The sequence below is a fragment of the Notamacropus eugenii genome, chromosome 2 (genome assembly GCF_028372415.1).
Source record: "Notamacropus eugenii isolate mMacEug1 chromosome 2, mMacEug1.pri_v2, whole genome shotgun sequence".
NCBI classification, from domain to species: Eukaryota; Metazoa; Chordata; class Mammalia; order Diprotodontia; family Macropodidae; genus Notamacropus; species Notamacropus eugenii.
Genome location: NC_092873.1, coordinates 93,420,170 through 93,492,258, shown reverse-complemented (window position 1 = coordinate 93,492,258; position 72,089 = coordinate 93,420,170). Strand labels below are relative to the sequence as shown.

At 41.0% G+C, this 72,089-nt stretch overlaps 1 protein-coding gene across 9 annotated transcripts; it reads right to left on the bottom strand.

The window, feature by feature from the left end:
- Window positions 1-22,708: 22,708 nt before the first annotated feature.
- Window positions 22,709-56,790, bottom strand: BRPF3 (bromodomain and PHD finger containing 3). 9 transcript variants are annotated; one of them, XM_072641901.1, is made up of 13 exons: window positions 56,713-56,790; window positions 52,005-53,453; window positions 49,849-50,005; window positions 47,155-47,286; window positions 45,406-45,534; window positions 44,669-44,981; window positions 43,605-43,889; window positions 41,711-42,217; window positions 39,021-39,114; window positions 30,552-30,649; window positions 28,819-28,916; window positions 26,058-26,212; window positions 22,709-25,030 (listed from the first exon to the last, which is right to left on the bottom strand). In XM_072641901.1, the coding sequence occupies exons 2-13, from the start codon at window positions 53,408-53,410 to the stop codon at window positions 24,847-24,849; spliced, it is 3,558 nt and encodes a 1,185-aa protein (XP_072498002.1). In that variant the 5' UTR covers window positions 53,411-53,453; window positions 56,713-56,790; the 3' UTR covers window positions 22,709-24,846. The 9 variants fall into 9 exon arrangements, with proteins under 9 accessions (XP_072498002.1, XP_072498000.1, XP_072498003.1 ...); XM_072641899.1 differs by lacking the exon at window positions 56,713-56,790 and adding an exon at window positions 56,365-56,491; XM_072641902.1 differs by lacking the exon at window positions 56,713-56,790 and adding an exon at window positions 56,365-56,491 and having other exon boundaries at window positions 41,711-42,214.
- Between the last annotated feature and the right edge of the window lie 15,299 nt (window positions 56,791-72,089).

Below are 72,089 nucleotides of genomic sequence, written 5' to 3'. Positions count from 1 at the left end.
AAATTGTTCTCTAGAGTAGTTGGATCAGTTCATAACTTCACCAGCAGTGCATTAGTGTACTTATTTTTTTCACATCCCTTAGAACATTTGTCATTTTCCTTTTTTGTCATGTTAGACAATCTCTTAGGTGTGAGGTGGTACCTCAGAATTCTTTTCATTTTCATTTCTCTAATCAATAGCGATTTAGAGCATTTTTTAAGGTAACTATTGATAGCTTTGATTTTTTTTTCTGAAAACTTTCTGTTCATATTCTTTGAACATTTAACTGATGGATGAAAGGCTCTTATTTTATAAATTTGGCTCAGTTCCTTATATATCTGAGAAATGAGGTCTTTATCAAAGAAACTCACTATAAAAATTTTCCTCCAGATTCCTACTTTCCTTCTAATTTTGGCCACATTGTCATTGTTTGTGCAAAACTTTTTAAATTTTATATAATTCAAATTATCCATTTTACTTCCTATGATCCTCTCCATCTCTTGTTTCATCATAAACTCTTCAATTATCCATAGATCTGACAGGTAATGTTTTCCATGATCCCCTAATTTATTTATACAACTGTTTACCTCTAAATCATTTAATCATTTTGACCTTATTTTGGTAAAAAGTGTGAGATGTTGGTCTATGTCTAGTTTCTGACAAACTGCTTTCCAATGTTCCCACCAATTTTTGTCAAGTGGTGAGTTCTTGCCCGAAAAGCTTGGATTTGGGAGTTTATCAAACACCAAATTACTATGGCCAACTACTACATTGCATTATGTAACAAATCTATTCCACTGATCCCCTATTCTATTCCTTAGCCAGTACCAGATTGTTTTGATGTAGATTATCACTTTTTCATACAATTTGAAATCTGGTACAGCTAGACCACCTTCTTTCACATTTTTTCATTGATTCCCTTGATATTCTTGGCCTTTTGTTCTTCTAGATGAATTTTAATATTGTTCTTCTAGCTCTATAAAATAATTCTTCAGTAGTTTGATTGGCATGGTACTAAATAACTAAATTAATTTAGATAGAACTATCATCTTTATTATATTGACAGCCTATCTATGAGCAATTAATATTTATCTAATGTTTAATCTGATTTTATTTGTGTGAAAAAGTGTTTGTGTTCATATAGTTCCTGGATTTGTCTTGGTAGGTAGACTCCCAAGTATTTTATAATTGCTGCAGCTATTTTTAAATGGAACATCTCTTTCTATCTCTTATGGTTTTGTTGGTAGCATATAGAAATGCCAATGATTTTGTGGATTTATTTTATGTCCTGCAACTTTGCTAAAGTTGCTGATTGCTTCAACTAGTTTTTCAGTTGATTCTCTAAAGTTCTCTAAATAAATATACTATTTAAAGAAAATCTTGGTTAAGGCTTAATCCTGATGAATCAACTAAGTTTAGGAAAAAATGAAACAAAAGGAGTCTTATTGTAAGCACCCAAGGCAAAAGTGCATTATGAGCAGTCAGGCAATGATTTCAAACCACCTGATTTTATGGATGAGCTTTCTTAATAACAGAAAGACAATCCTGATAAGTATATGTTTCTGAAGGGGTTGGGATGGTGCCCTTTCTCAGCTCCTCCTTTATCTATAAGCTAACACATATTCAAAGGACAATCCCTATGAGCTACCTGGCACATATAGAAAAAGACAAAGAAATGAGAAACAATGGGGTTATTGACCAATTTTGCACAATAATCCCCTTTTTGGTGATAACTATACCACAATCAGATGTATGTCTCTCTTCTGTCCTCAATTGCATCATCCCAATCTTTGCTGCTTATAATTTGAGAATTGGCTTGGGAATCAGTTCCTTGACCAAGGGAGGCACTATAAATACAAACAGCACCTAACTGCTATGAGGACACATAAGAGAAACCCACAAACAGATATTTTAGTCAATGAAAGTTCTGTACCTCAAAACATATCTGTAGCCCATAGTCTTTGGCAGTTCAGTATAATCACTCTGTGGGTGGTCAAATGGTAGGGCACCTACTTTCACCTCACTTTTACCACAGTTTTCTGCCAGAAAGAGTTGGACTATTGACAAGAAAGGCAGCTAGACACCACATAATTGGCCTCTGCATAAACACCTTAGGCAAACCATGACCAGCAAACTTTCATTTTAAGGGGCTCAGTTCCTTCATTGCTATCAGTCCAAGCAGAAATGATAAGCAACTTACAGAATAGATAATAAGTCCATAACACTCATAGGACTAATATAACAATTATACAATAATATGATACTATTACAATAGGTGAAGAGTAGTAGCTTTAGGGGTGTCAAGTCCTTTGGTAATGTGCATGATCTTCAGGGATCTGACAAGCACTTCCTATACATCTTTCAAACAGCTGCATGTGGATCAGGGAAGGACTGTGGAGGCATTTTCTCAACCATCTTCAGATTCCAGGTCATTTGCAAAGATTTTCTAGATAATGTTGCTAAAACTTGCTAGTGATAAAACATTGCATGATTTAATAAATATGACAAAATCTAATTAGACTAGTCTTCCATTAATTAGTTCATGTGGCAAAAATCCATTAAGACTTTATGGACCTAATCCTATTCTTGAAAGAGATTCATGAGGTCCTGACTAATGAAACAGGAAACAGGAAAATGAACACCTCTGCCTAATTTTTTTAAATATATAATTTATGTATTTTTCAGTTCTTAACATTCACTTCCACAAAAATTTGAATTCAAAATTTTCTCCCCATATCTCCCCACCCCTTACCCCAGGACAGCATGAACCCCATTCACCCCTTCCTCCAGTCTGTCCTCCCTTCTATCACCCATGCTTCTTCCATCCCCCTTCTGCTCTTTTTTCTGTAGGGCAAAATAGATTTCTATACTCCATTGCCTGCATAGCCTAATTTGCAGTTGCATGCTAAAACAATTTTTAACTTTCATTCTTAAAGTTTTGAGTTCCATATTTTCTTCCTCCCTCCCCACCCACCCTCACTGAAAAAACAAGCAATTCAATATAGTTCATGCATGTGTAACAATGCAAAGCACTTCCATAATAGTTATGCTGTAAAAGACTAACCACATTCCCCTCTGTCCTATCCTGCCCTTCATTTGTTCCATTCTCTCTCTTGATCTATCTTCACACAATAGCGTTTGCTTCTGATTATCCCTTTCCCCAATTTGCTGCCCCTTCTGTTATCTTCCCTCTCCTATCCCCTTCCCCCTTGCCTTACTGCAGGGTAAAATAGATTTTCATATCCAATTGAGTGTGTATTATTCCTCCTTAAGCCAAATCCTAAGAGAGTAAGGCTCAATTATTTCCTTTCATCTCTCTCATCTTCTCCTCCATTTTAACAGCTCTGTCTTCCCTCTTTTATGTAAGATAATTTGCTACAGGGGGTGGAGCCAAGATGGTGGAGTAGAAAGACACACATACACTAGCTCTGAACCCACAGCCCATAAAATATCTGTAAAAAAGAACTCCCAACAAATTCTGGAGCAGCAAAAGCCACAGAACAACGGAGTGGAGGAGATTTCTGTTCCAGAGGGACCTGAAAACCTCTCGCAAAAGGTCCCTCGCACTGAGGACCTGGAGCCGAGCCCAGCCCTACCTTGGCCACGTAGCACCGAGAGGAGTGAACCTAAGCAGGCTTCGGGGACGGAATCTCCAGCGGCCGCGCAGGTCCCTCCACCCACAGGTTACAACGGTCGGTGAGAGGGTCTCTTTGGCAGGTTGAGAGGGGAGTGGGGTGCCCCCATAACTCAGGCTCCCTCGGGAGGCAGCAGAGAAGCTAGCAGCAGACCAGGGCTCCCCAAGCAGGCAGGAGCCCTGATCCATTGCTGAAGGTCTCTGCATAAACCCCCTGAGGGAACTGAGCCCCATCAGGCAGCCTGCCCCCACCTGAGCACCTGAACTTGATCTCACATTGAATAGCAGCCCCACCCCAGCTGAAGCGCTGAGGCTAGGGAGCTGCATTTGAATCTCAGACCCCAAGCTCTGGCTGGGCGGATCTGGAGGCAAAGTGGGTGTGAAGAGAATATTCAGAAGTCAAGTCACTGGCTGGGAAAATGCCCAGAAAAGGGAAAAAAAATAAGACTATAGAAGGTTACTTTCTTGGTGAACAGGTATTTCCTCCCTTCCTTTCTGATGAGGAAGAACAATGCTTACCATCAGGGAAAGAAACAGAAGTCAAGGCTTCTGTATCCCAGCCCACCCAATGGGCTCAGGCCATGGAAGAGCTCAAAAAGGATTTTGAAAATCAAGTTAGAGAGATGGAGGAAAAACTGGGAAGAGAAATGAGAGACATGCAAGCAAAGCATGAAAAGCAGGTCAACACCTTGCTAAAGGAGACCCAAAAACATGCTGAAGAAAATAACACCTTGAAAAATAGGCTAACTCAATTGGCAAAAGAGGTTCAAAAAGCCAATGAGGAGAAGAATGCTTTCAAAAGCAGAATTTGCCAAATGGAAAAGGAGGTTCAACAGCTCACTGAAGAAAATAGTTCTTTCAAAATTAAAATGGAACAGATGGAGGTTAATGACTCTATGAGAAACCAAGAAATCACAAAACAAAACCAAAAGAATGAAAAAATGGAAGATAATGTGAAATATCTCATGGGAAAAACAACTGACCTGGAAAACAGATCCAGGAGAGACAATTTAAAAATTATGGGACTACCTGAAAGCCATGATCAAAAAAAGAGCCTAGACATCATCTTTCATGAAATTATCAAGGAAAACTGCCCTGAGATTCTAGAACCAGAGGGCAAAATAAGTATTCAAGGAATCCACAGAACACCGCCTGAAAGGGATCCAAAAAGAGAAACTCCTAGGAACATTGTGACCAAATTCCAGAGTTCCCAGGTCAAGGAGAAAATATTTCAAGCAGCTAGAAAGAAACAATTCAAGTATTGTGGAAATACAATCAGGATAACACAAGATCTAGCAGCTTCTCCATTAAGGGATCAAAGGGCGTGGAATAGGGTATTCCAGAAGCCAAAGGAACTAGGACTAAAACCAAGAATCACCTACCCAGCAAAACTGAGTATAATACTTCAGGGGAAAAATTGGTCTTTCAATGAAATCGAGGACTTTCAAGCATTCCTGATGAAAAGACCAGCGCTGAAAAGAAAATTTGACTTTCAAACACAAGAATGAAGAGAAGCATGAAAAGATAAACAGCAAAGAGAAGTCATAAGGGACTTATACAAGTTGAACTGTTTACATTCCTACATGGAAAGACAATATTTGTAACTCTTGAAACTTTTCAGTATCTGGGTACTGGGTGGGAATACACACACACACAAGCACATACACACGCATGCACACATAGAGACAGAGTGCACAGAGGGAACTGAAGAGGATGGGATCATATCTTTAAAAAATGAAATCAAGCAGTGAGAGAGAAATATATTGGGAGGAGAAAGGGAGAAATGGAATGGGGCAAATTATCTCTCATAAAAGAGACAGGCAAAAGACTTTTTAGTGGAGGGATAAAGAGGGGAGGTGAGAGAAAAACATGAAGTTTACTCTCATCACATTCCACTAAAGGAAGGAATAAAATGCACACTCATTTTGGTATGAAAACCTATCTTACAATACAGGAAAGTGGGGAATAAGGGGATAAGCAGGGTGGGGGGGATGATGGAAGGGAGGGCATGGGGAGGAGGGAGCAATTTGAGGTCAACACTCATGGGGAGGGACAGGATCAAAAGAGAGAACAGAAGTAATGGGGGACAGGATAGGATGGAGGGAAATATAGTTAGTCCTATACAACACGACTATTATGGAAGTCATTTGCAAAACTACACAGATTTGGCCTGTATTGAATTGCTTGCCTTCCAAAGGGAATGGGTCAGGAGGGAGGGAGGAAAAGAAGTTGGAACTCAAAGTGTTAGGAACAACTGTCGAGTACTGTTCTTGCCACTAGGAAAGAAGAAATACAGGTAAAGGGGTATAGAAAGTTATTTGGCCCTACAGGACAGAAGAGAAGATGGAGACAAGGGCAGAGAGGGATGATAGAAGAGAGAGAAGATTGGTGATAGGGGCAATTAGAATGGTTGGTGTTTTGGGGTGGGGGGAGGGGACAAAAGGGGAGAAAATTTGGAACCCAAAATTTTGTGAAAATGAATGAAAAAAGTTAAATAAATAAGTGAATGAATGTTTACTGGGGAAAAAAAAGATAATTTGCTACATTCTACCTCTCCCTTTCTCTTATTCCTAATATATTATATTCAACAGTAAATTTTATTTATTTTAGGTATTCTCCCTTCATATTCAGCTCACACTGTGCACTCTCTATGTGTGTGTGTGTTTGTGTGTATATATATGTGTGTGTGTGTGTATACACACACTATATACATAGATATAGAAACACATATATACACATGTACATATATATACACACATATATAATATACACATACATACATACACATAGACACCTACATAAATATATTCCCTCTAACTACCCTAATACTGAAAAAGGTCTCATGAGATACAAATAACATCTTTCCATGTAAGAATGTAAACAGTTCAAATTTAATGAGTTCCTTATGTCTTCTCTTTCCTGTTTACTTTTTCATGTTTCTCTTGATCCTTGTATTTGAAAGTCAAATTTTCTATTCAGCTTTGGGCTTTTCAACAAGAATGCTTGGAAGTCCTCTATTTCATGGAAATTCCATTTTTCCCCTGAAGTATTTTACTCATTTTTGCTAGGTAGATGATTCTTGGTTTTAATCCTAGCTCCTTTGACCTCAGGAATATCATATTCCAAGCCCTTCGATTTCTTAGTGTAGAAGCTGCTAAATCCTGTGTTATCCTGATTGTATTTCCACAATACTTGAATTGTTTCTTTCTGACTGCTTGTCATATTTACTCCCTGACCTGGGAACTCTGGAATTTTGTTACAATATTCCTAGGAGTTTTCTTTTGGGGATCACTTTCAGGAATGATTGGTGAAATCATTCCATTTCTATTTTACCTTCTGGTTCTAGAATATTAGGGCAGTTTTCCTTGATAATTTCTTGGAAGATGATGTCTAGGTCCTTTTTTGATCACAGTTTTCAGGTAGAACAATAATTTTTAAGTTATCTCACCTAAATCTATTTTCCAGGTCAGTTGTTTTTCCAATGAGATTATTTCACATTGTCTTCTATTTTTTCATTCTTTTGGTTTTGTTTTATAATTTCTTGGATTCTCATAAAGTCGTTAGCTTCCATCTGCTCCATTCTAATCTTCAAAGAGCTATTTTCTTCAGTGAGCTTTTGAACCTCCTTTTCCATTTGGCTAATTCTGCTCTTTAAAGCATTCTTCTCCTCCCTGGCTTTTTGGGCTTCTTTTGCCATTTGGGTTAGTCTATTTTTAAAGGTGTTATTTCCTTCAGCATTTTTCAGGGGTCTCCTTTAGCAAGCTGTTGACTTGCTTTTCATGATTTTCTTGCGTTGCTCTCATTTCTCTTCCCAATTTTTCTTCTACCTCTCTTACTCTATTTTTAAAATCCTTTTTGAGCTCTTCCATGGTCTGAGAGCACTGCATATTTTTTGGAGCTTTTGGATGTCTTGACTTTTATGTCTTTCTCTGATGGTATGCTTTGTTCTTCCTCATCTGAAAGGATGGAAGAAAATAACTTTTCACCAAGAAAGTTACCTTCTATACTCTTATTTTTTTCCCCTTTTTGGGCATTGTTCCAGACAGTTACTTGACTTTTGAGTCCTTTGTCAAGTGGAGAGTATACTCTAGGGACATACAAGTTCTCAGTTTCTCCAAGGTGGCACAATCAAGGGCAGAGGAGTTTACTCCTCTCCTGGACTACACTCTTGTCTGTAAGCAACTACAAGCACTCTTTTCTGCCCAGGATCTGTGAGTAGAATTCCCTCTCCATAGCCACTACCAGCTCCACTATGTGAGCACTTCTCCTCACCCCAGGTCTGCCACTCAGAACTGAGACCCAGATCAGTCACTTGATTCCTCCAGGGTCTTTAGGTTGAGGGCTCCAAAATTTGTCACTGCTGCCAACCTGGGACCAGAGCTGGAGCCAAACTGGACTGCCCTCATACCTAGATGAATGAGTTTTCTTACTGATCTTTGAATCTGTCTTTGGCTTTTGTGGGTTGAGAAATCTGAGGACCACAGCTGCTACCCATGATTTCATGCTCTGAAGCCTGCTCCAGTCCTGTCCCTGTCACTCCACATAGCCAAGGCTGGGCTGTGCTCTACTCCAAGCATAGTGCAATAGACCTTTCCTGTCAGCCTTCCAGGCTGTTGTGAGCTGGAAATCTCACTCTGTCATTTTGTGGCTCCTGCTGCTCTAGAATTTATTTAGAGTCATTTTTTACAGATATTTTATGGGTTATGAGGGGAGAGCTACAGCAGGTCCATCCTTCTACTCTGCCATCTTGGCTCTGCCCCCTTTGCCCCATAATATTATGAGAGAGAGAGAGAGAGAGAGAGAGAGAGAGAGAGAGAGAGAGAGAGAGAGAGAGAGAGAGACTTTGAACAGAAAAAGACATCATTTAAATTTTTATAATTATTAATGCAATTTTACATGTAAAACCCTTGATCCAATTTTATTACACCTTATTCCAAAAACAACAACTACAACATACTCAGAAGCCAGTTGCTTAAATATTCAAGCCCTGGTAGAAGGACAGACTTGCTCTAGCTCTCCCCTCATAGTCCATAAAATACCTGTAAAAATGACTCTAAAAAAATTCTAGAGCAGCAGAAACCACAAAACAACAGAGTGAAAGGGATTTCTAGTCCAAGTGAAGTGGAGTACAACCCAGTCTTGGCTGCATGGATCAGCAGGGACAGGACTGAAGCAGGCTTCAGGGCATGGAATCACAGGTAGCAGCTGTGGTTCTCATCTCAACCCACAAATGCCAAAGAGAGCCTCAAATGTCAGTGAGAAAGCTTTCTCACCTAGGTGAGAGGGGAGCATGTGTCCAGCTCAAGCCCCAGGCCCAAGGCTGTGGCAGTCACTGAAGCAGTAGCATCCATTTTTGGAACCATCAGCCTAAAGACCCTAGGGGAATTGAACATCTGAACTGGGTCTCTGTTCTGAGTGACAGACCTGGGGTGAGGAGTGCTGGAGTGATGGAGCTGGCGGTGGCTGTGGAGAGGATCCTGGGCAGGAAAGTTTGTGGTTGCTCCCAGACCAGAGCGCAGACCAGCAGAGGAGTAAACTCTTCTCCATTGATTGTGCCACCTTGGAGGAACTGAAAACTTACTTAGAATATACCCTACACTTGACAAAGGACTCAAAGATCAAGTAACTGTCTGGGAAAATGCCCAAAAAAGGGGGAAAAAATAAGACTATAGAAGGTTGTTTTCTTGGTGAAAAGGTATTTTCTCCATTCTTTCAGATGAGGAAGAACAAAGCATACCATCAGAGGAAGACATAAAAGTCAAGGCTTCTATGTCCAAAACCTCCAAAAAAAATGTGCAATGGTCTCAGACCATGGAAGAGCTCAAAAAGGATTTTGCAAATAAATTAAGAGAGGTGGAGGAAAAATTGGAAGAGAAATGAGAGCAATGCAGGAAAATCATGAACAATAATTCAAGAACTTGCTAAAGAAGACCCCAAAAAAATGCTGAAGAAATTAACACCTTTAAAAATAGGCTAATTCAAATGGCAAAAGAGGCCCAAAAAGCCAAGGAGGAGAAGAATGCTTTAAAGAGCAGAATTAGTCAAATGGAAAAGGAGGCTCAAAAACTCACTGAAGAAAATAGTTCTTTAAAAATTAGAATGGAGCAGATGGAAGCTAATGACTTTATGAGAATCCAAGAAATTATAAAAACAAAACCAAAAGAATGAAAAAATAGAAGACAATGTGAAATGTCTCATTGGAAAAACAACTGACCTGGAAAATGGATCCAGGAGACACAATTTAAAAGTTATGGGACTACCTGAAAACCATGATCAAAAAAAGAGCCTAGACATCATCTTTCATGAAATTATCAAGGAAAACTGCCCTGATACTCTGAAATCAGAGGGTAAAATAAATATTGAAATAATTCACCATTCACCTCCTGAAAGAGATCTGAAAAGAAAAAGTCCCAGTAATATTGTAACCAAATTCCAGAGTTCCCAGGTCAAGGAGAAAATATTGCAAGCAGCCAGAAAGAAACAACTCGAGTACTGTGGAAATACAATCAGGATGACACAGGATCTGGCAGCTTCTACATTAAGGGATTGAAAGACTTGGAATGTGATATTCCAGAAGTCAAAGGAACTAGGACTAAACCCAAGAATCACCTACTCAGCAAACCTGAGTATAAAACTTCAAGAAAAAAAATGGTCATTCAATGAAATAGAGGACTTTCAAGCATTCTTGATGAAATGACCAGGGCTAAATAGAAAATCTGACTTTCAAACATAAAAATCAAGAGAAGCATGAAAAGGTTAATAGGAAAGAGAAAGCAAAAGGGATTTACTAAAGCTAAACTGTTTACATTCTTACATGGAAAGATAATATTTGTAACTCTTGAAACTTTTCTCGGTATTTGGGTAGTTGGAAGGATTATACACACATGGATAGATAGATAGATAGATAGATAGATAGATAGATAGATAGATAGATAGATAGATAGATAGATAGAGAGAGAGACAGACAGACAGACAGACAGACAGACAGACAGACAGACAGACAGATAGATAGATAGATAGATAGATAGATAGATAGATAGATAGATAGATAGATAGATAGATAGATAGACAGATACATAGATACATAGATAGAGGGCACAGGGTGAGTTGAATAGGAAGGGATGATATCTAAAAAAATAAAATTAAGGGGTGAGAGGAATATATTGGGAGGAGACAAGGAGAAATGGAATAGGGCAAATTATCTCTCATAAAAAAGGCAAGAAAAAGTGTTTTCAATGGAGGGGAAAAGGGGAATGTGAGAGGGAAAAAGTGAAGCTTACTCTCATCACATTTGGCTTAAGGAGGGACTAATATGCACACTCAATTTGGTATGAAAATCTATCTTACACTACAGAAAAGTAAGGGAGAAGGGGAGAAGAGGGGTGTGGGGGGGATGATACAAGGGAGGGCAAATGAGAGAAGGGGGTAATTAGAAGTAAACACTTTTGGAGAGGGATGAGGTCAAAAGAGAGAATAGAATAAATGGGGGGACAGGATAGGATGGAGGGAAATATAGGTAGTCTTTCACAACACGACAATTAGGGAAGTCTTTAGCAAAACTACACATATATAGCCTATAATGAATTGCTTGCCTTCTCAGTGAGGATGGGTAGGGGAAGGAGGAAAGCAGAGAAGTTGAAACTCAAAGTTTTAGGAACAAATGTTGAGAATTGTTTTTGCATGCAACTGGGAAATAAGAAATACAGGTAATACAAGAAAAGAGAGAAGACAGGGATAAGAGAAGGGAGGGGTGTGATAGAAAGGAAGGCAGAGGGGTAATCAGAATGCATGGTGTCTTGGAGGGGGGGAGGGGAGAGATGAGGCAAAAATTTGGAACTCAAAATCTTGTGAAAATGAACGTTGAAGACTATATATAGCTAAATTCATATCTAACAGCATCCAGATTAAAAGAAAAGTTACATTTCTAACAGTATTTCTGATACAAGAGTTTTCCAAATATAGTTTTTAAAATTAATGTATCTTAAATTTAATAATTTATTGTAAATTTGTAGGGTTTTTCCCCACATTGAAATTTTGAAGATGCAATATTGCATCATATAACCATATAGTATCATATTGTAAACAAGTAATTATATGCACATATTCCGACCAATGTGTGCTGGACTTTGCAACAATGCAGGACACACTTGTCTGTCTACCTATTTGTCTGCCAACACTTGCTTGTTAAGACCTGTCAGCTGATTTGACTATTGATGGGTTATAACTTGTATTTTGTGTGTTTATTTGGAAAATAATGTAACCACTACAATTTTAAGTCTGTTTTACAACAGATGAAACATGTACAGACAGTTTTTCAAAATTTTCTTATCTTCTCTTCTTTCCTTATGCTTCCACCACCCCCTTATTTTTATTCAATGCCCCCCCAATTGCACCCAAGACCACTACTGACCCCTGGATCATTGTTACACCTTCCAGGGGCAGTATCATCCACTTTGGGAAACTCTTTTACCCTCAATCCTCCATTCACACTGTCAGTGCAAACTGACTTCAACTTTCTTTAGATTTCTATCCATTTCCTCTCATTCCTACTTGCTTAAACTTTCCCTTTTTTTTTTTTAACAACCCTTCAGTGGACTTAAAGTCTAATAATTTACCTAAACAATTAAAATCTGTTGAATCATTTCATACTGGTATGTATAAACCAGGAGAAAAAGAGAAAGAAAAAAATTCTTCCTTTTCTTATCTGTCTTTATCTCTACAGTCTCAAATCCAGCCAGGGTTGTGGAAGCACAACCTCCTTCTGAGAGCCTGAATAAAGGTCATTGAGAGGCAGATTTGTTTAGAGATTTTATTAGACTCCACCCATTCCCACCCTTTCTGTTCTGTTTCACAGCAGCTTTTGTGGGTGAGATGTTTGACTTCAACCTACCCAAAAGATAATACTAGTTTCCAGTCACTTCCCTTTTCTTGTCATTGTGAAAATTCATCCCCATTATCCACAATAAGGTCATGGCCCTGGTAAGGTGGTGAGTGGGGTTGGTAGTCCCACTAGGGTCTCGTTTTAGTCTTCCATTAGTCAAATATATGTTTGGCATCTAAACAACATGGCCAGTCCATTGTAGTTGTGCTCTCTGCAGTAGAGTTTGAATGCTTAGAAGTTTAGTTGGAGATAGGACCTCAGTGTCTGTCACCTTATCCTGGTCAAGTGATCTTAGATTCTTCCTAATGAAATTCAAATTGAAGTGATTCAGTTTCCTGGCATGTTGCTAGTATACTATTCAAGTTTCATAGGTACACAACAATGAGGTCAGCACAACAGCTCTGTAGACCTTCAGCTTGGTAGTTAGTTTAATACCTCTTCTCTCCCGCATTTTCCTTTGGAGCCCCTCCAAAACTGAGCTAGCTTTGACAATGTATGTGTCAATCTCATTATAAATGGGTACATCTCTGGAAAGTATACTGCTAAGGTAAGTGAACTTAACCACAGTATTCAAAACTTCTCCATTTGCTATAACCAAAGGTAACAGGAATGGTATGGTGATGGTTGATGAAGCATTTGTGTTTTCTTGGTGTTGTTAGGCCAAAATTAACATAAGCAGCAGAGAATTGATCCATACTTTGTTGTATCTCTGTTTTAGAGGTTAAATTGAGTGTACAATCATCTGAAAACAACAACAACAAATCATGTATCAACACTCCCTCCACTTTGGTCTTGACTATTTTACAGAGAACTCACACAAGGCAAGTGCTTATATGGTAATCAAAAAAAGCAACACAAGGACACTCTCAAGGTCTCTCTTAGGAACTTTGGAACTGATTGTTTGACATGGGAGATGTTGGCACAGGACAGCCCAACATGGCGTGCCCTCATAGAAGAAAGTGATGTGCTCTATGAGCAAAGCAGAATTTAAGGAGCTCAAAAGGAGAATGCAGGAGAATCCACTCCAAACATTCATATGGACTATTTGTGACTGGCCTGTGGTAGGGTATTTTGAGCTTGTATGAGTCTGATCAGCCACAGTGGAACACATTGTAATGACTCTAATATAGTGAAGTCACTTTGTTCCTCTTTGAGGACAAAGGACAACAACCAGATTAGTTTTCTGGTTGGAATCTCTCTTTCCATTCCTTAATCCTGTCTCCTCCATCCTTTCCCTTGTGGGTATTTTGAAAATGAGGTAGTTATTGTTTCAAAGTTCCTTTCAATAGCCCTAAAAATCTCATTTTGCCTAGACTATTGATCTTTAAGTCTGACTTCTATACGGATGAATTTTCTTCCCATAATTTTCACAGTTGTTACCTTGACTCATTACTCAGATGTGGACATAACTGGCAGAGTTTCCTCATCCCAAGCTTTAACAGCTTGTCTACCCAGCAGTCAAATGGAGGCTTGGGATTACCACTCCCTTGTGAAACTGGTATTTCCTTACAAATGAGGGAACACTGCCAGGATTGCCCTGCAAGCCCATTTTCTTACCTGTCTTTTCCACACACATTTTCTCTTGTGCACAAAAAATAAAAATCAAGATTTGGGTTTGGGACCTATTTCTCCTTACACTTTTTGAACTTGGGGAGGTAAAATCTCTAATTACTTCATAACTGACTGCTAGGTAAAATCCACTCCAACCTGTAATAGGGCAAAAGTACTAGTAGGGGCTGTGGAGGTTCCCCAGGGAGAGCCTGCAGGTGAAGTGATCCCTTTGGGGTTGCCAAAATTGTTTAAAGAGCCTCTTGGTTGGGATTGCATCCTTATGAATCAGTCAAGTTCAGGAAAAAAATGAGACAAAAGATTTATTGTCAGCATCCAAGGCAAAAGGACTTTGTATGCAGTTGCCCCAATCCCAATAGGCACCTACAGAAAAGGACAAGGAGATGGGAAACAACAAGGTCACTGATTTTGCACAATATCATTTGCAAAGAGTGATAGTTTTGTTTCCTCATTGCCTATTTTTATTTCTTCAAGATCTTTTTTCTTTTCTTATTGCTATAGCTAACATTTCTAGTACAATAATGAATAATAGTGGTGACAATGGACATCCTTGCTTCCCCTCTGATCTTATTGGGAAGTCTTCTAGCTTATCCCCATTACAAATAATACTTGAGTAATTATAACTGTGAATGTGAATGTGATAAACTCTCCCATAAAATGGAGACTGATAGCAGAATGGAGTAAAAACCATAATCCAACATTATGTTGTTTACAAGAAACACATTTGAAACAGGGGGATACACACAGGGTAAAGGTAAAAGGTTGGAGCAGAATATATTGTGCTTCAGCTGATACAAAAAAAGCAGAGGTAGCAATCCTAATCTCAGATAAAGCAAAAGCAGAAACAGATCTAATCAAAAGAGATAAGGAAGGAAACTTACCCTGCTAAAAGGCACCATAAACAATGAAGCAATATCATTACTAAACATATATGCTCCAAATGGTATAGCATCCAGATTCTTAGAGGAGAAGTTAAGGGAGTTACAGAAAGAAATAGACAGCAAAACTATACTAGTGGGCAACCTCCCCCTCCCCCTCTCTGAACTTGATAAATCTAACCTTAAAATAAACAAGAAAGAAGTTAAGGAGGTGAATAAAACTCTGGATAAGGTAGATATGATAGATCTCTGGAGAAAATTGAATGGGGATAGAAAGGAATATACCTTTTTCTCAGCGGTATATGACACATACACAAAAATTGACTATTTACTAGGCCATTAAAACCTCACAATCCAGTGCAGAAAGGCAGAGATAGTCAATGCATCCTTCTCAGATCATAATGCTATAAAAATTATATGTAACAAAAGACCATGGAAAGATAGACCAAAAATTAATTGGAAACTAAATAATCTAATCCTAAAGAATAAGTGGGCTAAACAACAAATCATAGAAACAATTAACAACTTCATTCAAGACAATGACAATAATGAGACAATCTACCAAATCTTATGGGATACTGCCAAAAGCAATTCTTAGGGGAAGCTTTATATCTTTGAATGCCTACATGAATAAAATAGAGAAAGAGATCAATGAATTGGGCATGCAAGCTGACAAATAATACTTGCTCTTGGTTTTACATAGATACTACTTATTTTAAGAAAGCTCCATTTATTCCTACGCTGTCTAGTATATTTAATAAGAAGAGATGTTATATTTTGGTTCTGCATCTATTGAGATAATCATGATTTTTGTTGTTGATCTCGTTGATGATGCTTGTAGTCTTCCCAATACTGAACCAGCCCTGCCTTCCTGATATAAATCAAACGTGGTCATAGTATATAATTTTTGTGTTAGATTGCTGAAATCTCCTTGCTATATTTTATTAAAATTTTTCCATTGATATTTATTAAGGAAATTGGTCTATAGTCTTCTTTCTCTGTCTTTGTTCTGATTTAGGCATCAAAATTATATTTGTGTCATAAGAGGAATTTTGAAGGATCCTTTCTTTTCCTTTTGTTTTTCAAAAAGTTCATATAGTATTGGGATTAATTGTTCCATAAATGTTTGGTAGAATTCACTTGTAAATCCATCTGGTCCTACATATTTTTTTCTTAGGGAGTTCATTTATGACTTGTTCAATTTCTTTTTCTAAGATAGGGTTATTTATGCATTCTATTTCCTCTTCTATTAATCCTGAAAATTTATATTTTTGTAAATATTCATTCATTTTACTTGTCAGTTTTACTGGCATATAACTGGGCAAAATAACTCCTAGTAATTCCATTAATTTCATCTTCATTGGTGGTATATTCAACATTACCATTTTTGATACTTGTAACTTGGTTTTGTTTTTTTTTAAATCAAACTAACTAATGCTTTATCTATTTCATTGATTTTTTTGTTCATAAAACCAGCTCCTAGATTTATTTATTAGTTCAACGGTTTTCTTGCTTTCCATTTTACTAATCTCTCCTTTGATTTTTCAGGATTTCTATTTTGGTGCTTAATTGGGAATTTTTAAACTGTTCTTTTTCTAGCTTGTTTTTTTAGTTGTATCCAATTCATTGATCAGCTCTTTCTCTTTGATTGATATATGCATTTAAAGATATAAATTTCCCCCTAAATACTGCTTTAACTGCATCCCTTAAATTTTGGTATGTCATTTGCTGTCATTATCTTTAATGAAATTATTGTTTCTATGATTTGTTCTTTGATCCACCCATTCTTTAGAATTAGTTTCAAAATAATTTTTAATCTATGCTTCCAAGGCCCTTTAGTGAATTTTTATTGTATTATTATCTGAAAAGGGTGCATTTAATATATCTGCTTTTCTGCATTTGCTTATGTGGTTTTTCTGCTCTACTACACAGTCAATTTTTTGTGAAAGTACAATGTATAGCTGAGAAAAAAAGCTATATTTTTTCTATTCCCATTCAATTTTCTCCAGTCATCTACATATCTAACTTTACTAAAATTCCATTCAACTCCTTAAATTCTGTCTTATTTATTTTATGATCAAACTTGTCTAGCTCTGAGAAGAGAAAGTTGAAGTGCCTCACTAGTATAGTGTTATTTCCTCCTGTAACTCATTTAACTCCTTTAGGATTCTAGATACTATGCCATTTGGTACATATGTTTAGTATTGATATTAGTTCATCATCTATGTTTTTTGGTGAAATATAATTTTTCTGCTTATCTCTTTTAATTAGGTTTATTTTTGCTTTTGCTTTTCTGAGATCATGATTTCTACCTTTGCCTTTTTATTTCAGCTGAAGCATAACCGATTCTGCTCCAGCCCTTTATTTTTAACTGTGTCTTTTAAGCTTTTTCCTCTAAAAAAAATTGTTTTAAGCATCCAAGATTTGCCTTCTCACTTTTCCACCCCAACTCCTCCCCACCAATTGAGAACACAAGTAAAACAAAATCCAATTTAAGGATGTATTGTCAACTGAAACAAATTTCTTTATTGGTGATGCTCTTCCCATCCTCACCCCCCACCCCCACCCAATTTTTTTCTCACTCTGTATTCTGAACCCTTCACTTCTCTATCAATGAATGTGTAGCATGTTTTATCATCCTCTGAAATGCTGGCTGGGTCATTATACTGGTAAAAGTTCATTATAATAGTATTGCATCACATTTATATGCCATAACTTATTAATCCATTCCCCAATTTATGGACACTCCTTTAAATTCCCATCCTTTGCCACCTCAAAAAGAGGAATATTTCTGTACATCCTTAGTTTGTCTTCCTTAAGACTAACTTCTCACTTAATAGACTTTCCCTCTAATTCTTCTTCCTTCCTCCCTTTTCCCTCCTATTTTACTGTAGAGTAAAATGGATTTTTGTACCTACCTCTGTGGGTATCTGTATTTATTTTTATTTTTCTTTTTTACCAGTTTAGATAAGAGAGGCTTTTGCCTGTAATACCAAATCCTTGTGGAATAGTGTATTCCAAGTTCTCTGCTGCTTTATAGTAGTGGCTGCTAAATCACGTGTGATTCTAATTGTGGCTCCTTGGTACTTGAATTTTTTTTTGGCAGTTACTTGCAATATTTTTTTCCTTGACATGCAAGGTCTAGATTTTAGTTATCATGTTCCTGGGAGTTTTCACTGGGGAATTTCTTTCAAGAGATGGTTTCTTTCTATTTTTACTTTTTACTTTATTTTCTGGTTCTAAGGTATCTCAGCAGTTTTCTTTTAAGATTTCTTGAAATGGAATGTTTGGGCTTTTTTTATTTTATTGTCATGATATTCAGATAGTCTGATGATTCTTAAGTTTTTCCTCTTTGATCTGTTTTCCAGGTCAGTTTGTTTTCTTATGAAATACTTCATATTGTCTTCTTTTTTTTTTCAATCTTTTGACTTTGCTTTAATATTTCTTGTTGCCTCATGAAGTCATTGGGTTCTATTTGGTTCATTTTAATTTTCAGGGAATTTTTACTTGGATAAGATTTTGTATTTCTTGTAGCAAACTGTTCATTCTCTTTCCAATTCTTTCTTCCATTTCTTTTCTATTGTTTCCCCTCAAGCACTCTCATTTCATTTATAAAAACATCTTTCAACTCCTTAAATTTTTGCTTCATCTCTTTCAGGAATTCTGAGTTTGTCCTCAAGCTGCTTTTTTCCCCCCAGTTATTGCTTGTAAATGTTTTGGAGTAGCTTTCTTCTGCATTTGTGTCTTAAGCATCCCTGCTACTATAATAGCTCATTATGGTGGGGTTACTTTTTTTTTTTCAAGTTTGCCCATTCTCCCAAGGCTCTGAGCTCTTCTGGAGGGGAGTTCTGGGCCTGGTCTTATTGCTGCTTCCTTCAAATATTGAGTGCTGTGTTATTCCAGGATCTCAGAGAGAGGCTGGGGACTGGTAAGCTTTTGATGCCTACCAATGGTGTCTACCTGATCCAGGGAAGTCTTGTTTGCCCCACTGGAATAAGCTATGCAAGTTTCTGACCTTGGTTTGGGTCTGAGCAAGGACAGAGTTCTGCTAAACTCTATCTCTAATCAACCAGATGGAAAGTTCTTAGTTTAAAGTGGTAAAATTGTAGGCTCCCCTTTGGTCTGGGTTTCCTTGGTTATTCCTCTACAGATAGGAAAAGATGCTGGAAGAAAGACCCTGCTCTGAGTTTGGCGTCTGAGCAACACCACTCCTGCTCCTGGTTTCAGAACTTCCTCCTTTTTTTTTTTTTTAATTATTTATCTTTACTTTTCAACATTCACTTTTATAGGATTTTGAGTTATAAATTTTCTCCTCTCCCTTCCCTCCCCCTTCCCCAAGAGGGCATGAAATCTGATATAGGCTATACATATACAATCGCACTAAACGTATTTCCACATTAGTCAAGCTGTGAAAAAAGAATCAGAACTAAAAGGAAAAAGCACAAGAAAGGAAAAAAGAAAAGAGTATGCTTCTATCTGCATTCAGATTCCACAGTTCTTTCTCTGGGTGTGGATAACAGTTTTCATCATGAGTCTTTTGAAATTGTCTTAGATCAATGCATTACTGAGAAGAGCTAAGTCTATCAAAGTTGGTCATCAAACAATGTTGTTGTTACTATATACAACGTTCTGATTCTGCTCAATTCACTCAGCATCAGTTCATGCAAATTTTTCCAGGTTTTTCTGAAGTCTGCCTGCTCATCATTTCTTATGGAACAATAGTATTCTTTTACATTCATATACCACAACTTGTTCTGCCATTCCCCAATTGATAAGCATCCCTTCAATTTCCAATTCTTTGCCACCACAAAAATAGCTGCTATAAATATTTTTGTACATGTGGGTCCTTTTCCCTTTCTTATGAGCTCTTTGGGATTACAGACCTAGTAGTAACTTCCTCCTTTCTTGATACACCATCTAGGATCTCCCTACTCCCTCTTCCATCTTGGCTCTGCTTCATCTTTTTCCTTTTAAAAAATATTTATGCAAATACTTATTACCTCTCCCTCTCCTCCTCCAATTGAATTAAAAAAACCTTAAACCATCGTAACAAATATTCGTAGTCAGCAAATTCTTATATTGGCCATGAACAAAAATATATGATTCTGTACTTTAAGTTCATCACTTCTCTGGCAGGAGATGGAAGACCTTTCACTTCCTAATCTCTGGATTCAAGGTTTATTATTGCATTGATGAGCATTCTAGTCTTTCAAAGCTGTTTTTCTTCATAATGTTGTCATTGTGTAAATTGTTCCAGTTCATTCTACATGAGCTCATAGGTTTTCTCAGTTTTCTCTCAAACCATTTCATCATTTCTTATGGCACAATATCATAGTCCATTGTACAAAAACATTTTAATGTGAGCATTTTCCAATAGGTGGGTACCTCCTTAGTTTTCAGTTTGGGGCTACTTTTTTATTTATTTATTTTCAGTTTTCAACATTCACTTCCTTAAGTTTTAAATTTTCTCCCCCTCCCCAAAATGGCATGCAATCTGATATAGGCTCTACACATACATTCCTATTAAACACATATTCACATTAGTCATGTTGCATAGAAGAATTATAATGAATGGGAGAAATCATGAAAAAAAAACAAACAAGAAAATAGTCTGCTTCACTCTGCATTCAGACTTCATAATTCTTTCTCTGGATGTGGAGGGCATTTTCCTTCATGAGTCCTTTGGAATTGTTTTAGTCCTTATCTTGCTGAGAAGGGCTAACTCTATCAAAATCAGTCTTCAAACACTGTGGCTATTACTGTGTACAATGTTCTGGTTCTGTTTACTTCACTCATCCTCAGTTCATTTAAGTCGTTCCAGGTTTTTCTGAAGTCTGCCTGCTCATTATTTCTTATAGCACAATAGTACTCCATTGCATTCATTTGCCACAACTTGTTCAGCCATTCCCCAAGTGATGGGCATCCCTTCAATTTTCCAGTTCTTGGCCACCACAAAAAGAGCTGCTATAAATATTTTGTACATGTGGGTCCTTTGCCCATTTTTATGATCTCCTTGGGATATAGTGGTATTGCTGGGTCAAAGGGTACACACATTTTTATAACAATTTGGAGCTACTTTTTAAAAAGCTGTTATGTTTTTGTAGGTATGGGTCCTTTCCATCTTTCTTTGTTATTTTTCAGAGTACAGGCCTAATAAGTGTCAAAAAGTATGCACAATTTAGTACCTCTGGGCATAATTCTAAATTGTTTTCCACAGTGGCTGGACCATTTAATTTATAGCTACAACATTGTTGTGTACCTGATTTGTCCTAGCCCCTCCAGCATTTGGTCATCTTTGTCAATCTGATAGGTGTGAGGTAGAACCTCACAGTAGCCTTAATCTGTATTTCTTTGTCAGCTATTTGAAGCACTTTTGCAGTTATGGGTAGCTCGAATTTTTTCCTTGAAGAGTTTATATCTTTTAACCATTTATCTATAAGGAAATGACTAAGTCTTAAAATATCTTGGGTATATCTTTGGCAAAGAAACTTGTGAAGATTTTATCCCCCAGTTACCTTTTTCCTTTCTAATTTTAACTGCATTAGATTTATTTGTACAAAAATTCTTTAATTTTATAAAATTAACTGTTCGTTTTGTCTGCTATGATTCTATTGTTTGCTTGGTCATTTAAACTCTACTCCTGTATACAGATCTGAAAAGAAATGTGTTCTTTGTTCTTCTACTTTGCTTATGTCACCTTTATATTCAACTCACATATCCATTTATCTTGGAATATAGTGGGAGATGTTGACAGATTACTAATTTTTTACCGGACTTTTGCAGTCTTCCCAGAAGTTTTTTGTCAAAGAGTGAGGCTTAAGCCCCCCAAAACTTGAGTCATCCCAGTCTTTAAGTCCCCAAGATTTAGAGGAAGGATCCCAGAAAAGAACTATTTCCTAAGGAAAATCATATACTATAAGAAACACCAGAAGCAAAGTAGGCAAGGAGTTAGCATGTTGGGTTCAATCCAGCTTTGCTCTCACCTTGTAGTGAGGACTCTCGTCACGTTTCTCTGAGACCTTGAGAACCCATTTCTATAGCAAGAAAGAATAATTCCTGGCTTTCTCCCTGTTTGGGTTGGTGTAAACACCCTTGGGTCCACAGTCATTGTCAGAATCAGTTTGGAGGGAACTCAACAGGGATGATCTCAACAAAAGGTTATCAAAATGAGAAGTGATTTTAAAAAACCAACCTCTTGTATGATAGACAAAAGTGAGGTATCTCTTCCCTTTCAATCTGAATGGCTGTGCATGCATGGGAAGCAGGCATGCTGGCAGACATCCTGGGCCATGAAGTAAGGGACAAGAGCTACTTCCTGTAGTTTCTCAATAGGACAGAGTGATGTGTGCTTTATGGGAAAGAATTTCAACTTCTCTCAATCTTTCCGTCTACCCTTCCCCAGGAGCAAGCAACAGGGCTCAATCTAGTTATACTGCTGCCACCAGGAAAAAGGAATAATGACTACAGGAACCAGTGGTGGGGAAAGTGAATCTAGAAATTTGAATAGCAGAAAAATGCAGGATCCCCTGGAAGTGTAAGTTCTCTCTTCCCTCAGTGTACCTATGCCTACCCTTACGCTAGGGAAGGCTTAAGTAGCAAGACACTCCAACTCAAGTCACTTGGCATGGATCTGGTGAAGTCTAGGCCTTGCTGGAGATCTATTTTCTTGGACAGGAAAATGCCTCCCATTGGAGGGAATCTACTGGGTTTTCTAAGGGGAGGGGCAGGGAGGGTGAGGCATCAATTGCAACAAGTACCACACAGCTATTGCTGTCCATTAGAACATTTATTTCTCAGGGAGAAAAAAAGTTTCAGACAGTCATATTATAGTAGGTAAAATTAAGTTTTGTCTTCTTTACAAGCATAGATTTTTCTCTTTTTTTAATTACCTCTCTTATACCATCTGATATAAACAATTCTAGAAAGCAAATAAAGTCACTTTCTACAATAAATAGAGCATCGTGTGCTTCTTCACAGCAGACTCGACAGTGACGTACAGGCCCGGTGCCACAGCAGGATCTGAGCCAATTCCCATTCTAAAAGATCATTTTTAAAAAGAGATAGAGACAGAGAGACAGAGAAAGGGGCAGGGGAGAAAGCCCCAAGATCTTAAAACACAGGTTTAGACACAGGTCACAAAGTCCACAGCTGATCGACTACCTGGGGAAAAGCATTGGCTCCTTTCAATAAAATGGCACTCACTGTGTGAGTTTAAAAGACCCAGCCACACAATTAGGGGTTGGGAGGTGGATGGGGGGGACTTTCAAGAAGGGAAACAATAGGCCTGAATAATTTAGAACAATATCTTACAACTATGTACATCGCATCCTTCCCTATCCACACGGCTCTAGGCATTATATTATTATTTTTACAAAAAACCCAAACCCCAGCCATCCTTTCAATGGTACGGACCTGCTCTGTTGGTTTACCCTTAAACTCTGGCTCATGTCCCAAATGTATAAGTAGCAGTGGGTGGGTATTCTGTTTGTTTTCTTCCCTTTTAAAAAGTCGACTGAGTAGAAATGGCAGTGATCTCCCCCCCAGGATTTCATTTCATCCAAAATTCCCCTATGAAAAATTTAAAACAATTAAAAAGAACAACAGGTTAAAAAGCAACACAGTGCTTGGTGGTCTGCAACCAGGCCCTGTGACTTTGGTGCTAGAGTGTAGGGGGGAAACAACTGGCGATCGGGGGCAGAAGAGAACAGATATCAACACTTCTGGTTGACATTCCCAGTTCACAGTTTTTTAAGGGTTGGGGAGGTGAGGGAGACACTAAAATGAAAGGGTTTTTTTTGCAGGGTTTTATCATCCCCTCCACCTGAGGATTCTGCTGCAGGAGTTAACAGGGAGGAGCAAGGCTGTGAAGAGCAGGACAGGGACAAGAGGTACTGCTGGCACAATCTGAGGGCCCAGCAAGCAGGAACTTTCCACAATGGAGGACAAAGTTGGCGCAAAGAGGTGACTGGGAAAAGGGGAAGGGAGTATCAGGACAGACACAGTCGGAGGGCAACAAGAAACTTTTAACTGCTAACAACATCCAGTGTCTGAGGAGGGAAGGGTCATTTCTTCCCTATTGTGATATCCTTCAGCCATAAAGCCGGAAAGTGAAGAAGTGTCTCACTGCAGCCTTGTCTGTGCCTCAGCTACCCCAGGAAAAAGAAAACCCACTAGATGCTAAGACACCTGCACTCCTAGGGACCAAATGAATGAAGTCTAACTCGAGGCAATATCTATTTTCTGGTTCTGTTTCCCTGGGGGCAGATACTGGGATTACAGATGTTTTACTTGTTTCTGTTCTGGTGTCCTAGACAGGACCACATCTGGGGACTCTGCCCTTTAGAGCAGCCAGATCTACAGAGAAACTGGAACTTTAAAAAATAATTTAGTTTGGTGACAATTTCTATCAATTTGGCACAAGAGAGTCAGCAAAGAAGTGTGAGCAAGTGAGAGAAGAAAGAGGGGAGAGAGGAAATCTTACAGAATAAGGGATTGTGAGTGAGCAGCAGAGGGGGATGAGCAGGAGGGGCTCAGTGAGACTCTCCACAGGACCCTAGTATATGTACAGCCCCTCTGGCTGCCCAATCCGAGGTGTAGTGGGGGTGGTGGGAGCAGCCATCCTCCATAGAACGTTTATCTCCACAGCAGGGCCCACATCCCAGCTTTTGTCCCTGCCTCTAGCTGGCTCTTCAGCAAATCATCCTCTGAAGGAGCTCAGCTAGAAATTTTTGGCACATGATAGGGCCAACCATGGGAGGACATTTCCTCATGGACTCTTCAGGTTCCAGCCCCCTATCCTCCACAGCACCAGGGAGAGGCTGTCTGCCATTCATCCCAGCATGGGGAGGGCAGGGTTCCCTACTCCAGGATCAGAGGCAGAGGCAGGCAGGCCACATCCCACTCTCTTACAGGTAACCAGAGGTGACAAAAGGATGGTGGCCCCGAACCCGGCTCAAGTGGATCATGGCACGGTCATAGGCCACCTGCACAGATTTGCGAATGCTGGTCTTGCGGCCCTCCAACATCTTCAACTTGTCCACGGTGTCTTCTACTCCTAGGGGGAGGACTTTGTCCCGAGGAAGCCACTGCCTGCAACCCAAATACAAGACCAGCCCTGCTCACCAGGAAGCCCAGGCCATAAGTAGGTACCTTGACTAATATTCCCTCCAAGCTCTTTTTAATTTGGAAGAAGGGCATGACTGTTTTTTAAGAGTACCTCTCACTATGAATTATGTTTACTAATGCTCCCATGGCCATCAATGCTTGGTTTCTCAGTCATCTCCTTCATACTCCTCATATCATTTCTAATCCAGAACCCCAGGCCCAGGAAAACAGGACAGAGGTTAAGCCTCACAAGGCCAGAGTAAGAACAGATGTTCTATAAGTAAGATGGAGTATGGTTGAGAGACAGAGCCTTGACTGAGATGAAATGAAAAAAGAAAAACCCTCAAGGACATCTCAGAAGAAGTTTCCAAAACAGAATTAAAAACAAACAAAATATAACCAGAGTGATAAGGGATATATGCCCACTGGTGTGAGACTGGAGACAACTGAACCTTGCTTCTTCCCAAGGCCTTTAGGGGGTTAAACCTGCTTGAAGAACTGTTAGTGCCCAGAACTGGAGACTCATCTAGCTGGGCGAAGCTAGCTTAAAAGGCCCATGTGCCCCTAGGTTTGACAAACAGAACCATCCCTACGGTCTGGCCCCAGGAAGCGGGGGCTCCATGATACTGCAGGAATCAGGTAGCTAGAGCAACAAAGGGCCTCAGAGTGTCAAAAAGGACAGGAAGTCGGCACCTCCAGTCAGCACCAAAAAAGATCTAAATTGCTCATAACAATCATTTTATAGCCTCCCTCCTGCTCTTCTAGTCACTAAGGCAATGCAGATGGGACAGAGGCTGAATGCTACTAGGCCTGTTTCCAAAAGCTAAGAAAAAAAGGTCATTCAGGCCCATGAGTGATACCATATGAGAAGCATCCAGACTCTAAATTCAAAATGTTTAAGGCATTTAATTAGATGACCAATCTCCTCTTCAAAAATCAAGTGTCAAGGGAAAAGATGCAGGGAAAATATATTTGAGAAGGGGGAGACAGAAGGTCATGAGCACCCACTCACCAGGTCCGCTTGTTGTCAAAGAAGAGGACAAGGAAGAGTTTCTCTCCAGCCTCCACTTGCTTCTGCTCCCCCAACTTTAGCACATCCAGTGGTGGGACAGGAATAGGCACACCGTTGTGCAGAAGGCCCTCACGGGGCATCTTGGGGTCAATGATCTGGGAAGAAACCAAGAACAAATGCTACCTCAGTAAGAAGGAAAACACAATCGGCAAGTCTTCTCACACAAGGGAAGAAGCTGAGTTGTTCAGCTCCAAAGCTGTCCTTCAAAGAGTTTTAACCCCTGCCCACAACCATACTTACAGAAGCCTTAGTGACTTTGTCTGCCCAGTTCCTCATGGCCTTAGAAAGGGAATCCTAAACACATTTCCTTTTAGAGTGCTCATCATTCTAAACCTCCTTTGATCCCTTGAGCATGAGTCAGCTCCCTAAGAAGTATTCCATACAGTACAAAGGGACATTTTGGGGAAGTTCCTTAATGTAGGGGCTCATAAATTAATGAGACTGCTCTTGATGAGGTGAGGTGAACAAGTTGTCCTCTTCATTTCTTATATTCATTTGGGCAAAGAAAGTCAGGATCAGTTTTTTTTTCTGTCCTTTTTTCCTTTTAAATTATCACAATTCATTTCAGATTCCCCCTGTGAACTGAGGCATCTCAGACTCATGGAAGTCTTATTTGTGTAACAGAGGTGGGTAGTCATGTGCCAGGAGATGATGGGTTAATGCTACATTTGAGTTAATTCTATCATGAGAAATGTATTTCATAGACATACAGTCACCTACATCAGTGTATCACAATCTTCCCTGGTAAGGGTTTCAATTGCTTTGACCTCAACAACCTCAACAGTCTTGGCCAAAATAACCTTATGGACAGAAGACATCTGGGGTTCCAAAAAATGACTTTTATTTGCTCATGCAGAAAGTTCAGTTTACTGGGTTGAAGATCAGAGGGCTAAGAGAAAGGAGATTGTTAAGAACAGAGTTAATGCAAAGAAATGAGTCAATGGACAACCCCCCAACATAATGTAAGATCCTCCTCAAGGGAAGGGACTGTTTTTATTTTTGTATTCCAATGCCTAATGTAGAGCCTTGCACATAGGAGACACTTAGTAAATGTGCAGATATCTTATCCTCCCCCCTACCTCTCCATTAATCAGACTTTAAAAATTCAATGTTAACACTGGTCCTAACCCTAACGCTGGCATCTTTATAGCAACAATCCCTTAGGTTTGTTTGGCATTTTTCCACTTCTCAAGGCTCTCTCACATCCAACTTCTTTTTTTAAGTTTACCTTGAAGTAGCTCGCCATTTAACAAATGAGAAAATGAAGCTCAGACAGCTGATGTGAGGTGATGGACTTGTCACACAGCTAGTTAGTGACAGAACCAGACCTCCTAGTCTCTCCCTCTCAAGCTGTTTTCACTCCACCAGGCCAGCCACTGCTACTACTACTGCTGCTGCTGCTTCCACTGCCTCCTCACTCACTGTTCTGCTACCTCCAGAGATTGAGAACAGCTGGTCATCATTCTTTGTACAATAAGCTCACAGGGACTTGGAAAACCTGACAAAGAAAAGCTCCAGAGACTAATCTTTTCTCATAAATTGCTCCTCACTCACCTCTGGATCTTTGCCACTCTCTCTCAATTCCTCTTAAGATATAGACATGAAAACAGGTAAAGCCTCCCCTAGGAGGAGACCAGCAATAATTACTCTTAGGAGGATTGGACATGAGCCCAGCTGGATGTTCATTCGAAGCCGTGCTTTTCAGACTGCTGAGCAATCAGTTGAGCCTCAATGTGTGCAGAACCCAGATGACAGGACGTACTGGTTTATATCAGAATTCTTCACATATTTTGTTCTCACTAAAGATCATAGGAGATGGTGTGCTCTGCACTCCAGTTTACACACCAAAACAAGAGAATTATTTTGATGGGACTTAGAGGACTTGCAAATGGATAGCTCAAAATTGTGTCCCAAGGACAAGAGAAAATCTGCTATTCCTATGCTGTCTTTTCAAACTTCTTAAGAAGTGAAGTATTACATTGGTCCTTTTTCATCTTCCATGAAGTCATTAGCCTTCAAGCCCATTCTTCAAATGTTACAAGTTTTGGAAACCTTATTATAAGGCCATGGGTACTAAGCTCTGCTCAGCCCTGCTCATACCTCTCTCTCCTCTAACACTGGACCCCTAGTAGTCACAATTATAACATTAGATGCAAAATATTGATTCTGTACCTGGCAGAAACAGTCTAAATTTCTTATTCCATGCTTGGCTGTGTAGTCAGAGATATGGACTGGAAACCAATCAATCAACATTTGGTAAGTGCCTACTAAGTGCCAGGCACTACCTGAAGTGTTGGAATCAGAGGTTCTGATCTTTGCTTTGGGACATTCAAAGTAGATCACTTTACATCTGAAAACACACCTGTTTTTTCATCTGCCCCACCTACTTAATTCCCAGTACTACTAGAGCAGGTCAACTAAGAACAACTGCTGCAGAAGAGTTTTGAATAGCAGAGAACATGCAAGAGGTTATCATATTTAGCAAGGAGCAGAGCACAAGATCCCTGCTGGAGGAAATGCCCAAACACAAACATAAAAGCCTCTGAATTCATTTCATAAGTGTTCCAAAATGGATATTTTAATAGTCTAAGGCACTCCAGACTGGGGGACAAGCTTTCCCTGGTGGCCAGGGTCCCAAGTCACATCTGTTTTTATGAGATAAAAGTCTCAAGGGCAGAAAGAATGTGGGGCAGGGACTCACCAAGGCAGGGTAGGAAGGATAGCCTCGGCACTTGGCCCACACCAGCTCCAAGGGCTCCAAGTCTGCATTATCTTCCAAGGGCATCAGGAGGCTTCTGCCTGGGGGTGGGGGTAAGGTTAAAGAGAAGGGGCAGAGACAGCTGACTCAAAATGACACTCAGATTCCATACTAACACCCCACCCCCACCCTCTGAGGTGGCCTGTGGAGCCTGGGAGTTTCCAAGTAAGAATCCTCCCCTTCCCTGAAGTTCTTTATTAAAAGAAATTCCTTTAAGGTGCGAAACCTAGTCCAACTCAGTAAACCAACCACAATGGTGCCCCATTTGGTCAGGGAGAATTTGTTTCACCACTGCAGGGAAAAGGAAAGGCTTAGTGGAAAAGCTAAGCAACCTCTCCATTCCCCCACTCCATGATCCCAGTCTAGATTCTCATCAGCACAGTGGCTCTGCACCTCTTTATCTGCAGTGTTCACAGCAGTGGCTGGGTGTTGCCAGGAGATAGAAGTCTGCGTAGGAGGCACCAAACTGACTTGCCAAAGGACTCTTTTGGTATGGTAACACCCTGCCCATCTCCCCAGGAAGTAAAATCTATAGCTCAGGTGGCTGCTGAAGGGCAGGGACAGGCCAAGCAAGCCAGAGGTTGGTGTTTGTGTCTAACACAGTGAAAGCCTTAAAAAGCTTGTTGCCAGGTCTTGTGGCACATTATTTATTATTTGCACATCCTGTCCATTCATACTGGCATCAGATTGTTGGAACAGAAACCCTAAAGAAAGCAGAGGATGGGTTTAACAACTTCCATTGTGCTTTGACAATGTGGAAAGGACAGGTTCTTTCTCACCCCTCACTTCTATAAGTAGTACAGGCTCCTATTCAGCAGGGAAATGGAGCAAAGCTCCAGAGATGATAATTTTCTTTAGACCTTTCGTGCTTCTGTTCCTCACCTCTTGGCCATCTGAACCCTCTGCCTTAGGGTAAAGGGGATATACAAACCTGCCCATTTTTATTCTTTATGAGGAATTTACTTAAAGGTTTTGATAGAATCAAAGACTGATGGAGTAGAAAAAACTTTAGGAATCAATGAATGAAAACTTTCCCTGAAGCAAAAACTATTGTGATACGAACTACCTCCCAAGGCAATTCAGTCCTTTCAGGAATCACCAATTGTTAGGAAGTGCTTCCTATGTCAACCTAAAATCTGTCTTCACTGCAATACTCACTTATTGGTCTTAGTTGCCCTTTGGGGCCAAGCAGAATAATCTAATCCTTCCATGTGATAAACTACCAAATATCTGAATGCTACAATCATATTTTCAACTAATGCTTATTCTTTTCCCGGCTTAACATCAGTTTCTTCAATTTCCCATACTTTCAGAACCCTCAATATTTTGGTTTTCCTTCTCTGAAGAGCTCTACCTTGTCAATGTCTCTCTAAAATGCGGCATCCAGAAGAGACCTACTTACTAGTTAGTGGTTCAAAAAGATAAGGAAGGAGTTGAAAGCACTGGCTAAAATTTAATTTGGAGATAATGACATAGAATTGTGCCTACTCTTCTCCCAAATCATGAAGAGCTGATTGTACTGCAATGAGCTGAGACTAAAGATACTTCTCTCCAAAATGGAAGAATGAAGTTCAAGTGGCTGATTTCCCAAGGTGCATACAGCAACATGGGCCCTCAAAAGAGCCCACTACCACAAAGGCTGACTCCTCAGATTTGGCCCAAACCATGGGTCTCACCTGAGCTGCTGTAGTCCGAGTCTCCATTTACACCTTCCAGAAAAGGGACTCGAGAAAGGGCCGGTTTCCCCCGGCTTCGTTTTGGAGGAGTCAGACCACTGTGTGGACAAGAGCAAAGAGAGCAAATAAAACCGTGACAAACCAACAATTAAGATGTTTCATGCTTCTGACAGGTGAGAGTTATAAGCACTTTCATTCCTTAATGTATTTCAATCTTTTATACAGAAACACATTGAACTGTAAGAAAATTGCTGGAGGGCTGATATGCCTAAAACTCTTGAGAATCCAAAATGAGAAGCTCTGAACCTGGAAAGCGACCTCAAGAAATAATTTTGTTAATTCCTCAGTCTCTAGGCAAGACATGCACACAAAACCTTTCCTAAGCAAATGAAAAGGTAATGATGATTCCACAGCCTCCTCTAGTTTCCCATTCTACAGACTCATTGTTCTTGCTAACTAACTAGAACTGCTGCTATTCAAGTTATTTTCTGTTAAATAATGGATGAAAATAAAAGTATAGGTGAGTTTTCAGATTTCAAAAAGAAACAAGTGATATTCTGCTTTAACAAGACTGGCTTTTTTAAAGATAAAAAGCAGATCAACAAAATAATTACAGATAAAGATATAGGTTTCTTGGGGAAATGCTAAACAAAATTCCAATTTAATAGAGCACTGGACTTTGAATTAAGAGAAGATCTGAGGATTCAAATCCCATCTCCACCACTTTCCTTTAGTTATATTACTTGAACAAATCATTTCCCATTTTTAGTCCAACTGTCTGATCCATAAAAGTGAGAGGTTTAATCTACCTAATTTCTAAGATTCCTTCCAGCTCCTGATATTAATTGCTTTATAATTCTAAGTATGATATTTAAACAATAACATAAAGTAAACTATGGTGGATAAATGGTGCAGTGGATATATCGATGGATCTGGAGTCAGGAAGCCCTGAGTTCAAGTTCTGTCCCACACACTTACTAGTTGTGAGGCCTTGATCTATGTCTACCTCAATTTCTAACGCAATCTGTCAAATGAGGATAATGGCGGCATCTACCTGCCCAGGGTTACTGTATGGATCAAATGAGGTAATACTTGTAAAGCACTTTGCAAATCTTAAAAGTGCTATATAAATGCTAACTATTATTTACTATTATAATGAATGAGAATCCTTCAAGAACCAGGATTCACTGTTTATGCTAAAATTAAGAGCAATTAAGATTCATGAGCCAAAAGACTTCTGCCCCATAATCAGACTGCATCCCTCCAATCACCTTGCCAACAGAACCAGGTTAAGTAACATGGCAGCTCATTAAAAACCCATCTGGAAAGACACACAAAACATCCATTCTAAACACCAAAACTCTCTACTATCACTTTCATATCCTTCCTTATCAGGAGAGGATAACTTAGACATGATAATAGATCTGTGATCTCATTGATATGGATATTCCCTCTACCAACAAAGATCACAACCCATCCCCTGCTGACCCATTCTATGTTATTTTAGACCACTTTCTCTAAGCTGTCCACAGAGTCCACTCATCAAATTTAGTGACTTACTCAACATGCCTGTCATTATGTGGATAACATCTGAGCATATGAATTATTGATCAGTTCTACTTTTGAACATTTCTTCACTAGTAATGGGGTGCACCCCACACCTCACAGGGTGATGGTCACCCTGTGTTTCAATTTGGATTCTTCAATTTGTGGTATAAGGGTACAATTAATCCTTGAAGGTATATTGGGATTAAAAAGATGGGTCTTGGTTTCAAGGAGAACCTTGAGAGTCATTAAAAACTTTGCAATACCCCAAAGGCAATCCTCTTCAACTCTGGACCCAACTCATTTTCCAAGTATAGTGTCTATCCAACACATACACACATAAGTCACACACATGTATACACATATACACACACGTAATATATATGTTTAACAAACATTTTTACATGTATATGAAATATACACATAATTGTTCCTCAGATTTTTGGTTAAGATTTCAAACATTTATCACAATAAAGAAATAACCATTCGTAGAAGTTTCACATTAGTTACATCCTCTAACCAAGGAAAGTATATTAAGTAATTTTCAGAATGAAGAAACAGAAAAAGAGCTGATTCCAACCATTTCACACAGCAATCTAGTATTGCAGAATTTCTGGGAACAGTGTAGTTCCCCTAGGAGTACATATTTTATATGGAAAAAGGAAGAATTCTTTGTATTTCTTTAACTGTAGGTTCCTCAGTAGATAGTTTCTCCTGTGTAACTTATGTTTGTGGCTTTCCTTCAAGGCATGGAAGAACATACTGTGCTACCAAGAAAGGCAAAAAACAAACAAAAAAAATCCCTTGTATTTCAACAAGTGTGCATTCTTCAACCTGTAGCTTTCTTTTCTGCTCTACACTTTGCCAGGGAGAGGAGGCCAAAAAGGAAGAACATGACAGATCCCAAATCTTCACCATGTCTGTGAGTGCTACCAATGTGAAGAAATGAGAGACTGAGCTGCAAACTTTGAGGCAGGAAGAACAAAATCCTTACAGCAGCACTTCTAAGAGTCAAGCTACTGTTAATGTAGGTAACAGAAAAAAATCAATCTCTACACAGAAAGGTGAGAATAATCAACTGAGGAATAAGACTGAAGGTCAGGGGAAATAAATGCAACTTGAGAAATACATAGAAAGAGAAGAGCACACATCTCAGCAAGAGCCTATATAGGCAGTGGAATCTGAATGGTAAGAGAAAGGGTAGAGGCCAACAAAATGCAGTCACTTCAAGCCACAACTGCTGATAATCCCATCACCAATGGGCAAAGACAAAGAACCCCGGGAGTACCACCATCTCTACAAACCACTGATCCTGCTCCCATCCCAGCTGAACCCTCATGCCCATCATCACAGAAGGCCTGCAGAGAAGGCACCAACCATACCCATCAAGTGTCAATCAACTGCCACAAAAAAATGTGAACCTAGTTAAAACAGCAAAGCACCCTGGGAGAGATACAGGAAGCAGGATGGCTGGACAGGTCAATCCACTATCTCCCTTCAAACCCTAATGGAGTTAGTCCAGGACCCTGAACCCAAAAACCTTGGCAATGCCAATGCTATTTGGGCACTAATGACCCAGTGCCCAAAGTCATCATCATAGGAATAAACTTTTGGGGATGCAGTGTGGCAACTGCTCCTAAAGGTGCTACAGTGACATCTACTGAAGATCCAAAACGAAAGTTCTTGTTCACCAAAATCTCTCGTACCATCAAATGGTTCCACTTCAATAACTGATGATCTTATAGCAAAACAACAGTAAAGAGGCAACACTGTTTTGCTGCTGCACTCTAACGACTATAGAATTTATCCAATGACTTGCAGCTAAAACCTCCATGTCTCTTTTCCCCACTAGAATGTGAGCTCCTGGGAAGCAGGTATTGTATTAATTTTCCATTTGTGTCCCCAGTGCTAAATAGTGCTTTGTATATAATAAGTAACAAATGCCTCATTTATTCATTAGAATGTGACTGTCACTAAGAGGCTCTTAACGTAGGAGGCTTAAAACCAAAACTAGAAAGTGAAGTCTTTTAGAAGAGATGCTGAAGAAAATAAACATCCTAGAACTTTTGGGAGGTCTTTGATAGAAGGATGAGTTGCATGATGTTCATTAAGGGCTGTCTAAACTGAGAAACTACAAACAGTTATGATCTAGGTTCTCAGTGTTTGGTATTGTTAACCTATTTGTTACGAAACAGGAAAGTACAACTTGTCTGCATTATTTTTGTAAAAAAGAGGCTCAAAGTTTGTTGTGTTTTCAAGCCAGCTGTACTGCTCATTAATTTCTATCCAGAATAGAAAATTGTTTCTTCCTGTCTTGTGGACGGGTAGAATACCTTGCATTAGGAACCAAAAATTAGTTCTACCTCACAGTACATGCAATTAGTATGGGGACATTTATGTCTTTAAGGATTATTACAACCATAGAAATAAAAAGTATTTTCTAATCCAATATTAACATTCTAAATAAGTTATTTCATTTTTTTAAGTGAAACTGAGATTAGGATTCCTAATCCCATTTAACAAATGTCATAGAAGTGATTTCTGATTGAACTAGTCCATTAGGTACCTATACATATAAAATATAATTGATTTTTAAATTTCTGTGAAATACATACATTAAGCTCTCTCATACTAATGAAACAGCTCTACGAATTGCCCATCCAAGTATAACCTAGGCTGGATGATAGATGTTCTTCAGCCACTTGGTTGCTCTAACATGGCTAGTTAAGACAAACTTTAATAGTGGCTTTATAGATCTCATTTAGGATACTCTCCAAGGTTTAGGACTTGATAAAGTCTGTAGTGCATCATTCATAAAGAGCATCCAACAGACTCCTCCATCTTTAGGGAATCCCTCTTCTACTTGGATTCTTCAGTGGACATCCTCCACAAGAGTAGCAAACACCTTTAAAAACACTTGTTTTTATTTGCCTCTTGTAATCAGACGGTCACCAACATTGATATATCTTTCAAAGAACATTGTTGAATTTCCAGATGTGAATGTTAGAGGAGAAAATTTTAGGTAGAATTTTGCTATATCAAATTAACTGTTTTGCTGTCAAACACAATGAGATCTTATATTCTTTCTACTTGTGTCAACTATATGACAGTAAAGATTTGGTTTGCTATAGAATATCATTTGTGAAAAGTCTCCTTATTCCTTTCTCAAAGATGACCTTGTTTTGTGTGTGTGTGTGTGTGTGTGTGTGTGTGTGTGTGTGTGTGTGTGTGTGTGTGTGTGTGTGTGTGTGTGTGTGTGTGTGTGTAGGTTTTTCATAAAAATGTTCACAAAGATGAGAAAATAAAGAGAAGACTAGTATTCATTAGTATTTTCTTGGTCAAACCATGATTCCAGAGCACCTATGATGAAACATGTTATCTAATACCCTCTTGGTACAGACTGAAATACATATATTTCTGGATATGGGCAATACAGGAATTTTTTTTTCAGTTATGCATATAGTATGTTTCATTTTTTTAAAATGAGCTGTGTAGAGAAAAAATTTTTAATTGAAAAAATTAAAATTCAATTTTAAAAATATTTTCCTGGTCACCTTACTTTGACAATAGTAAGGTCCAGTGTTTTTCCCCCAAAGCTTTGGTACTCTCCCCTCTTTCAGATATGTTGAAAATTCAGCTCCTCAATATTGTATCATCTCCAGAAAGGACCTCCCTGAATAAACTAAATCTAGTACATCTAGTTTTTTCCATCTTTGTTTTCTTTAGAGCCATTTCTACTTCTTCACGCAGCACATGAAGGCTGCAATGTTGAAACTAAATATGGAAGTTCTATTGTTACTGATGGAGAAAAGAGTTTAAAATATTTCCAGAGCTTTCCCACTTTTCATCTATTTGTTGTCCTTCCAGTTCTACCCTTAAATGCTCTTGGAGTGATCATAATTAGTTTGGTCTCTGCTACCAAATTTTTTGAAAAGTTGTTTTCCCCTCTGCTAATTTCTTCCTTTTTTAGGAGCTGATATTATCAATAAATATCTACTGCCTTCCCCCCCTACTAAATTTTTCAAATAAGCTTATAAATTACTGCTGTCCTTGGCTGCTATCTCATTCTGTTTAGCAAGGAGGATCAAGTGTTTGCTGGCTGAAATAATTTATAAGGCTCTTTTCGGTCTCTAGTGTGTCAATTTATTGGCACAGTTAAAACTTTTTTTAGGAAATAATGTCATTGTCTGTTCTTTTATCCATTTCCCATTCCTTGGTGTCAGTTTAAGTAGGTTAGGTTAGATTTGTCTCATTTGCATGCCATATCTTATTTTTATTATTTCTTTTAATTGGTACCAGTTTTGATCTTCACTCTAACAAGCTGGTGGTCTAATTACAGAGATGACAGATTCAGAACATGGACGTTCCATATCCACAATCAGGTATTTAACTGATCTTTTCATTTTCTGTGAGGTTATTTGGTGTATATCACATCCAGAGCCTTCTACTTCTTTCTCCTCATAGGCATGAGGCTTCTGTCAACAAATCTTTGGACTCTGTTTTATTCCTGAGCCACTCTGTTCCACCACATTTTCACCGTGCTCCTCCTTCCCACCTTTGCACTGAAATCAGAGTATTCATATATGGGGCATCTTTAAAGTCTTGGTGCAATTTTATGCTGCAAAAGTTTAAAAACCTTGGGACTACCCTATATACATTGACTTAATTTGGCTGGTTTATCTGAGCTACAATTAGTTACATGGTGACGTTTTGCATATGCTTTTCATGGATAATGCAACGAGATGACCAAATATTCTCAGATAATGACAATTCCTGTAGCCCTTAGACAAACAATAAAACCAACTTTCTCCTCATTACTTTCTTTGCCTCTCCAAGAAGAGCTTATGAGCTATCATCAGTACGTAAACTCTTCTATGGCACGAGTTGTCTGCTTTTCCTGTTTCCCCAGAACCTGGTATTATGCCTAGCACATAGTAGATACTTAAGAATTACTTGCTGAATGAGCCTTGTATTTAGCTGGCAACTCCTCTTTCGTCTTTGAGTTTCATTATAGCTGGAATGGCAAGCTTGATAATTCAGCTCTTCCAGGAGTTATGTTCTACTTGCAGTTCTTAGATAAGTTTCAAATTAGAATACAAATTATTAACATTCACAGGTAATCTAAAACGCATGATATTTAGGATCCTCTCCTTCTTTTACGCCCCTTTGCCACTATCATCACAAAATGCTGAATAGGGCCCCGTAGGGATGAGGTCACTTCTTGTTCTTTTGTTGCTGTGGTCAGAGAATTCATCACCAAGTGGTCATATCATCCACCAAGAGCCGATGATCCTCTTGATGCTTGCCCAGTCTGGTCAGACAACTGCAGAATAGTAGTTTTAAAACTAGTCAAAGCCTCTAATTTTAAAGGAAATTGAGGCACAGAGAGCTCAGAAGTAATTTGCCCAAGGTCACATAGGGAATAAATGACAGAACTGGGATTGTAAAATCTCTTGCCCTAGAAACTTCCATGGCAATTAACCTGTCCGGTGTGGTTTAGAACTGTGCTTGCCAATTCAATTCACTTGGCTACACCAGAAGAATAAGTTTCTTTGCAAAGTCTAGGTTTCTGTTACTTTAAGGCACATTCAAAGGCTTTCTTTTTATGTACTGTTGTTCAGTAATTTTTCAGTCATGTCCAACTGTTTGTGAGCCCATCTGAGGTTTTCTTGGCAAAAATATTGGAGTGTTTTGCTATTTCCTTCTCCAGATTTTACAGATGAGGAAACTGAGGCAAACAGGGTAAAGTGACCTGCCCAAGGTCACACAACTATTAAGTGTGTGAGGCCAGACTTGAACTCATAAAGAGGAGTATTCCTGACTCTAGGCCCAGCACTCTATCCACTGCACCATCTAGCTGCTCTTTTATGTATTACAGCTAGTCAAAAAATTACCAAAGTTTTTAAATTTCTCTAAACTCTGAAATTCCACTGTGGATGGAAGCCCAGTATTCAAGGCAGTTATCGGTACCAAGGAGAACCGAGGTTCAAAACAAGGAAGGTGGCCTCTTCCTTAATACCTCAAAGCTAAGTCAGGATCACAGGACTTTGTTATCATGTACCATTCTGTAGCCAAAGGGAGAAATGCTAAGATCAACTCCTGGGAGTCTCTTTTCTATTATATTCTCCCCTGCTCCCTTTTCTCCTGGTGCTTTGTTCTGGTTACACACTGGTTACACACTAGAAGTTCAATAAAGACCTAGAGAACCACAGAGCTAGAAAACACTCTGAAGACCTTAATGACTAGTGTTAAGAGCTCTTGCCATCAAGGCAAATGTAGTATTATTTCTGCCTATTCACTGAGCACTGGATTTAGTACTAGAGGTTCTGGGTCTAACTGGGTCTGCTCTCAAGTTGGCTATTTATTATTTCCCTTTTCTGGGTCCCTGAACTACATAATATTTAAGGTTCCTTCAAGTTTAGTAGAAAAAGAGAAAACTTGAGACCTTCCAAAGACAGTTCAAAAGTCCTTGTAAGCACCCTTCTAACAATAAAATCGCTCACCCTTCGAAGACTATCACCCTTTTGCCAGCAGCTGGGAAAGGGTTTGAAGGGTAAAGGAGGAAGAAGTCGCCTTCCAAAGGATCCAGCTTTCTGTGCTGAAAGTGTGTCCCCCATGTGCAGCCTTGACTGAAATGTTATTTTGTCCACTTGGCTCTTGGTCAGTTGTTACTACCACACTTGTCTAATTGCCCTCCCCAGAAGAGTGGCCTGGAGCCACAGGCACCAAGGTCTTTAGGACCATGGATTCATCTGTGAAGTTACAATCTCTTTGGCCCTAAAAACAAGAGCCAAGGGGAAAAAAAGCAAAAACAAAAATAAAAGAGAACCACAACAGAAAATCAACCTGTTATTATTGCACAGGCTGAAGGGAAGGGGCAGGAAGAGACAAAAAAGATGAGGATTTAGAGATTGAAGTCCTTACCTGCCAGTTTCAAATGCCAGGCCACCACCAAGACCAGAACTACATTCTGAATCAGACCCACTTTCTGTGTGCTTCCCAAAGCCGTTGGTGACTCCTGCCAAGGACGGACACACACACACATACACACACAAACACACAGTAAGCTATGGTGCATAAATTAAAATTCCCAACACATACCACTAGTTCAGGGCAGAGTGGAGGGAGATGGTAGCAGCTATTCAAGTGAGCTTAGTGACCAGGGCTACACTAATTCAGTGAATGAACATATCTTGGCAAGGTGAGGAATTTTTTTTTAAAGGCTGATGGTTTTGACCAGTAAACAGGAATTCTCATTTCCTCCCCAAAACATTTAGCCTCCTACATTTCACTTTAAAAAGAAGAACACGCTCTATATAGGCCATCATTTGAATGCAAAGAAAGGCAAAAACTGAAGCTTTCTCACCCTCATAATTCTCATTAGTCTAACCTCTGCTTCTCATTTAAAGCCTAGATGATCATGGGAGAGTTTTCTCTGCCCTTCTGGGAGTCCATCCTCCTTGCTTTTCCAGATGAACATTCATACCCCTATACAACACACTACTGGAAACAGTCAAGTCTCATTGTCTTGGGAGAAGGGCAGTCAGGAGTTAGGGAGAAGTTAGGAAAAGAACAGCCCTGAAATATCCTGCAAAGTTAGAAAGACACAGAAGATAGGTGATCCAACAAAACTAAATGTCCCAATACTACAATTATAATACACCTATCCTGGACTGAAAGCCAAAATTTCCTAGTTTTAATCCCAGTACTGGCAATTCATAGGATGGTTAAGTCCCTTCCTCTCTTCTCTCAATCTTGGTTGGTCCATCTGTGAAACAGAAAGAATACCTTAGCTTGTAGGGACCAGATTAAGTATGAATGAGGAGAGGTCTATTTATAGTAAGGAGCTCTTTAGGAGGAATTGAAATTTTTATCAAGTCATACCAGATCAAGAAAATGATCTTCATCTCAGTGGCTCAATCTGTCTGATAACAGAGCCTGAGGTAATTTCAGTGACAGGGTAATGAATAGGCATCCCCACAAGTTCTGGCAGACACACATCATTCATCTCTTAATTTATGGATAAAACACATGGCCAAAAGACTTAGGCTGTTATTTTTTGTCTGGCCATAACTGTGTCATCTTAGTAAAGTTCCTTAATAACTGTGCTTCTGTATCCTATCTGTTCGATGACAGTAATACTGGCAGTGCCCACTTCACAAGGTTCCATTGAGAATCAGGTATGTGTAATTCAAATATAAAGCATTATTACTCTTACTGCTACTATTCCCTGGCATATGTCAGGCTATAAAACGAGCAGATTCTAAAAATGTCACACTGCCTGTCACCCATGAGCATCCAGCGTCTCTGAGGATGGACATTAAATTTAATAACTAATCCCCTAAAGTCTGGACAAAGAAATGATAGGCACATTTGGAAGAGGAAGAAAAGAGGTGAAGGATATACCTGATGGGGAAATGGGAGTAAGGAGTAGGGAGACAGGACCCAAATCACCTCTTGAAGGATTTAAGAACATCTTTCACCCCTCCTCCCACCAAGACCTCAGCCTAAAAATCCAAGGCTTTCCCCAAATACCATCAAGCCTAAACTTTTCAAACTGACCTTTTAGGGCTTTCCTGGCTTTGAATTTCAGACCCAAGGCTTGTTCTCTTTCACCCTTAAGGGTCTTTTGCTGATAAGCTGAGGATGATAACATTTGTACTACCCTACCTTACGTGGGAGTGAGGAAAATGCTTGAACCTAAAAGTCCATTATATACCCTCAGGCTAAAACGGGACCTAGAAGTTGTGACTGGGTATGGCTGATTAAATCTCCAAAGACAAATTCCCTCCCCATTAGTAAGGAGAGAGGAAGGACCAAGAAAGTTCTGCTCCTATCCAAAAGGATAGAGAGAGACATAAAAGATCCAGAACCTGCCAATCAACTCCATTATCCAAGCAACAGCTCCCCCGTACAAGTATGAGTTAACATCACTACTCAGAACTATCCTATTTAGTCCACTCTTGCTGGAACTCTTTCCCAGTAGCCTACATTCTAATCAGTCCTGATTTCATCACTGTTTTCAGCACACAACCATGCTCACACTCACCCCCAAAAGCCTAAGAAGTACTCCACTCAGGCAAACACTACCCATCCATGGAGGCCCACCTCAAGCCTTACCTCCTCAACCAAGAACTCCCTAACTGCTCCACGCCATCTACCTCCTTTCACCAAGTACAACTGAACACCAAAGACATCTGCACTGCTCATTTGGCACACAATCATACACTGTCCTGTACCATCATCTTCATGTTCGTACATCTTGGCTACCAACAAGCTGTTAAGATTTGAGCTTCTATGTTATAAATGTGAACTTCTCAGTAGCCCCACTGTGTCTAGGTCAGCACTAGACACACATTAGGAAAGGAACAATTAACTGCCGGTTGGCTGACTGAATCTCTGGTTGCTAGTAGCTAATAACCAGTTTGGGTTACCTGACCCTCAAACAACTGGCTTCCACAGGGCTAATTAAGGAGGTAAGTGACTATTGGAGCATTCTAAGCCTGCCCCCAAGGATAGGAAAACTGGCCAGCTGGCAAGCAGAAGCAGACATCATGACACTCCTTATTCCCCGAAGCACAAGCAGCAGCAAGCGGAGCCACAGGTTAGGTCACCTGTCTCTTCCACATGCTGAGGGGACTTCTCCCCATCACTCTCGCTGCAACTCCTGCTTTGTGGTCGCTTCCGAGCTTGCCTCTCGCCGTCAGTGCTGGCTGGGGAGGCAGGCAGGTCTATCAGACTGTGGTCCTCTCCATTCTCAAGGGCCCCATCAGGGCTTCTTTGAAGTTTGACCCCATTCTTGGCCTTTTTGAAGAGGACAGAGGTGCGGCGGCCCACACCACTAAGGTGGGGCATGGTGGACATCTCGAGGGCTGGAAGGGACAGTCTGTTAAGGCCATTGTCACTCAGCAGGCACTGGAAGGGCTGGCTCCCTCGTTGTGACGGCACCTTGTCCAAGACCTCATCCTCCACCTTCCCATATTTTGAAAGCCTTATTGGGATTTTGCTCTCACTGATAGGTTTCAAGGTTGGAGGGTCCTGGAGGGAATCCAGATCAGACAAGGAAGGTGCTGGCCCAGTAGGCTCCAGAGTCGGGGGATGAGGAGGCTTGGTATCATCTGCTAGAAAGAAAAAGAATCTGCTTGAACATTTTAGAAAGAGTCACTCCCCCCCCCCCAAAAAAAAGAAAAAAGAAAAAAAAGCTTCAATTCATTAACCTAAAGGAATGAAAGCAAATGATTTCCTAAGACTTATCAAGCCTCAGAAATCATCCTAAAATACACTTAAAGGGAATGAGAAGGTATTATCAACTAAGCTGGTTGTAGTTCTGATATTACATAGTAAATTTCCTCTGATTTGATCCAAGCTTTCTTATCTGTGATTCCATCTTGCTTCAGACCACCCAAGTGAGGGAAGGAGGAGGAGCGTTAAAGATCCCTGTTTTACAGATGCTGAAACACATTTAAGTGACTCGTCCAGGATCACAATGAAAGACAGTGGAATCAAAACTGGAGCCTCTTGACTCCCAAGTCCAAACTATATCACTAAGCTTCAGGCTACTCCTCTATCATTCTCTCTGCCACATCTCAGATCTAATGGGACCTTTCTCCTAAGTTTGACCCCTGCCCATCTGAGACGGCACCAAACCCCAAAGAACAACTAAAGTTCATCATGCCAATTCATCCAGCTCCTGAGTAACAAACACTCTCAAAACCCAACTTCAGATTGAATCCCCAGTTGTGCTACCAAGACACCGCTCCCAACTGGGGAAAAGAAATGAAAGCAGTTCTATTCACTAAATATCTAAAGTCTCTAAGCACAATCTTCCTGGAAGTAAATGGCAAATCAGACTCTTCTTCTGGATGTAAATCCTATAGAGGATCACATTTCCAAGGAACCTGGAGACAGACCATATAGCCCAGCCTCCTCATTTTACAGAGAAAGTAGCAGAAGCCCAAAGAAGAGAAATGACTTGTCCAGGTCCCAGAGCAGGTCAGTGGCATAGCTAGGATTAGAATTCTGGTGTCCTGACTTAGAAACCACAGGACTGCAGGTTTAGAACTTCAAAGGACCTTCAAAGGATCTAGAACAAACTATGCATTTTACAGATGAGAACACTGAGGCCCAGAGAGAGACATCCAAGATCACACCAAGTTCTAAGCAGCAGAGGTGAGACTGGAGCGCGTTCCTTCTGACAATGAATCCAGCATGCTTCCTGCCCCAACCTCTCTGCACTGTGCTGAGCTTCTCACAAGCTTCTTACCTCCACATCAAAATCTGTTCTCAGATCCTTGATACACACTAAGGTAACTATTACTAACAGCTTCAGATAGTACTCTGCCAGGGGTCCTGGCAATTCAACTGGTGTGAGAGTCTCAAGACACAAAAATGAGACTCTAACAGTGGGCTCACAGGCATCCACCCACCAGCTGGGAAACAGTAGGGAGTTGTCTGGGCCTTCCCTGCCAGAAACCATAACACTTGGCCCTGCCTGTGCACACCTCTCACCTTTCTCCCCATCCTCCTCTTCCTCTCCATGCAGGGCCTTCTCCACCACGTCCACCTCCTCCCGGGGCCCTGGTGGCAACTCCCCATTGGGCATCATCTTGTTTGGCTGCTGCTGTGCTAGCTTTTGCCGGAGGGTGTTGATCTCCCGCCGCAGCAGGCGAACACGGCGGGTCCGAGCCCCACTGGATCGCATCGTGCTCACCAGGTCCAGCTTCTCCAGAAGCTCCTTCAGCTGCACCTCCAGGGATAGGTGAGCCCGGTTCTCTGGGAGGAGGATGTTGTCCACTGCCAGGGAGAAGGGAGGACAGAGGGGGCTGAAGGACCAGCACGGCCGAGGGCAAGGGGAAGGAGCTGAGTCCTCTGGATGAAATACACTTTCCTGAAATGCCTGGGACCGGAGCTTCTAGCAGAGTCACTGTAGAGCCTCAGCCCTGGCAATACCACTGCACAGAGGGGAGCCAATTGGGCAAGATCAGAATGTGGGAAGCATCTGCAGGAAGCAGCTCACAGTCAAGAATGGGCTTCTTGGAAGGGGTCAGAGGCAGAAATTCCCTTGCCTGGGTGACTGTCTGGCTGCTACAGCAGAGCAGAAAGCCCTGAGGATCAATGCTCTGAGCTCAGGTGATTCAGTGTTTCTGTTACCAACCTACTCACCCCCAGAAAGACCGACAGATACCAGCATGCAAGCCCCGTCCACCAACCACAGAGGGGAGGGGAAGCCCAGGAGGAGGAGAAGCCTTAGGAGAGGCTCCAGCTCCCTAAGCCAGTTTTCCAAAGTATTCCTGCTATCCCTGTACCTTTTGAAATGAGCTAAGTGCATTGAGCTTTCGGTCTTGAAGAGGTTCCTGTTCTGCAAAGGGCAAGCCCTAGCCAGGGCCCTCCCCACCCTGAAACCAAGATACACAGTGTATATAACCAGTTCTGCTTCCCCCACATATGCCCCATCACCCTACCGGCTTTCACTGTTCCAAAGAACCTTCTCTGGCCCTCTAGCTCTGCCAGTGGTAGCCCTGCCCAGCCCAAATGCTCAGCCACTAGCTTCCCCACCACCCCAAGCTTCTCACCGTCCTCCCAGGAGAAGCGATAAAAGTCCTCCATTTTGGGTGACTCAGGTAGGTGGGTTCCCACCTCATGGTCATAGCCGATGTTCTCTGCCTGCCGCCGGGCATGCCGTAGGACAGCCCCTCCCAAGTCCCTCAAGCGGACAGCTGCTCGGTGGAAAATTGTGTCTTTAGCATTGTACTTCATACAGTTGGTAACTATAAGGTTAAAGTCCTCCTCAAATTCCTCCAGGGTATGGTACAGATGGGACTCCAGCTTCAGCCTCATGGTGGAAAAATCCATTGGCTTGGATATGAATTCCAGGTAATCTGGAACCTAAACATATAAAACCTGTACAATTACAAAAACCATTTACTAGCCAAACAGAGTGCACCCTTCAGCGGCACTCTTAGCTGCCCCTTCCACTTGGCCCTGCTAAACTTACAGGCAGCTCCTTACTCCAGCCCTTCTAAACCTCACCCTTACTCCCACCACCACCACAGGGACCCCATCATTCAACCCATCCCACTCTCAGTTGTCTACTGTGTGACCATTCACCAGGGTACCAACTCCTCACCCTCCTGAAAAACAGTCCTGCCCTGCCCGTTCCCTACCTATCCCATCTAACCTACCCCAAGGCTCCTTTGAAACTATGTGGCTCAGACCTGAAGCTCTCTTTAAGTATTAGGATTTGTCCCAGTAGTGGCACTACCACTGACAGGGGCAAGGTGCTCGTGGTGGTGGCAAGGAAAAAACTTGCCTCACTCAGGTTGACAGGTTCAGCAAAGATCTGGGCAGGATCTTTCTCCTGTAGAAGATCCAGAGTTGTGCGCAACAAGACGTTGAAAGGAGTCAGCTCCAACTCCATTGCGGCCTGCTGGACCTTGACCTAAGAAGTTCAGAGGAAAGGGGAAAAGGTGATGAGCAGGAATTTGAATGCTCTCCCCCAAACCTCCCTCCCCTCCACAACACCACAAACACTTATTCTTAAGATAGCTGTGTCATCAACTGTGACAGGGCTGGCAGGGCACAGCACAGCTTGAAAATGAGACCTTGTCCTGCTGCCCATGCCAAACAAGGGCTGCTTCCTGCTCTCCCCTTCTTAACCAGAGGTGGGGAGCAGTGATTACAGATGACCGAGAGTACGTATGTAAGGAGCCTCATGAAGGATTAGTATGGCTGGTGCAAACCCAATGGTAAAAGTTCCAATTTGTTCTTCCCACTTTCAGAAACTGAACCCAGGCTGTGCTGTCTAGTCTAAGAGGTACACACTTGTTGCTGCAGCTCTCAGTCATGGCCAGAGGCTCTCTCTTGAAAGAGGTCTGGCTGCCCCTCTGGGCCCTGCTGAGCCCCTGTGGCTGTTGGGCTGATCTAAACACAGCCTCAAATTAAGAGATGAAAAGTGTTGTATCCCTGTAATGGCAAGGGAATTTGAAGATGTTCCCTGCCCCTTAATAGACGCATGTGACCTGCTTTGAGCTCTGGCCAAGCTCACAGCCTGAGTTACATGGAGCCAATGGTGGGAGGAGCTTGCTGAAGAGGTGGACACAGGAAGAGAGAGTGAGGTGGAGCTGAGAGAGGAAGCAGAGTTGAGGCAGAGCAGCTAGCATGAGGGAGAGAGGGAGTGATTTTGCCTAAGGGAACTTGTTTGTGGGGAGGCCTGAAGGAAGGCAACCTTGGGGATGGCCAAGTACAGGTTTCATGCTATCTTTATTCGTAATGTGTACAAACTTTGTTACCACCGTGGTGGAACTGGCTTTCTGGTATCTGAATAAATATCTTGGCTTCAGCTTAGAGGAAGAGAGTTTATATTTTGTGAATTTATCCTGGAAATACACAGGCATATCCATAGTGGCTGCTGTGGGTATCGAACTGGCCTTACAGCCCCCTCTGCCTCTGCAGCACAGCGGGGCCACTTGTAATGCTTCTACAACCAAAGAGACCAGCTTCTGAACTGTCATCTTTTGTCCAGAGGATTGGAGAACACCTAAGCACCCTGGAGGTTACCGAACAGGATAAGACAGTTCCCTACTATTGAGGAGCTCTGAATTTCAAGGACCATTAAGTAACAAACAATGAATTGACAAGTGAATAACACAGACAGCGGGTGCTACAAAAATCTGAATGGACCATAGATCTCAGACTGGGGGTGGGGAGGAGGGGAACTAGTTTGGAGCACCTGTGGGTCCAGGCCTGTGCCTAAATATACGGAAGGATCACTACATATAGTGCATGCACAGGGCAAGAATGTTACTCATACCACAATCTTGACAACTCTAGAGCAAGAAGGAAAGACCAATACACAAACCACACATGTGGTAAAACCAGGCGTTTGAGGAAGGAGTGGGCTCACTATTCCTAGCTGTCTTCCAGCCAAGGTTGAATAGTCTCTTGTTGGATTCTGATTGCACTCAACAACCTTTCAGATTCAGTGATTCTCTGCTCTTGGCTTTCCCTTACACCAACATTTGGCCAAGAATCTTAGGGGAAAGAAGGAGTTTCCTCTTACCTGCTCCCTCTTAAGCTTCTCTCTCTTTCGGATCAGCTCAATCAGCAGCCGTGCCCGCTCTAGGTCATGACGAAGCTTCTGCCAGTACTTAAGCTCTTCCTTTACGGCACTGGTTTTCTCGTCCTGTTCCTTCTAGGAAGCAAAGGTAGGAGCTGGGGGGGTACGTGGGAAACACGCACCTTCTGTAGACATCAGCCTCCTCCCTAGGCCTTGGCAAAAAAATTTCCTTTTCATTTCCTTCCCATCCTCTATATTTGGCTATAGTCAATGTCAAAAACTTCAATTCTAGCCGAATGGAAAGTCACCTCATGCCTAAAGACAGCTCAGTGCTTTTGCTGTGGCAACAGCCCACTATGATGAGACCACCAAGGGGAAGCTGTGTCATTAATGTGGGCAAGGGAGATGGGGAGACTATTTCCCCAAGTGGGGAATTAAGACTACATCTTTTTCCTACAAGCAGGTATTAAGCACCTTAGGGGTTTTTTGTGGGGAGGGGAGAGAAAGAAGGGGTATAGGATGCTATGAAAGAATTATCAGAGAAGGTTGAGATTCATCAAGGAAGGCTTCCTAGACCCAATGAGCTAACTCTTTTAGAGTGACAATAGACATGAAATTGCAAAAGAAATGACTAGATAAGGGGTTTGCAATTAGGAACAAAGGATGAGGTTGAAAAGGGCTAGGAACCAGATGATACAGAGGACTTTGAATGTCAGGTTGAGGTGTTAGTGTAGAATAGCAGACAAAGCACTGAACTCAAAGAGTCAAAGGACCCGATCATTGGATCAGAGTTCATTATAATTCTGATCAAGTCATTTTTCTCTTCTCTGGGTCTTACAAGATGGTTTTGAGAATCCCTTCCAGCTCCAACATTCCAGAATATTCTGACATGCAAGTAGCCTTTCTAGATTCTGAGCAGGGGATGGTGAATATGATTCCTAAAGAAGTCCATGGCAGCTACGTTTAAGGCTCCCCTTAAGTAGCAAAGAACCTGAAATTAAAGACACCTCTAAAAAGCCACTATAGTAATGATAAGAAGGCCTTGGAATGGGGATGGAGATTGAAAGAATGGAAATGAACAGACAAACCTAACATATGTTATAGAGGAATCAATTAAATTTAGTGAATGACTAGATATGAGGGAAGCCCATGCAGAGAAGAATAATGAAAGAAAGCCAATCAAAAAGGCACTGGCGTAGGGGGAAGAGTGCTGGATATACAGGGATGAGTCAGGAGTTCAGATTCCAATTCTGATTCTTGCAACCTATGTGATCTTAGGTAAATCACTTAATTCCTGATCTGTAAAATTAGGAAATTCCCCTAGGTGATCTGCAAGGGCCCTTACAACCCCAGATGAATCGTCTGATAACCTACTATGAGAATTCAGTACAGTGAAGAGGGGCCTTGATGGGGATGGGAAAGTTGAGATGAGGTACTGAATCACTGGGGAAGGGGAACAATTGTGAGGAATTCAATTTTCAAAAAAGTCTACAGGGATAAGTAACAGTGGAAAGAAATATCCTGCAGTAAACTGGTGATAATGGGATAATAAAGGGAACAGAAGGTCAGGGATGGGAAGGTGGCAGAATGTGGAGTCCCAAAAATATAATGTGAATGAGATTGTTGAGCCAAAGAGGATTAGGAAGAAGAAAGAAGGAACAAGTGAATGCACAGTAAAAAGAATCATCAATAAAAGGAGTTGTCACGGAGGTGGGAGAATCAGATGATCATATTACAGCAGCTGAGGAAGAAATGGCAAAATAGTATCAAATAAAGCTATGAGTTCAAGAAGAATGAAGATTAGAGTATCCAAAGAAAGGGGTCATTGTGATCAGAGTGGAAGTAAGAGGCTAGACTGAAAGGTCCTAAAGGAGAGCTTAAACCTAGATGAGTGTGGCTGCAAATGAAAACAAACACTCCAGCAACTGGAGGGGGCAGTAGAGTCAATGAAAGTTTCTTCAACTTAGGAGACAGGCACATATAAAGGCTTAAGGCAGGGATTCTCCAGCTCAGACCCTTTTAGCTTTTCAGTAAAGATTTCTCCCACCATGAAATATGAATGAAAAAACATTATGGAGTTTTTCATATATGTTCACATGAAAATATAAAATAAAGTGATTAATTTTTCCTTTCCAGGGGTATGTCAAAAATTGTGTAACCTCATTCAATGGCAATCAATTTGGAGTTTTAAAAATATTGCAAAAGGATAAATTATTTGCCAAACACTACCTGTACCCTTGCCGGAGAGCACACATATCATCCTGAGCCTAGGAGAAGGAATAAGTAAAAAGGGAAAACCTATGACATTGTGAAGGAATGACAAGACTCCATTCAAGTCCGTTTTATTTCTCTCCTCTCCCTAAAGTTTCCAAGCTCAATGTCCTATTCCTATTTCTGCTGCCTTATCTGATCTACTGAGCTCAGCTTTGGTCCTGCCCTTGAAGCTTATCCCCCAAACCTGCCATAGCCCCGGGGAGGCTGCTGCCAGGTGGAAGCAGTAGCTATATAGTTGCCTGGGTAATAGTACAAACCAATCAAACTCATAATTACTGGCCATGAGTTCCTGGGCCAAAAAGAGCCTACCCTTGAAGTCTACCACACCTCAAGCAGTGTGGGACTGGTCACACATGCCACCCACCACCACCACCACCATGTACCTAGGCGGTCTTCCATTCTTGGCCTCAGCCCCTCACCCACCTGCTCGGCATTTCTTTGAGACTGAAGATGGGAGTGTAGGCGCCGGATGAGAGGAACACCATTCCTTGCCTGTCTTTTCAACAGCCAGTAGTTATGAAGCCGCTGCATGAATTGGGTCTTCCTCTGCAGGGAGAGACCACTACAGATCTTGTTCAACCTTGGGGAGAGTAGGGACGGGGAACAGAAAGCAAGACAGGTCAGTATTCAGTCAGAGGAGAGTCTGGGTCACAGCAACCAAGTCCCCATCCTGACCTTAGTCTCCTCTTCTAGAGCTAGTGGAGCAGGGACAAGAAGAAAGTTGTCGAGTTGCCAAATACTTCACTATAGAGAAAAACTTAAAATGGTCAGAGTTCAGCATCTTGGATTTCTACTACCAGCCTTCGACCCAACCCCTCCCAGTTTCCCACATTGGAAGCACATTGTGCTCAGCTATTGATCCTTTGTACACACAGTGTCTAATTATGAGATGCTTCATAGACACTTGCCAAGTCCCTGCATGTCCCCACATCCCTGAAGAATGTAGCCAAAGGAAATAAGAGGTAGAGTGAACCATAAAAAATATCAGCCCTATTTATGACTCGCTCTTGTTAATGGCACAAAATACAAGAACTCCTCATATTATATAACACTTTAAAATTTAAGGAAGTTCTTTCCTCAGAACAACCCTATAAGATAGGTTGTGTAAGTATTCACATCCTCAGGATAATAATGGATTGAAGAGGTTATCTGATGTATGCAGGTGTCAGAGTCAGGATTTAAACCCACATCCACGGATTCCAAGTCCAGCATTCTTTTTCCGATACTATGTCTCATAAGAAAGGAAAACTGAAGTTCTGTACCAGGGGTATTCAGGGGGCTAAGTGTGACCCCCTCAGAGATATCATAATGTTTGGGGTTCTTATTGAAAACCTTAGAGTCACAAGGATTTTGCCTAACTTTGATCTGGTAAAAATAACTGACATCTAAAAGCATATTAGTGTGACACTAGAAAGCTAATTAAGGTCCTTCATTCTTCCACAAATGAAAAGCCTAAGTCCCAGAATCCAGGTTCAAGCTAATAAAGCTCAGCAGAAGACTACTGACCTAGAGCAAGCCAGGCCTCCTAAAATCAAGAATAAGGTGGCCAAAAAGGAGCATTTTCATAGGTCTAAAAAAGGGCAAAGAGCTTTCTTTCATCCAGCCATTTCCCCACTCTATAACCAAAACCTATCATGGAACAAAAAAAAAAAAATTGATATCTAAACCCCTTTCAGTAACAGGCTTTAGTAAATATTCGGACCACTCCAACTCTGCAAATTGCAGCAATTTCTACTCTTAATCTCACTCTTTCTGAACCAGTTTGCCCACAAGGATCCCAAAAGAATTGAGGTGGAGGAAACTGCTCAAATCAAAGAGGTGACAAAAAACTCTGGAAATATGGACTAAGGTCTGATCCTGCTCACCCCAGTACTGATTTCAACATGAAGCAGATGTGGGCCCAAAAAGAGTAAGACAGGGCACAAGCCAAAATTCTGTTAGGATACAACATAAACCTTGAGTAAATCCCTTTCTCTCCAGCTGTACCCCACTGGGCATGTGTTCCACTCCAGTGTACTGTGTTACTGGCAAACACCTTAAATGGCTTAATTCTTTCTTCTTCCCATCATCACATTCTCCCTACACCTTTCTATGAAAAAATGTGATCACTCAATAGACCAGCGGACTAGAATTAGAAGACCTAGATATCTGAGAAATAGGCTGGCTCTGACACTAAATGAGTTGTGGTCTTGGGCAGGTCATTCTTGCCTAGAAGATTTCTAAGACCCTTCTACGTTGTATATTCTTTCTTAAGGCTCACCTTCTCCAGGAAAACTTCCCTAATTCATCACCCTCTCTCCAAAACTGCGTTTCTTCTCATGAATCCAAGAACATGCCCATTACCATGGACAGTTCTGTTTGATTACTTAGTGTACATTAGACTATATCTGATTTAATAGAACTGGAGGCGTGTGGTCAGATATATCTGCATATCCAGAAGCCTATCCATTTTTCAAGAACTTTAAGTCCACAAGGATATGTCTTTTCCTTTCCCTAACTCTCCAAGGTGACTGAATAAGGGTCCCCAGAGAAAGGTTCCTTGGTCTACTTTCCTGCCTGGCCTGGTGGCTATGGCTCACCTGCAGGATGGGATTTGTGTTATAGTCACTAGGGGCGCTGTTGCAGGTGAATCCCTCGATGGGTCCTCTGATTCCTTCTTGATCTTCTGCTTTACTTTCATTTTGTTCTTCTTTAGGGAAGTCTTCAGGGCACTGCTTACTGGGACCTTGCTTTCTTCTTCTCCTCCTCCCTCCTTTGCCTCATCTTCTTCCCCACCTTCACTGGAGACAGCAGAGAGGACATCCTTCTTCACAGTGCCTGGGGGGGAGTGGGCTTCACAGAAGGCTGTTTTGCGCACTGTGAAAGTGGTACCATTTAGGCTGGTTTCTCTCATAGGCTCTATCTTCATAAACAACCCAGCCCGCTGGGCACATGTCACATGAAAGGCTGTGTAGCAATTCACCTTGTGGCACTGGATAGCAGCACCTAGGCCCTTCTGCTTACAAATGTAGCAGGTCAGTTTCCATCGAGCTGGTGGGATATTGTCAATACCCTCAATAGGCTCCAGAAACACGGTATTAGCAAAACAGACCTCAGGGATCCAGATGGCACACACCACATGAGCCCAGTGCCCATCACTGGTCTGCTTGAAGGCTCCACCTTTGTTGGGGCAAAGAACACAGTCCACAGGACGGGAAGGGGACTGCAAGCAGCATCGGCAAAGCCACTGTCCCTCTGGAATGTAGGGGACCCCGTAGCACTCCTGGTGCACAGCCAGGTTGCAAATGTCACAGAAGAGGATGACGTTACTGTTGTGACATTCATCATCCATACAGACACAGCAGAAAGCATCTTCATCAATAAGGGTCTGCTGAGCCCCACTACTTCGGCTCTCTAAATAGGATTCCTTTTCTAGTCTATCTACCAGCAACTCAAATGTGTCAGCAGAGATGGTCCCATGGCCATCCACCAGTCTCTTCTCATTCACCATGTCTAACCAGGCCAGGTCCTCCTCATCCATGTCATATTCCACATCTGCATCCAAGTCCTCTGGTGGCTTCTCGATGTAGCGGTAGTAAGCAGCAGGGAGGGGTGGTGCATCTGGCTGGCTGCAAGAGTCAACCACTCGGAAGCTGGGCTGAGGCAGGTGGAAGGAGGTGCCTGGGGCATGCTTGGAGCAGGACTCCTTTTTCTTGCCTTTTGAGGAGGTTTTCTTGGACTTGCCAGGAAATAGAGGCTGCTCACTGTTTTCTTTGTTGCTATTACATTCGGTGATGTCCTGAGCTGTCAGTTCATCCTCAGTGATGATCTTCAGAGGGTCATAGATGCTGATTCGGTGTAGTCGTCCATCAATGTCCACCTCCACAATCCGCTGTGCCTGGGCATAAGTTAGTGTCTCTCGAGTTGGGGAACACTTGAGGCTATAAGGGGATGGAGAACGTCTGCCTTCGGCATTCTGCCGGGATCTCCTTCGAGGCTTCCTCATGTTACTTGCAGTCCAAATAAGTAAGTCTGGGAGTGAAAAAAGCCTAAGAGAAAAAGTCAAGGAAAAAACGTAAGCTGATAGATGGGGGAACACAAGTAGCACAAAGTAGCTAATCCAAACATACAATGGGAAAATATTCCTTTAAGAGACCAAAAAGACCAGCGCTTCATGTGTCTCCACTTAGCATTAAAATAGTTGTGTATATTTACATTATTATTGTTTTATTTTGGATCAAACCTGTGATATAATTGGTTTAGGGAACTACTAGTGATGAAAAATCCTCTACCAATGCAAATCAGCACCTGTTCTGAAATTTATAGTGTTAAGAGTTAGTTGCGGACAGCACTAAGTCAAGTCACTTGTCTGGAAGGGTAAGTTAGAGGTAGGGCTTAAACTCAAGCCTCTCTTACTAAGGCCAGCTCTATCCACTACACCAGGTTCCTCTAACGTTTCTATGAACATTTTGAGGCTTACAAGTTGCTTTTCTCACAACAGTCCTATAAGATAAATAGCACAAGAATTATCTTTATTTTACAAAAGAAGAAAAAGATCTAGGGTTCAAATCAAAGCTTATCTATTCCAAGTTCAACATATTAACCTTTCACAGGTACCTACAGCACCCTGTTACCCCCAGAGTTATGACGCAGGGGTCGCATCACACCTATGGTTAAATATGTATCCCATCTTGGTTCAGACTTCAAACTGTACACACACAGCATCTGAACTATGTAACAGCTCTTCAAAGAAACCCTGAAAACTATAGGACAGGCCTTAGTAAAAGAATCAAGAAAATAACCTAAAATAGTCAAATCTTTAGAATGCTTAAAATCAGCCATCTCTGGAAGAACTGGAAACTCAAAGAAATCCCCATTCTGAATCAGAAACTAGCAAAGAATTAAAATGCCCTTACCAAACCTTATAACCTGAAAAGATGCTCCCTTCCAAAAGACATACACTGTTCTAAACTCATACAGCGCTGAGAACTATTGTCTGCACAATGGCTTTGAAGTTTTCCCTTAGAGGTTTTTGGAGGGAGCTACAATTGCTGACAAGGAAATTCTTGGCTCTCCCGCTAGTACCTACAAGCAACAATATTCCCGGAAAATAGAACCTACAGAACAAACTGACCTGAGTTGGCAACAGTAAAACAATGGGGTAACAGGTGCTTCTACCTGTATTATATATCTCATATATGAAATGTAAATAACAATTATTATTAGTCCCTTCATGATTTAAAGTATAACAGACATCTATTATAATGCCACCATGGCAAAATTAAGGCAGATTAATAAGCCATATTATCCACATCTGTGCAGTGGGGTGGCCACTATCAAAATGAAAATCATCCAGAAGCCATTATTCTGGAAAGGGAGTGGGATAAGGAGTTTAAAAAGTTCTACTTCTACACTCTGCTTCTATTAATTTCTCATATGAATTTGAACAAGTGACTTTTTCTCTTCGTGCCTCAGTTTTTTCCTCTATAAGATATAATAATAGTGATAATACTTTCCTCTCTAGTGCTAAAGGAGTTAATGGATATAAAATTGCCTTGAAAAGTATAAAGCACCAATTAAACATTAGTTTATTATCCTTAATAAGATGTAATTAGTATCCAATCCCAACAGCAGTCCAAGACACAAGTAACATCGCAGTAGCTGAGAGGCCTTAAACATGCCACATGCTTACAGGGCAACCTGTGCCACAGGATGTTGCTGTCAGCCTGACCACGTTGCCAAATACTCTGAAGTCCTGCTTCTTTTACCCACCACCCAAAAACATGACAAGTTTTCTCAGCTACTTGGGGGGGAGGGGGTGGAAGAAAGAGGGGGAGAGAAAGGTAAGGAGGGAGGGGGGGAAGGACTGGGGAGGGTCTCATTCAGCATAATTCCCTCCCAGGCTTTTCCAGTCAAATACTCCACCCATTCAACAGCTTGGCAAGGTTCAATGCAAAGGGGGAGGGGAGGTGGAAGCACTTGAGTTTGGAGCCCCAAGACAGGGGTTCTAAATAGAACCAGTCAATTACGTGACCAATCGCTGAAGCTCCAGCGGCCTCAGTTTCCTGGTCAGTAAGACGGGGAGATTTAACTCGCTGGCCCCTTAAGTCCCTCCTGGCAACAGGGCTCAAGTCGAAGCTCCCCGCCCTCAAGAAGCTTACAATTCAGCTGCAGCTTAGCCAGAGGTCTGTCAGCCCCACCAGCCTGCCCCAATGGTCCTCCACCCTGGCAGGGCATGGCCACCCTCAGGCCTCACATGCCACCTGCTCCTGCAAGCCTTGCACTTAGTGGGTGCAGAATGGAGACCCCCGAGACCTGGCACTTCCATCACACAGGTTAAGTCTCAGCTGAGCCCTGCCCCTTTAAGAGGACGCTTCTTCGAGAAGAATCTTTAACCCTTTGGGAAAGGGGAGAAAAGTCGAGAGGGAAACAATATCTCCTCGCAAAGAGAGGTAAGGGGAGGGAGGATGAGAAGAGAAAGATATCTGGAGAGGGACAGACAGAAGAGACAGACCGATAAAGCGAGGGAGAGGAGCTGCAGCCCTATTGGCTAATCGGCCTGCCAATCCCGGAAGCCCGGGGCCAAGGGCCGAGAGGAGGCGGGACCGTTCTCCGCAACCTCCAATCGGAGGGCGCGGCGGGGGCGGGGCTGGAGCGGCGGGGGCAGGGCTCTCCCGCTCAGCCGCCAGGACTAGGGGAGACAAGATGGCGGCGGCGGCGGGAGGGGGGTCCCGCTCCTCAGCTTTGACTCCCTCCCCCCCAGCCCGCTCGGGCCTCCGCCGCCTCCGCCCCTGGGGAGGAGTCATACGGTTCCGCCGCCGCTACCGCCACCACCGCCGCCGCCGCCGCCCGGAGCGGGAAGCCTCCTCCCTCTCTGGGGGCCCCTCCCCTCCGCTCCCCTCCCCCGGCCGCCCGGGCCCCGTTGCCCCCGCCCCCGCCCGGGCCCGTGGCCCCCGTTACCTCAGCCCGACCTGGCCGCTCGGGGGCCCCTCGGCGGGGAAGCAGCGGCCTCCCGCTCCCCACCTCCTCCGCGTCCTCCGCGCTGGCCCCCGCGGCGGCCGCTGCTCCCCGGGGGAGGGAGGGGAAGGGAAGGGAAGGGGAGGAGAGGGACGGGAGCCGGAGCCGCCGCCGCCGCCGCTGCTGCCGCCACGGAGCCCGGCCAGGGGAGGCAGCGCGGGGGGAGGGATCAGCCCCCAGGCAGGACCCGCCCCTCCGGCCTCCCCCCGCCGCTGCCGCCGCCGCCCCTGCTCCCACTCCCTCCCTCTCTCCCCGCCCGCGCCGCCGCCGAAAAAGCGGAAAAAAACCCACACTCGCCCTCCCGGGAGAGAGGGAGCCGCGGCCGCCGGAGCCGGAGCAGCCCCGTCACCGTCACCGCCGCCGCCGCCGCCACGGGGGCACGGTCCTCCCCTCAGCCTCACGGTGGCGGTGCGGACACCATGGCGGGGAAGGGAGGGGGCAGCCTGCGCGCCTCCGGGCCTCCCTCCGCGCCCCTCCCTCCGCGCTGCGGGGAGCCGGGGGCGGCTGCCTGGGGTCGGGGGCGGCCTCGGCCGGAGGGGCTCAGCCCCGCCCCCGCGCCTCCGCAGGTGGAGGTGGCCGAGGGGCCGCGCCAAGTCCTGGCTGACCTTGGCCGTGTAGCTTCCCCTCTCCGGGCCTCAGTTTCTTCATCTGTAAGATGAACAGGTGGGAACAGATAACCTCCAGATCCCGTCCAGCGGGGTGAGACGAGCTGGCAAGACCCGGGGGGAGGGGCGAGGGGGACCTGGGTTCCAATGCCAGCACTACCTTTGCAAAAATGTTTTGAGCCCTCTGCGCCTCAGGTTCTTCTTAACATAAAATGAAAGGGTCGAACCTGTGTACGGAACCAGTTCGGTAGCGAGGATCCCGAGTCAAGTAATTTATGAAGTGCCTACTATGTGCTAGCCACTGTATTTATACATTTGCAATACAAAGAAAGATGGGACCCCCCCCAAAAAAAAGATTCCACACCTTCTCAAAGATGTGATTACTCTGAAATAGTCCAGATTGTCCAAGTGAAGCCAGCCAATTAGTTACCCTAATTAAACTGGAGAACGTTGAGAGGAGGTGGGGATGAAAAGATAAAGTTCCTGCCCCTCAGCTACATTTCTGTAGATCATGTTTGATACAGTAGCAAAAGTTTGAGTGCTTACTTTGAACAACAGCTAATGAATACTTGTTTCTCTTTAGTAAGAAAATAGGAAACTTCTTTTCCCTTTTTACCTGACATAGGAATGAGTTAATTCTTCATTTTGTTACAAGAATTTTTTTTTTCTTGGGCCTGGTGAGATGGAGGTGAGGGCTCAGTGATAGGTTGGGGGGCGAGGGGTGGGGGGAACCCAGGATTATTGAAACTTTTTTTTAATGATCGAAAGTTAATGGAAGAAGCGCAGGACAGCTTTGAAAGTTACATGTCGAAATTAACTACGTTCTTAAAAGGAAGAGGCGATGTACCCTAGAGAGGCTCAAGGTTTCAGGTAGAGTTCCCTTTGTTCTACCTATTACAGTGTATGAAAATGATAATTTTATATATTAGCTTAGAAAAAATGTAATTCTTACTGGTTTGATAAGTAGCAACCTCAATTTTAAATTGTAATCAAATTGTACTACACTTTATAAAAGTATATTTTAAGAGAAAAGTCATTATTTCCGTCTGTTAATCTACTGTCCCCTTCTTCCCTTGAATAGATCTTGCCATTATAATTAAGCTGGAAATTACATCTGTGTATGGTATTAAGTTCCATTACTGAATTGCAGCAAAATATTCCTCTGATCCTTGGTACCTGAAGAATGACATAGTTTGAATGACCAACAACATTCATTTGTAGAACAGTCTGACTATTAGAATTGTTTTTCTCTGCATAAATGTAAATATACTAGCTTGATGTGCCAACTCACAGCCCAGTTAACTACCTTGCAAAATGCTGCAGTGTCCTAAGTTAATAAGATGAGATTTTTTGATATATAAGTGATAGTTAGCTAGATAAATGAAGCATCAAACCCAAAGAAGTTTCAGGTTGGATTATAGTATGTTAACTATATTAGCAATATTAACAGGCATAAATATCCACAAAAGGAAAACAGGGAGCAAATTCAGGAAGTTGTGAATGTTGAGTCTGAGTATCTCCAGGCATAGGAATAGATTACTACTTGGGATGGAAGGAAAAAAAGGATAGCTAACTAGAGAGGAGTTCCAGAGTCTGGAAAAGTAAACTTGAGTGGGAACTAAATGACAAACCAGACCCAAGTGTATTGCAGTATATAATCTACTGTGCCACTTACTCATCTTCATCATCCAAGAACGTGGAGAGAATTAAATGACAGAAAAGGAAAATCAATTTAAACTCTGGAAGACAATGGGAAAGTAGAATTTGATTTACAGTCAATTTTACCAAAATATAAAATACCTTTAAGAAAAAAGAATTGCCCTAAGAATGGTAGTAATAATATTAATTTCATTCCTTCTTTCTTTGAAAAATGTAAAATACAGTTGCTGTAAATTCATACCAATGTTTTTTCTCTGGACAGATAATCTTATCTATGGGAGTTTTCAGAATGGATGAATACCAGAGAAAAAAATACATTGGTTTCTATCTTCTAAGAGTGAATGAAAGAAATATTTAAGTGCAATGAGGATACACTGCAAGCTAACAGTATATTTGCTTTTCAGATTTTCCTCATTAAAACTTTTCATACTAGAACTTTATTCAGCTTGAGTTTTTTCTTCTTTGATTTTCAACTTCCATTTTTAATGTTAATACTTTAAGACCTTTACTCACTTTAAATGTTGACCTTTGACATTGGTTTCTTATTACAGTGTAACCACATACATAACAGGTTCTTCGTGTTATAATCTTACAGTGTAACCAATGGAACAATTATGCCATTAAAAACAAATTTGGAACATGTTATCAAATCCCAGAAGCACTAAATTTAATTCACTTTGCTCTCTAGCTATTTTAATGGGTTCTAAGTTCAACAATTCACAAGCCCTTCCATTAAGACAGTCAGCAATTAAAGTCAACAAATGAGGATTTGTTTTTTAAAATAGTTTTTTAATTGTAATCTCTATGAATAGAAACTTAATATAGTTGAAATAAAATTAAAAGGATTAACTCTTTAATACATGGAATGAAAGTGAATACAAAAGATATTTTGTATACAGATAGGCATGGTCTAGAACAGAGGTGTCAAACAGTCTGTGCTGCCCAAACCAAATTACAGTATAGTTTGGAATATTTAATAAAAGAAATAAAAACATAATAAAGCATAGGTAACATTACATTTTTGAGTTTGGCGCTACTGGTCTAGAACATTCTCTTTGATTGTTCTTATATCAGTCACACTGTAAGAAAATGTTAATGGTGTGCTGTGTTTGTATTATAAGCAAAAAAGTAGAAAACTTTGTGGTTCTAACATTAAGCAACAGTTACCTCGATGTTTCTTTCATGAAAAGATTCACTTATCCTCCCACATCACCCAGCTAAACAATATATTGTACTATGAAATTATCTAAGATCTTAGGAGAAAAAAGGGTAAAGGTGAAAAGTACGCATATGACATATTTTTCACTGTAATGTTCAATGTAAATTTTCAGCAAATTCACTATGGAAAGGTTGGGGATTATGTCAACTCAACCTTTAACTCTTGTAAACTGGAGTGTAATTTCTATCACTGTGCTCATTATGCAAAATTATAACAAAGCTGGAAATAGAACTAATCAATTTTTTCTAAGATAGTCATATTTTTCCAAACTTTTATCATATGTTATTATGTTCTGAGGGATATGATTCACTATAAAATCAGGGCGGATTAGATTTAAATCCTCAGATTTGCTCAATCTTTATTTTTTACGAAGAGGGTATTCTTTTATGCCTTAATGTCACAGTAGGTTATTTTATTGCCTCAGAGCCATCCTGACTGGGTCTGATGGGGTTCAGACTCTGGGAACTTCCTTGAATTCTCTTTGAATCAACCTACTTAACCTGGCTTTTCATACTCAAATTGAATTCTCCTGGAATCTCCCCACTTAACCTGGCCTTTCATACTCAAATCTGTGGCCATTATCTGTTACCTCTAGATTGCCCCACCTGCTTCCCACCCAAACCCTCCATTGTCTGATATCTCGTTTGCCTCCTGCTGTTTCCAACCTTGGACCCTCCTTGGATTCCCTACTTGGATGTCTCCTCTAGACCCTCCCTAAACCCCTCCTCCCATCACCCTGGACTACCAGACCACCCCCAGATCCCTCCTACAGCCTTTTTTGTATTCCATCTCACCTCCATGAAGGCACTCAGATTCAATCCAGCTCAGACTGTCTAGCTGAGATTCTATCTGGCCTGCTTGTGAATACAAGCTTAGGCTCCTTAAGAGCCAACCCAATTTGGCAAATCTTTAATAAACTTTGTTTTCTTTGACTTTAAGAAGGTTTGAGTCGAATTCATTCAAGCAGGACCCAGAATGTTGGTATTTTGGGGTCGCCAGCACCCCTCAACCTAGTCAGGTCCACTACAAATTTAGGTTACTTAAGCACAACTGGGTCTTCTTTGGAGTAAGGTAATCATTTCAAACCTTCCTAATAGATTCACTCTCCCACGATAACTTTTCCAAATCTTTTCAACCCTCCCGTAGTACTTCTGTCCCTTACCCTCTCGTATGAGAACCCTGCCTCATATTTCACTGAAAAAATTCTAAGAGCTGCCTCTTGTCCCCTCCTCAACTCTAATCACTCAGATGCCTTCCATCACTATCTCCACACCTGACACATGAAAAGTGATCCTTCTTGCCTTTGTAAACCCCTGTATATGCACAAATGATTCACAATATCTCATCTTCATCAACAGATTACTACTTCTATTATACCCACTCTCACTAATCTTTAATCTCTCCCTGTCTAGTGGCAGCTTCCCTTTTGTCCTCAAACATGCCTATGTCTCCCCTATCCTTAACCCTCACCAGACCCTCCCCCTCTACCACCACCACCACCAAGCCTTCTAGCTCATCATATCTCTCCTTCATGTCTGAACTTGAGAAAAGAGTCTACAGTTGGTATCTCAGTCAACAAGCATTTAAGTGCTTACTATTTCAAGAGGAGAGTATAGTATAGCATTGAACTGGTTCACCAAAGGGTCATGAAGAGGAAGGGAAGGGAGGATGAACTGCAGGGATAATGACCTGGGAATGAACTGAGGCACAGAGGGATTGGAGGTTATTTCCTCTTCTCCCACTTGATTCTAAACCCTCTGATAACTGGCTTCCATTCTCATTCAGTTGGAATTCCCTTTCCAAGGTTTCCACTTATCTTCAAATTGCCAAATCCATTAACTTTTTCTCAATCCTCAGTCCTTATTGACCTCTCTATAACTTTTTACACTGTGTAAGAATGTCTTTTACTAGAAACTCGTTCCTTAGAGTTTTTATGGCATTGCCTCTGGCTCTCCTCCCTGTCTGTCTCCTCCTTCTCCATCTTCAGTCCCAGTTCAGTCTTCAAGTCTTGCTCACTTACCATGGCTATCTACCAAGGCTCTGTCTTTGGTATTTTCCTTACCAAAGATGTCAAACTCGCTATCCCTGGCTGTTTGCTAGGATCCCTTATCTAAAATGGTCAAAGGATATGAACAGGCACTTTTCAGAGGAAGAAATCAAAGCTATCTATAGTCACATGAAAAAATGCTCTAAATCACTATCGATTAGAGAGATGCAAATCAAAACAACTCTGAGATACCACATCACACCTATCAGATTGGCTAACATGGCAAAACAGGATGATGATAAATATTGGAGATGTAGAAGAGTTGCAACACTTAATTCATTGTTGGTGGAGCTGTGAGCTAGCCATTCTAGAGAATAATTTGGAACTATGCCCAAAGGACTACAAAAAATGTGCATACCCTTTGACCCAGCAATACTGCTTCTAGGACTATATCCCCAAGAGATCATAAAAATGGGAAAGGGTCCCATATGTACAAAAATATTTATAGCAGCACTCTTTGTGGTGGCCAAAAACTAGAAATCAAGGGAATGCATCAATTGGGGAATGGCTGAATAAATTGTGGTATATGAATGTAATGGGATACTATTATGCTATAAGAAATGATGAACAGGAAGACTTCAGAGAGCCCTGGAAAAGACTTAAATGAACTGATGCTGAGTGAAAGGAGCAGAACCAGGAGAACTTTATACACAGCAACAACCACAGTGTGCGAGGATTTTTTTCTGGTAAACTTAGAACTTCATTGCAATGCAAGGACTTAAAAAATTCCCAATGGTCTCTTAAGGCAAAATGCCTTCCACATCCAGAGAAAGAACTACGGAATTCGATCACAGAATGTAGCAGATCATTTTCTTTTGTATTATACTTTGGTTTGTTTTATGATTTCTCCCATTCATTTTAATTCTATGCAATATGACTAAGGTGAAAATGTATTTAATAGGAATGTATGTGTAGAATCTATGTAAAATTGTATACCATCTCAGGGAGGGAGGGGTGAAGGAGGAGGAGGGAGGAGGAAAACAATCTAAGTTATATGAAAGTGGTTGTAGAAGACTGAAAACAAATAAAATAATAAAAAAAGAAAACTAAAAATAAACTTAAAAAAAAGGTATCCCTTACCTATTTGAGTTTGACACTACTATACTATGCTCTATACTCTCTTTCTTTAGGGTCTCATCAGCTTCTTTGGGTTTATTTCATTATGCAAATTATTCCCATCTATCTAGTGGCTAGATTCTAGCCCTTACCTCTCTTGCCCTTCTATTTCACATCACCAACTGTCTATTAGGAATCACTCAACATGTCCAAAATAACTTAATTATCTTTCCCCAACAAGCCCTCCTCTTTTCCCTACTTCCCTATTATAATAGCATTGCTGTATTCCGAGTCACCCAGGCTTGTAACATCAGTGTCAGCAATTCATTTGCACTTATCTTCCATATGTAATCCGTGGCTAAGTCTTGTCTCTACCCTCACAACTTCTCTCATATATATTCACCTCTCCACTTACACAACTGAGACCCCAGTACAGGTCCTTATCACTTTACACCTAGACTATTGTTAACAACTACTGAAAGGCATCTCTGCCTCAAGTCTCTCCCTTATTATCTCATTATCTCCAGGATCTAGTATAACATTCCCTTTGTTTTTTTAAGTACTTAACAACCTGGCCCCTTCCAGCCTTTTCCTAGTCTAATTACATTATGCTCTCCACCCATTCTGTTGACTCTGACCTTCTTGCTGTTCTTCATAGACAACCCTCCATCTTCCCACTCTATGTGTTTTCACTGGCTGTTTCCCGTTACCTGGAATGTTTTCCCTCTTTGCCTCTTGGCTTTCCTGGCTTCAAGATTCAGCTAAAATCCCACAGCAAGATGCTTATGTGAATTGCCCCACCTCCCCCAGCTCCTTAGTGTCTTACCTTCGAGACTACAATTCCTCAGGTTATACGTAGTTATTTACAGAATGTCATCCCCATTGGAATGTGAGCTTCTTAAGGGCAGGGAGTATAATTTTGCTTTTCTTTGTGTCTCTAGCACTTAGCACAGTGCCTTGCAAATAGCAAGCACTTAATAAACTTCTCCAGAGCAAGAATGGTTTTTTCTCAGTCTCCTATACCCTTAGCAATTATATGCTAAATAAATATTTATCTAATGAAATCTCATTATCATTTGGTAATTCTGGTCACTTAAAAATAGTTATGGAAGACAAGAAACTTTTAAAGGTGATGAGAATTCTTTGTTATTGGGGATAGTTTTCTGAAAATGAGGGATGGGGGCAGGGTGGAATCCAGGTGTTGTTAAAATAAAAAAATGTCAAAAAAATTTTTAAATTATGGGAAATGCCTATTAATAGACTTTGTATAGTTCCTCTTACCCTGGGTATCTTCTAGTTGGAAAGACAAAAATGCATTTTACAAGAAACAACTAAAAAACAATTATAAATGTACAAGGACAAACTACACAAAAGAATGAAAGAAACATAATGGGAACTAAATGTTAAAAAACAATGCTAGGCGTACTAAGGGAAGGTTTCTTGGAAGGCGTGACTCATATTGGTTCCTGGTTGATATAAAGGAATAAGAATGGTAATGCTCTTATACACCTAGGAGAAGCAGAAAAACTTTGTATCAGATTTCTAAGTGTTTTGTATCCAAGATCTATAAACACTTAACATATATTAAAGACCAAAAGCCATTCCCCAGTAAACAGGTGTTCAAAGCATATGGACAAACAATTTTCAAAAGGAGAGCTGCAACTTGTTGACCATATGAATGTTCCAAATCACTGATAGAAATGCAAATCAGTTTTGGATAGAGTTCCTGGCCTGGAGTAAAGAAGACAGCTTCTTGAGTTCAAATCCAGCCTCAGCCCTTTACTAACTATGTGACCCTGGGCAAATTACTTAATCCTGTTTGCTTCAGTTTCCTCATCTGTCAAATAAACTGGAGATGGAAATGCAAACCACTCCAATATCTCTCCCAAGAAAACCCCAAATGGGGTCATGAAGTCATGGGGACATGACTGAACAACAACATAAAACCAGTCCTGAGGTTGTCTTTACACACTACAAATTGACAAACATGATAAAAGAGTGTAATAGTCCATATTCGTGGAAGATGAGAAGATGGAGATACCACATTGTTGGTAGAGTAGAGAAACAGTACAACTATTTTGGAAAGCAGTTTGGAATTAGTCAAGGTGACTAAATCGTTCATACCTTTTGACCCAGTGATTCTACTAGAAGGCATATACTCCCCAAAACACAAGATAAACCAAAATATTTATAACAACATTTTTTCTTGTAGCAAAAGATTGGAAACCAAGTAGATGCCCATTGACTGACGAACAGCAAAACAAACTTGTACATGAATGCAGCCAAATAGTACTGCTCTGTAAGAAATGACAAATGTGATGAATATAAAGAAGCAATGAAAGCTCTACTTAAACTGATGCAGAGTGAAGTAAGCAGAGCCTAGAAAACAATTTACATAATGACTAGCAATGTTAACAGAATAGCTGGCAAGAAAAAGAATCTAAATTAGAACATATGTGTGTGTGTTTGTCCTTCGTTGCCAAAGTAGACCACACCATCACAGAAATGATGGCATGACTTGCACTTGACTTTGTTTTAAGTGAGGAAGGGCTGTGCAGATCACCAGCCTCACTTCTCCTCCAGAGCCATCTGAATCCAGTGACCAGATAATCATCAGGATGACTGGAGATGACCCAGGATGAGGCAATTGGGGTTAAGTGATTTGCCCAAGGTCACACAGCTAGTGAGTGTCAAGTGTCTGAGGTGAGATTTGAACTCAGGTTCTCCTGACTCCTGCAGTGGTGCTCTATCTACTGCACTACCTAGCTGCCTCCAAATTAGAACAAGCAGGGCTTGAAAAAACAAATGAGATGCTACTCCTGTCTACCCTTTCTAGGAGGTCCACAAGTGTGGTATGTTACACATATTTTCAGACTGTTTCAATGTATTGATCAGCTATACTGATTTTTTTTTCTTTTTTATCTTAAAAAAAAAAAGCTACTGTTGTATTAAATGGCTCCCTCACAAGAACAAGGGGAGGAACCCAAATAATAGCTTATATTTACAATTTAATATATCACTACATGACAGGCACTATGCTAATACAGTTATTTCATTTCATCATAAGTCTGGGAGGTAGGTGCTATTATCCCCATTTTGCGTTTGAGGAGATTGAGGCAAAGAAAGAATAAGTGATTTGCCCAGGATCATACAGGTAGTATCCAAGGCCTGCCTTGAACTCCTGGCTTCCTGACTCTAGGCCCACTGCTCTATCCATTTCAGTTGATTTAAAAAAAGATACCAATAAAAACATTTTTAAAAAATGAATGGTGTTACTAAGGAGGAAACATTAGAGCACAGTCTAAAAACAGAACAATTAGTGATGTGTAGGCAGATCTGGACCTACAAAAATTCTGTGTTGGGAAGAATAGTAAAGATGGGAGAGGTATGGGAAGGGAGGAAGTTATGGGGAAGTCAGATTTGATGGGCAATAAGGATTTAAGATTATTAAGCCAGGTTAAGATGTGATCAAAGTGGCATTTAAGAAAGATTATTCTGGTGACTGAGCATTGGATAGACTGATCAGCTAAAGAGATGGTTGTAATAAACTAGGCATGAGGTAACGAGGACATGAATGAAAAGTGGTAGTGGAAGAGAAAGTCAAATCATACTTTGCAGAGAAAGATTGGCTTGTGACTAATTGAAGGAAGGAAGGAAAAGAGAAAGGAGTGAAAATCAGTTCCAGGTTTTCAAGCCTGAATGACCTTTTGAAGAGATGTGTAATTGGCAATGAGATTAATTCATGCAGCAAATATTTGTGTTTATTTTTCCTTCATCAGGTTTACAGTTAAGGTTTTAGGGGATATACACATTAAATTATAACATAGTTTTGTGAAGAAGCTGACATTGGAATTAAACATAAGGAGTTCAATTTCAAGCATTTTGAAGTTGTTTGAAACCAGGCTTGGGAACATTTATTGTCATGACTTTGAAGTGTCTTAAACATGGATTCTAGTTAACAATAGTCTTTTTGTTTGCCATCCTAGAAATGCTAAACCATGAGCCTGAAAGGAATTAGTATGTGGCAAGTGTAAATTCAGTGGAATACAGTATATTTTCATTTCATCCTTTACTATTTCCACTAAACTGCATGTCTTGAGAAGTCACTAAGCCGAAAATATACATTTCAAGTTCTTAGCAGTAATTAAGATGGTGTATTTGATGGTTTTCTACCTTCAGCACTTTTATAACAGTGTAACAAGGTTTATCCATTTGGTATGATTCTACTATTTTTTCGTGGGAGTTCTCCTAATTAAAAGAGGTAGAGTGTAGTGAAAAAAGCAAAAAACTAAGGAGTCAGGAGTATTGGCTTCTAGCTTTACCACTAACTAGATGTGTGAATTTAGATCATTTAATATTTCTAGAGTTCAATATTTCAGTGGACTATGTGTACTCCCTTTGGTAGGATTAAAGATAAAAATTTTTCTATGCCATTTCACCCTATGATTCTCATCCCTCTCTTAAAGTAGAATATGCCCTTTCCTTTTAATGTTTTATGGCTATCGATGCAACACACAAGCTGTTTGTTTATTCCTCACCCTAGCTACATGACTGGCCCACATTTTCTATTCATATATGTCTCTGATCAGTCTTTTAAACTATGTGAAAAACATCATTAGTCATGTGCAGTGGCTTGTTTCCCAAATATGACCTTGCCTATTTTCTTCTTCCAGATTGATTCTAAACCCAACTTGATCCTTCCTTACGCATTGACAATGAGGTTGATGCACACATTGCCAGAGCTAGCTCAGTGTTTGGGAGTCTCTGAAGAAAAGTTTGGGAGAGAAGAGATATTAGACTGACTGTCAAACTGAAGGTCTACAGAGCCATTGTGCTGACCTCATTGTCATATGCTTGTGACACATGGACAGTCTACCAGTGCCATGCCAGAAAACTGAATCGCTTCCATTTGAACCATCTTAAGAAGATTCTGAAGATCACCTGGCAGGATAAGGTACCAGACACTGAAGTCCTCACTCAAGCTGAACTGCCAAGTATTCCGACTATGCTTCAGAGAGCACAACTCTGATGGGCTGGCCATGTTGTTCAAATGGAAAATGTATGCTTGCCAAAAAGACTATTTTATGGAGAACTTGCATGGGGTAGGAGATCACATGGTGGCCAGAAGAAGTGATACTAGGACCCTCTCAAAGTCTCTCTCAAGAACTCTGGATTTGTCTGTGCAACATGGGAGATGCTGGCACAGGACCACTCAGCATGGTGTGCCCACATCAGAAAGGCTGCTGTGCTCTTTGAGCAAAGCAGAATTGAGACAGCACAAAGAAAATCCAGGATGCACAAATTTGGGATATCCACCCCACACATTCACATGGATTATCTGTGCCCAACCTGTGGTAGAGCATCCTGAGCTCATATTGGTCTGATCAGTGAGTCAGACACACTGAGATTTCACTTTATCATGGCGATGTCATTTAGGTCCTCTTCAAAGACGAAAGACAACAACCAACCAACCAAACCCAACTTACTGTCTGTCTGCAGTATCTGTTCCTGACATGTGTATCAACAGACTAACTCAATCGGTTGCTCATCCAACTGCATGCCATAAGCTGGTTAATATTTATCCTTTCATTTACTTTTTAGGTTGATCTCTTCTGAGGGGTCATGGATTTCAATAAGATCTCTGCCATTGACAGTAATGAATCAGAGAGAATACACAAAGTACATCTGGGTTGGGGGAGCTGGCTCATTGCAGTCAACAAAATGTCACCCACCAATAGGATATATGGACAACCTCACCATCCAGAGATAATTCATTTGGACTTTTTTTAGGACATCCTCCATAACTGTAGCAATCACTTAAGGCAAATCTGTGTCTTCCTGTTTTTTATCTTACTTGATACTGATAATCAGAGGATTGTTGAACAACGTTGCCTGTGGCTGCATCTGCCAAGGAATCTTGAATGATCGTATTTGTATAGGAGCCATACTGTTAGAAGAGAGCCTTTTAAGGTTGTTGAGTTCTACTGAGTCAAGTGCTTTACTGGTGATTAATAAAGGATGAATATAGCAAGAGTTTATCCTCTACATTATTTGAGTAAACTCTGTGAGGCAGTGTGGTTTAATGAATAGAGAAATAGATAGCCTTGGAGTCAGGAAGACATTGATTCATGTTTTGCTTTGGACATATATAGGCTATGTGATCCTCAGCAAGTCATTTAACCTCTCAATGACTTAGGCAGCTCTCTTAAGACTTGCAGAAGTGACAAGCTACATCTAAAAATAAAGTTCCTTACCCTCTCTATACTAATGAAAGCACAGTTCCAGTCTGTGTCCTATGTGATGTGTTCTAGAGAATCACTCGGGAAAAATTGCCTATTCCATTCTGAGATCTCCTTGATATTTACATGGACTTATCTCAAAGACTTTATTTTGTAATAATGCTATTCAGAATATTTTTCTTTCTTTTGGAATTCACTGAATGGTATTTTAGGTACTGAGGTGTTCAGTCTAAACGTAGTTCTGTTGTCATCAATGATGACACTGTAGAAATCCTGGTAGACGTGTTCCATTTGACATTTCTTTGTCCTTCCAGTTTCACCCATAGTTGTTCTGGCTCTATGGGGCCTCATGCCAACTTTTCTATATGCTTGCTTTCTCCTGGACTTGTTTTTCACTGTTTTATGAGTCACTACTGCTCATAATCTGTCATCCTCTTCCTAATGTTTTGCAAATAATCATGAATTCTAAACTGGTTTTCCTCTTTACTGCCATGTCTCTCCATTTGGCAAAGACATCAAATGTTTAATGGCTGATGTGATTTATGGACTCTTTTAACCTCCTCTATGTGGCAATTGTTTTACATCAGTTAAACCTATCCAAGAAATAATAATCAGATGCAATGTCTTTTATCTATTTCCCGTTTTTCAGAGTCAACAGCTGGTTTAAGTGGGTTGAGTTGGAGCTGTAATTATACACAGTGGAATAATTTCAGTAGGAATGAAAATAAAATAAAATAATCTTAGTTTTCCCTTCTTCAAGTAGAAGGTAATTATCATATGATTAAAAAAAAACCCTCCCATAACAATTTATATTTACATGGTCGTAAAAGGAAGCAAGACTTTTTTTTAAAGGAGATTCTAATCCTCATGTGGCCCAGTGACCTACAGACTAAATTTAATCTGGACGCTGACTCCAAGAAAGTGAATTTTCTTCTGGGATTCATTGCCTGCACCTGGAGTCACTCCAAGAAAATCTAGTATATTAAGGATTTAATCGCATGTTAAGTCAGTCAATACACATTTATTAAGCCCCTCCTTCCTTTTTCTCCCCTTCCATTCTCCTTCCCTTCCCCAGGGCATCATAACCGTACAGGTGGGTGCTCTGCCCAAAGGAATGTAAATGTTGATGACCAAAATTTAGCGAGATGTTTAGGGGCTAAATTTCTTTCTTAAAGACCCAGCCTTTAAACTCAATTTATTCAAGCTCTCTTGTATTGGCTAACAATAGGTCCCAGCCCAAGCCCACTTAAGTCCTGGTTTGGGCCCAGGTGGCTCAGAGTGAATGTAAATAGTAATTGTGTAGATCAGAAAACCTGAGGGTCTTCCCCTCCCAGATTGTTTTTCTTTCTTTTAGGTAAAAGGGCTCATTCCTTGGCTCATTTCTTACCTAGCTTTAGGTTAGTCAAAGTGAGAACTTAGATTAAAAAGGGAAAGGTCTAGGAACGCATCCAGGGCTATTACCAGTTATCTTGACCTATGTCTTGCCAGGGTGTTGAGGTTTCGGAGTTCTGGGATCCCAAAATAGTGACATGCGGGTCATGCCCAAATGAATTCAACCCAATTTTTCAGCCAAAGACAAGGTTCATAAGAAGACAGAAGGTGGCTGTGAGTCTAAAAAATCCACGCCATTGGCCTGACTCTTAAAGAATCTGAGCATTAGTGACGCTTGTATAGATAAGCAGACCAGATTTAATCTGAGCAGTTTCATGGAGGCAAGATGGATCTTTTATACAGAAAACTGGGAACTGAGAAGGGGTCTGGATGGAATTAAGTGGTCTAGAGTGGGGCCAGGTGTTGACAATGAAAGGACAGTTAATTATCTGGGATGGGCTGATTGTCCTAGGTGAATGCCTGGGGCCTGAGCCACGTGGGAAAGTCCAGGGACTTTTCCTTTTTGGGGTCCAGATCCCAAAGATATAGACTTTTCCTTTTGGGAGTTCAGATCCCATCCCCATCAACTCTGAAAGAGAAAGTGAGACTGGTGACTTTGCACAACCCTCCCTCACTTAAATCCAATTCACTTACAGGTTTTAGCATCACCTTCCTGACTTAGTCCTCTTGGAGAATGAAAGACAAACAACAACATTAAGCACCTACTATGTATGTGCTAGGCACTATACTAAGTATTGGGGATACAAAGAAAGGCAAAAGATAGTCTCTGCTTTTCAGGAGCTCAAAATCTAATGAGGAAGACACCATTCAAACAATTTTGTACAAACAAGCTATATACCAGATAAACAGGAAATAATCAACAGAGGGAAGGCAGTAGAATCAAAAGGTATTGAAAAAGGCTTCCTGTAGAAAATGGAATTTTAGCTAGAACTTAAAGGAAGTCAAGAAAAAGAGGTGAGGATGAGAATCACACAGTCATAGGAGACAGCCAGTAAAAATGCCCAGAGTTGGGAGAAAGAATGTATTGTTCAAGGAAAAGCAAAGAGGCCAGTGTCACTGGTTCCCATAGTACATGAGAGGGTACAGTATAAGAAGACTAGAAATGTAGGGTGGATATAAAGATCTTTTTAAAGAGAATTTATGTGTGATCCTGGAGATGATAAGGAGCCTCTTGAGTTTATTAAGTGTGTGTGGGGAGGGTGACATGTGAGACTTTTGCTTTAGGAAGATCACTTTGGCAGCTGAGTAGACTAGAGTGAGCAGAGACTTGGGGCAGGCAGACCTGTTGAGGTTCAGGAGTGCTGGGGACCCCGGAATATTGACAAGCCAGGTCCTGCTCAAATGAGTTCGACTCAAACCTTCTTAAAGTCAAAGAAAGACAAAGTTTATTAAAGATTCACCATATTGGGTTGACTCTTAAGGAGCCTAAGCATTTGTAATGCTTGTATTCA

What these genes read in the sequence shown, in the direction of transcription:
- BRPF3 (XM_072641901.1), bottom strand. Translation starts at nt 53,410, where the DNA reads ATGAGGAAGCCTCGAAGGAGATCCCGGCAGAATGCCGAAGGCAGACGT. An exon ending in AGAAGCTTAAGAGGGAGCAG is followed by an intron (nt 45,535 to 47,154) that starts GTAAGAGGAAAC and finishes TGAACTTCTTAG; the next exon opens with GTCAAGGTCCAGCAGGCCGC. An exon ending in ATCCTTCCTACCCTGCCTTG is followed by an intron (nt 26,213 to 28,818) that starts GTGAGTCCCTGC and finishes GTTTCTTCCCAG; the next exon opens with ATCATTGACCCCAAGATGCC.